The sequence below is a fragment of the Papaver somniferum genome, chromosome 4, assembly GCF_003573695.1.
Source record: "Papaver somniferum cultivar HN1 chromosome 4, ASM357369v1, whole genome shotgun sequence".
Taxonomy (NCBI): domain Eukaryota; kingdom Viridiplantae; phylum Streptophyta; class Magnoliopsida; order Ranunculales; family Papaveraceae; genus Papaver; species Papaver somniferum.
In genome coordinates this window covers 63,223,096-63,295,184 of record NC_039361.1, presented here as the reverse complement: position 1 = coordinate 63,295,184, position 72,089 = coordinate 63,223,096, and the positions used below count along the sequence as shown (strand labels likewise).

The window sequence follows — 72,089 nt, the reverse complement described above, 5'->3', positions numbered from 1 at the left end:
CGTCCGTTTTGCTACATCCATTCATCCGACGGTCGCTCCACGCTTACCTCCGTATCGCCGTTGGATCCACCTACCATCTTCCCATCCATCGCTCCTTGTCGCAGATCATCAAACCGCGCTATCCCCGCTTCACACCGTAGAACCCGATACCCTATACCCAAACAAACACTTCCTTTCTCCCAAAACAGTCGAGCTCCTTCCCCTTCTCCCAAAATCAGTTGCAGAACCACCACCACCTCCATGCCCTGTCTCTGCAAACTGTCACTACCTCGCCTTCTCCACCACCATCACTTCTTCCCGACCGTAGCAGATACCACCATCACGTCCCCTTCTTCTCTAGCCATCTATTACATCAACTTCTAACCCGAAAACCCTAGTTTAGAAGTTGATGAAATAGGTGAGGTTAGAGACAGAAATTGAAGCAGCCGAGAAGAGCAGGAAGGTCAGAGGAAGAATGGGTCGAGACTACATGGAAGAAATTTCCTCGATTTGGGTGAGTATCACTAACCCTAATTTCTCTGTAATTTGGGGGTTTCTCTAGAAACCCTAATTCATGTTGGGACCGTACCAGGAGAGGATTAGAGTAGGGAAATGGGCTCAATTAGACCCATGACATTAGAAAAACAGTAAACCTAATTGTACTGTTTTATTTTGGGATTTTGGGAAAATGGGTGATAACCCTAATTTGATGTTTTGGGTATAAATAGAACTGGAGGGTGTGTGAGAGGATATGCTGGAATAGCCAGCGTGCAGAACTGTGTTCTGTTAATTTTTGTTCTGAATTTATGTATGTTCACTGTTTCTCCATCCATTCTGTTAGCATTGTTATCATGTGTGTTCTGTTTTAGTTCTGTTATTGTTCAAAACATATTCTGTTCTGTTCTTACTGTTCCTGTTCCTGTTTAATCATGTATGTGTCTGTTCAATTTGTTGTTCATGTTAAGCTGCTGTTAATGTGATGTTTGTGATGTTTGTTCCTTCATTGTTCATCTGTTGTTCTATTTATGTTTTCCTGTTCTCTAATGTTCTTGTTATGTATGTTCTAAACCTCAAATGCTAGGACTAGATGAAACCATGAATCAATAAGATAGTCTTCATCATGTGCAGCTCGTGTTCTTTGCTAAGCCCTTAGACTAGTTGTGCTTTAATCAGACAATTAGCACTTTGGTAATTTTCTTAGCTGTGAGTAGAATATCCCTTAGTTATGGTGGATTCAACATCCTAGTGTTCTTTCATCACTCTTGTTTACTGTTTGTGTGAATGTTAGGCTAAAGCCTGTGAAGCATTGGATTGATTGAGCAGTGGGGAGAACTAGTGCTCACTATGACTGTGAGCAAGCTGGTTCTCTTCCCACTCTAGTAGTATGCCTAGGCTCACCCTCACCATCTCACCTTCACCATCTACCCTTCCCTTGGCTTAGGCCTTGGTTTACTTCCATGTTCTTGTTTAGTTTCATTGTTCTGTCACTGTTACCTTTGCTTCACTGCTTTTACTACTTGCTACTGCCTTGTTTTCTTCCCCTTGGATTGCTGCCTTTTCCTTGCTGCTGCTGTGCTGCTTTCTTTCCCCGCTGTGCAGTACTGCTGCTGCTGCTGCTTTCTTCTCCTTGTTCTGCTGCTGCTACTACTTGCATTGCTTGTGCTGTTGCTGTGCACTGCTTTCTTTCCCCTGCTGTGCAGTACTGCTGCTGCTGCTGCTTTCTTTTCCTTGTTGCTGCTGCTGCTGCAACTGGGCTGCTTTTTCTTTTCTGTTTCATTTCACTGTAAATAGCATTGCATTGTAAATAGCAGTGTCTTCTCTAGCTTCCTTTGCCTCATTAGAGCCATTGTCTTGGCTTGTTAGCTTACTGCCCCTGCCTTGGCCATTGTCTCTTAATTGCATTCTGTTTTGCAAAGGACCATCTCATTGTAAGGCCAAAGGCCCAGTCCACTGTTGAGTCAACCAAAGCCCACTTCATTACCAAGCTCAGTTCATCTCATTTCCAAGGAAAGGCCAAGTTCAGTGTAAACCAAAAGCCTAGCTTAACCTGAGGCCCATCCAACTGAGCCCAAGGCTCAGTTCACTTCAAGAATATTGAGCCCAGACCACTTGAGTACAAAGGATCAGTTCACTTCATTGGTACTCAAAACTCATTGGTACCAAAGCCCATAGCCCATTGTTATCACCTTAACTCAAAAGCCCAATAGCAATTTAGAACCCAAAAATAGCTAGAAAACTCCAAAACACACCCAGTCTCTGTGGATCGACCCGTACTTGCACGAGCTACAACTGACGACCGTGCACTTGCGGTATTACTGTAGGCCCGTTTTCATTTCGCTTCAATTTTATACGCTTTCCCGGGCCCACCAAGTTTTTGGCGCCGCTGCCGGGGATTGGTGCTGTGTTTTTCTTGTAGTTTTATTAGCTATTTTTGCATTTCACTGCATAGCATTTGCATCTGCATCTGCTTCACTTCATTTGCTGTTGGACCTGCTGTTCTGAACCTGTTTTTCCTCTGCTGGGACGCCACCAAGGAAAAGAACCAAAGCCAACTGGGTTTTTGCAACAATATCAGAGCAGCTGGGCTGTGCTTAAAAGGTAACCCATTTAAGAGAACCCGAATTGTGGGCTTGTAATATTAAAGCCAATTTTTGGGCTTTTTATTTTCTGTTGGGTTTGTAATTAATTTTTGTGGGCTTGTTTGTTTAATTTGTGGGCTTGTATTTAATTTTTGTGAGCTTGTTTAATTTGGACTGGTATTTTGTATTCTGGGTTTTTAAACCCAGCTGAGCTTGTAACCGATCACGCTAGGTTAACTCGTTAGTGGGCCGAGTACCCAAATTCTAGGCCGAGATTTTGGACTCAGTTTCACCAAACGTTTTCAAACCAGCTGAGCCAAAGCAAACACAAAACGAACAGTGAGCTTGCTCCCATTCAAAAACCAAATTTTATTTTCTTTTTCCAAAAAAAAAAAAAATTTCTTTTGCTCCCAATTTTAAAACCAAATTTCTACTTTGCTCCCGTTTTTAAACCAAATTTTATTTTTCAAATATATCCCATCAAAACCAAAATTTTCCCATAAAAAACCAATTTTTTGAAAACCCATTAAAACCAAATAGTGGGCTTTGTGTCTTTTCAAAATGGGCCAACCTAATGCTCTCCATGAATACATGTATCCCACAATAAAAATTTCATCATCATGTATTGTCTTACCTCAAACCAATGACCTTTTTGAAATAAATGCAAGCATGATACAAATACTTCCTATATTTCGAGGGTTCGATTCTGAGAACCCCTATACTCATGTAAAGAGTTTGAACAAATTTGTGACTATGCAACCTGATAATGCCGAAGACTCTCTGAAATTGCGTTTGTTACATTTTCTCTAAAGGAAAGGGCCAAAACATGGTTTTACGGTTTGAGACCACAATCAATCAACACTTGGGACCAACTCACAGATCTATTTTTCAGAAAATTCTTTCCACATCATAGGACCATCGCTATTCGTCAAAGTATCAATTGTTTTGTCCAGTTGGATGAGGAAACTGTTTTTCACTATTTTGAACGTTTTAATGATTGTTGAGTGAATGTCCGCACCATGGATTTGAGAAGTGGAGACTTGTCGTCATCCTCTATGAGGGACTAGACTTTAAATCTCAAACCATGGTTGATTCAATGTGTAATGGTGAGTTTATTGATAAATCTGTGGATGATGCATGGAATTTTTTAGCCGAGATTGCAGAGAAAACCCATCAATGGGAATCCGTTAGGGAAACAGGAACAACACCACATGATATGAGTCACCCCCATGAATTAGAGTTTTATTCTTGTAATAGCTCCGACCTTAGGATTGAAAATTATCCTAGATTGCAAAATCCCTATCATGATGATGATGATGACTATGATGTTATGTTAGAAGAACATGTCTATACTGAAAATGTTATCGAACCTTTGGGTTCAAATACATTAGGCGTCTCTGCCCCGACCTTAATGCATGATATGTCTTCTAGTATTCCATGTGATGTTTCCCCTGATGAGCCGATACACGAGGATAAATCTGTTAATGATGTTGATGACTCTGATTGTGATCTTGCTAATGTGATTGATGATTGTAAGCATGATGTGACATGTATAGATGATTTAGGAGATTTTGATTTGATTGATAATGATGTGCCTATTCTTCTACATAAGTCACAATCTGATGGCCCTCCACCCAACCTAGATTTGGTTTGTACCCATATTGTCAAACCGACTTTTCTGAGAGTCCCCAACCTAGGTTTGGAACTGTGTGCTTCCCAAGTCCTCTTGGACTATTTTTCATCCAAATATAATACATTTGAGGAACCACAGTTGGAAATAGCATGTTTGCCCGTCCCTAGCACAGTCCATTTCGAGTTAGACCTCGTACATGATGAACCCCCAAAACTGCGCGATTTTGTTTTCAAAACTATATCTTCTGTAAAATCCAGGTTTGGGGGTAGCTCATTTTGTTTCACAGTTTCACGTGCATTTTTTCCATTTTATTATTGTGTGAAGCTGTTGAAACCTCTACACTTTGTCTTTTGGGTTGATCCTCAACTCTTTAGATTGTTAGTGTATGGTGAATTTTTGTATATAATCCAGTAGATAAAATTTCTTAAAAACCCTTTTGTTCCTTTTGTATATATTTTGCTAATCCAATATGATCTCGGCTGACATATGTTGGATTCTTGCCTTGAATAACGGAGTTCTAATATTGCTTTCGCCGAAATCGGGTATTCTCTTTCCTTTTTCTCTACTCAACATGATCCTCTTCATATGTTGTATTCTAATTTTGTTCATATTTTGAAATATTGAGAACAATGTTTAGTTTAGGTTTGGGGGTGAAAACTAGATACTTTGATAATATGCCATAATTGAAAACAAGAACTCCATCTTTTTGAAAAAATTGAAAAATTCCAAAAAAAAAATTAAAAAAATCAAAATAAAAAATTAAAAATTGAAAAAAAAAAACATAAAAAAATGGAGCTCATTTACCTTGAAATGTTGACTCTTGTGCAAATATGTATTTTTATTAGGAGTCTTAGTCTAGATATTTAGGCACCCTGATTCTAGCACAATTCACATAGTGATAAGAAATTTGCACGCGCACGATCTACCAATACATGTATGGCCTCGATCTTCAAGGTGTTTGATAGGAAGTTACGATTGCCAATCACTTTAGAATACTGAACGAAACTTGACTAGCTTGTTCTTTGGTTGGTTGGGATAGAAGGTGGAGGTTACATTAAGAGAAAGACAACCATCGAATTTAACTGGGTGCATCAAAAAGGGCTACCTCTTGCAAAGTGTCATGTAATCTTTTGTTTCCTTTTGTATTTGTATCAAAAGTGTTTTCTTTTGCAAAAAAAAAAAAAAAAAAAAAAAAAAAAAAAAAAAAAAATGTATATATTCAAAAAAAAAAAAAAAGAGAAAAAAATATATCAGAAAAAAAAAATCAAGTATTTATCAATTCCATCATCTCTTGTTCCAAAATAAAAGAGAGTAGTCAATGTAAATAAGAGTCATGTAAAGAGTCATTTTGTTGTTTCATTGTAATAAGCAGGAGGGTGCCATTGATGTACAACGCGAGTAATTGTGAAATACCTCCAACTCATTCACAATTCTCGTAAAGTCCGGACAGCTAGCTAGATTTCGACCTTGGTTCTTAGCCTGAGAAACTATCTCTTGGTGATTAGTAGTCATAACTTCAGATCTTTCTTTACACATGTGTAGATACACTTTACACTCTTATCACATGTCTTTTTTTGTTATCAGTGCTAGGATTGTGCCTTCGATAGCTAGATTGACATCTCCATTTTGCTGTGAGCTTAACTGACTTGCACATGTCACATTTGATGGAATCTGAGCTTATATTTTGACCTAGAACTTTGTAGGTACGTTCTAAGCAAACCTTCACGAGACTTCAACTCGTCCACTAGTCACTAGTTTAAAAGGCTTAGTGCATACGCTAAATGCACTCGAGAGACCAGCGACAGTGGTATAGTTAGGATTTCCTTAGTTTTGTTTTACTTGAGGACAAGTAAAATTCAGGTTTGGGGGTATTTGATGAGTGCCAAATATTGTATATATTTATCCCTTTTTGTTGGCATTTAACTCATCTTTTGTGCAGTAATTCTACATTTTATCCCATATTCTGTATTTTCATTGTTTTCAAGAATAAATATTTTTCTTACTTAATTTTGCATTTTTAGGTAATAAATAAGTTTGGATGAATAGCAGAGCGGAAAAGAGCAGAAAAGTAGTGAAAAGCCGGGAGGAATTACACAAGGAAGCCGCGAAGAATGGTGCACAAGACCAAAAGTCTAGAAGTGGGCTTGAAGAAGAAGAATTGTCCTTAAAGAAGATATGGGCTTGGCATACCCAAGGCCCAAAACCCTTACTCAAACACATTTCCACTATCCAAGCCCGTCTCGGATTTCAGCCGTCAGATCGAAGCATCTCAGCATCCTACGGTCGCTCCATCATCGCACATCAAACTCCGAAGACCCCGCTTTACATCGCAACGCCCATCTCCATCTTGGGTCGTCCGTTTTGCTACATCCATTCATCCGACGGTCGCTCCACGCTTACCTCCGTATCGCCGTTGGATCCACCTACCATCTTCCCATCCATCGCTCCTTGTCGCAGATCATCAAACCGCGCTATCCCCGCTTCACACCGTAGAACCCGATACCCTATACCCAAACAAACACTTCCTTTCTCCCAAAACAGTCGAGCTCCTTCCCCTTCTCCCAAAATCAGTTGCAGAACCACCACCACCTCCATGCCCTGTCTCTGCAAACTGTCACTACCTCGCCTTCTCCACCACCATCACTTCTTCCCCGACCGTAGCAGATACCACCATCACGTCCCCTTCTTCTCTAGCCATCTATTACATCAACTTCTCAACCCGAAAACCCTAGTTTAGAAGTTGATGAAATAGGTGAGGTTAGAGACAGAAATTGAAGCAGCCGAGAAGAGCAGGAAGGTCAGAGGAAGAATGGGTCGAGACTACATGGAAGAAATTTCCTCGATTTGGGTGAGTATCACTAACCCTAATTTCTCTGTAATTTGGGGGTTTCTCTAGAAACCCTAATTCATGTTGGGACCGTACCAGGAGAGGATTAGAGTAGGGAAATGGGCTCAATTAGACCCATGACATTAGAAAAACAGTAAACCTAATTGTACTGTTTTATTTTGGGATTTTGGGAAAATGGGTGATAACCCTAATTTGATGTTTTGGGTATAAATAGAACTGGAGGGTGTGTGTGAGAGGATATGCTGGAATAGCCAGCGTGCAGAACTGTGTTCTGTTAATTTTTGTTCTGAATTTATGTATGTTCACTGTTTCTCCATCCATTCTGTTAGCATTGTTATCATGTGTGTTCTGTTTTAGTTCTGTTATTGTTCAAAACATATTCTGTTCTGTTCTTACTGTTCCTGTTCCTGTTTAATCATGTATGTGTCTGTTCAATTTGTTGTTCATGTTAAGCTGCTGTTAATGTGATGTTTGTGATGTTTGTTCCTTCATTGTTCATATGTTGTTCATTATTTATGTTTTCCTGTTCTCTAATGTTCTTGTTATGTATGTTCTAAACCTCAAATGCTAGGACTAGATGAAACCATGAATCAATAAGATAGTCTTCATCATGTGCAGCTCATGTTCAGTGTTGCTAAGCCCTTAGACTAGTTGTGCTTTAATCAGACAATTAGCACTTTGGTAATTTTCTTAGCTGTGAGTAGAATATCCCTTAGGTTAATGGTGGATTCAACATCCTAGTGTTCTTTCATCACTCTTGTTTACTGTTTTGTGTGAATGTTAGGCTAAAGCCTGTGAAGCATTGGATTGATTGAGCAGTGGGGAGAAACTAGTGCTCACTAGTGACTGTGAGCAAGCTGGTTCTCTTCCCACTCTAGTAGTATGCCTAGGCTCACCCTCACCATCTCACCTTCACCATCTACCCTTCCCTTGGCTTAGGCCTTGGTTTACTTCCATTGTTCTTGTTTAGTTTCATTGTTCTGTCACTGTTACCTTTGCTTCACTGCTTTTACTACTTGCTACTGCCTTGTTTTCTTCCCCTTGGATTGCTGCCTTTTCCTTGCTGCTGCTGCTGCTTTCTTTCCCCTGCTGTGCAGTACTGCTGCTGCTGCTGCTGCTTTCTTCTCCTTGTTCTGCTGCTGCTACTACTTGCATTGCTTGTGCTGCTGCTGTGCACTGCTTTCTTTCCCCTGCTGTGCAGTACTGCTGCTGCTGCTGCTTTCTTTTCCTTGCTGCTGCTGCTGCAACTGGGCTGCTTTTTCTTTTCTGTTTTCATTTCACTGTAAATAGCATTGCATTGTAAATAGCAGTGTCTTCTCTAGCTTCATTTGCCTCATTAGAGCCATTGTCTTGGCTTGTTAGCTTACTGCCCTGCCTTGGCCATTGTCTCTTAATTGCATTCTGTTTTGCAAAGGACCATCTCATTGTAAGGCCAAAGGCCCAGTCCACTGTTGAGTCAACCAAAGCCCACTTCATTACCAAGCTCAGTTCATCTCATTTCCAAGGAAAGGCCAAGTTCAGGTGTAAACCAAAAGCCTAGCTTAACCTGAGGCCCATCCAACTGAGCCCAAGGCTCAGTTCACTTCAAGAATATTGAGCCCAGACCACTTGAGTACAAAGGATCAGTTCACTTCATTGGTACTCAAAACTCATTGGTACCAAAGCCCATAGCCCATTGTTATCACCTTAACTCAAAAGCCCAATAGCAATTTAGAACCCAAAAATAGCTAGAAAACTCCAAAACACACCCAGTCTCTGTGGATCGACCCGTACTTGCACGAGCTACAACTGACGACCGTGCACTTGCGGTATTACTGTAGGCCCGTTTTCATTTCGCTTCAATTTTATACGCTTTCCCGGGCCCACCACACACGCTGCTGCGGAAAGCCATATTGATACCCGTCGGCGATGGCCATCATATCGGCAACGGAAGTAGGAAGCTCCGGCACAAGGATAGCTTCGGGAACACTCAACCTTTTTCCCCAGGCTTCAGACACCCGCGCCTTAGAAGACATCTCCATCATGCGACGGGTATACGCAGTTGATTCCTTTTCCCCAGCAACAACAGGGGCGGGATGAGAGACAAATAGAAGATTCTTTTCCTTGAACCAATCCATGATGGCGTCCTCACCCTCAGACGTCGGCGACTGTGGAAGATTATCAGCAGGCGCATCAATGACCGATTTCCCCTTCTCTGACACGACCCCCTCAGCACAAATGTTGGCATGCTCCTCCGCGCCTTCATGCGCAGCATGCTCCTCCGCACCACCATCTTCTACAGTAGCGTCTCCATTACCATCACCACTAAGAACATCCCAATCATCATTGGGGGAAAGTAAAGAGAAGTCCTCGGGAAAATCGAGGGTTTCGTCAAAGAACTCCCCCGTGGAGTACATCCGATCAAAAGAAAATTCTTGAGAAGCGGGAAGGGTATCCGCGGCATCACCAGCAGGGACGGAACCGTCCCCGATAACAACGTCATCAGCCACCACGGATTTGTTCCTTCCTTCATCACCAACATGACCAGCGAAGATCTATTTTTCGACATTGATAGGGGAGGTACCAGTACGTTCCTCCCCATCTGTAATCTCATCCTCAGCAAACTCTTCGTTCACTGGACTAGTAACTTCTTCTTGGGCTTCAGCCTCGCCCATCACAATAGTAGAAGACTGCTTCGGCCTAATCTTTTTTTTCTTCAACACCTGAAACCAACACCACAAAAAGAATTATTTTTCCCGACTGATGAAGTTCTAAAAGAGAAGCGCAGCTAGAATCCGTGTACCTGAGCAGTTGAGGTATTCTTCGGTGGAATTATAACACCAGAACCTTCCTCCTCGTCTCCCTCTACGACGTCAAGGGCATAAGGAAAATTCATACCCGCAAATTTCAGACGCCAGGGACAGAAATCTCCATAACGAGCAGGAGGAGACTCGCGTGGCTTACTACTCTCGGTAGGCCGCCAACCGCGGGGACCAGGAATCCAACCGTAAGCCCACGGACCAACTATCTCGATAACGGTGGCGTGCCACTCATAGTCATGATCGCGCTTGATCCTCTCTCGCGCGGGGAAGAGTTTCCGATGACTAGACCCCTCCGTGCCAGGAACATACTTCAGCTTGGCATCGCTGACCTCATTTAACAGACGAATCTCGCCCCGAGGAGCAGGGAGATTCCGAAGGCTGACACTCCACGGCTTGCGATTCCTACTATTGACGTAATCACCGAAGGAGTTATTGAAATTCTCAGGAGTATACCATTCCTTCTCCATGGGATTGGGGACGTAGCAAGTCATCGACGTCTCCCCCTTACTCCGCAGATAGCACTCCTTTAGGGAACGGAGATAATTCCCCGATAGTTGGGATACGGAACGGCTGTGAGTATTGGTGGAAGAGCCTTCACGACTAGCGAGCACGTCATAGTAGAAGGAATCACCTGATTTGTACAACGGCAGCATAAGACCAGCTTCGAACGCTCCAACCGTCGTTAACAAATGAAATTCATCGAACTCATACTTTGAGATAAGCTCATAAGTAATATCATCCTCAGGGGCATAGAAACGAACCCCGAATGCTTGAAGCTCATGCTTTTCCTTGAACATTTCGAGATCAATATGCTTGAAGGTTACTTTTTTCCTACTAACCGAGACACTGCGTATCAAGGGGGCAGCCTCATCCTCCTCAGCGGGGCCGGATGAACTAATGAACGCTTCAGAAGCTTTTCTCTTCACAGGGGGATTCTTTGAAGATTCAGCCCTCGGAACTACACCCTTCGTATTCTTCCCTTTAAAAGTTGGAGGAGACCGCAGATGATGCTCGGGCACTAACGAACGTAGAGGAGGAATGTCAAAAGCAACAGCACGAGGCGGAGCCGGCGTACTCCTGGTATCATCACGAGGACGAGCCGTTGCGCGATCGAAGACTCTTCGGGAACCAGAAGGAATTGTCGGAGGAATCTCTTCCCTAGAAGACGAGGCCTTCGCACCAGAAGAAACTCGACTCCGACGAACATCATCTTGAGACTCTCTACGCGGAGGATATCTCGATAACCCAGAATCAGGAGTCTGATAAGTAAGCCGCGGACGGTCAGACATGGCTGCGAAAAAGATTAAAATCAAGAACAAGTTACACACAATCAAAAAAATTACCAAAGATCAAAAAACCACATCAATAGCAATACACACACGATAACGCAGAAACCCTAAAATTAGTATACATGCTCAAAATTTCATAAAATTCATACCCTCAAAATAGTGGCTTCCTTAATTTAAGATGAAGAACAGGGGCAAACTAGTATGCAAGCATCAGAAGAAGTTCTTCATCACAAACAAGGAACAACAGTAGCAGAGAATTTACAAATCAACACAGCGTAAAACAGTGGAAATAAAGAAAAGAAAAACTTACCGGCAAAAACAGCAGTAGAAGAAACAAACAGTGGAAGCGGGCGTGATTAATGCTAAGGTGGAGAGAATTTAAGATCACAGATTCAATGAAGACTGACAGAGAATTTAAGATCACGGGTTTGATGAAGACTGACAGAGAATTTAAGGTCACAGGTTCAATGAAGACAGACAGAGAATTTAAGGGCTGAAAAACAAAGAATGAAAACTGAGAGAGTGTTTAGGAAGAATGAAATTAAATTTTCTTTCTATCCTTAAAATACCCGAAAGAAAGAGAAGGAAATTAATGGAGGAATGGGAAACGTGCCCGTTACATAAGCAGTTAATGCACGAATAAAAGACGTGCCCAAGTATCTAGGAGAAGTTATTAGGAGTGAGAAGAATATGCGACGGTAGTTTTTCTTCAAGGCACCCATTAGACATTCAAGCCCGAAGAAAAGGGGCAAATTGTGTACACATATATCTCACTATCAGACACGTGTATATAAAAAGATACGTGGAAAGCATGCAGGACAAAACATCAAAACATGATGCATCACGAAACACCAAATAAACCCCGAGGAGTTACTTTATCGCATCCCCAAAAGAGAAGCTAAGATCAACGGTGGAGAGAAAGTTAGCTGACACGGACGTGACAGGGGCAGAAGACACTTGTCTGACACGAACAGACCCCTCAACTACCCACATTAAACACTCTGAGCAGTGTACGTGTCGATCAACCTGTGGAACGAGCGAGGATGCCTCTGTGGGATTAAGGGGCAAACGCATACCTCCGCGTGATAGACGCAAGGACACAAGAAGATAAGGTTCCAACGGTCTTCAGAGATGGGTCCCACATTCTAACCTTATAAATACCCCGTCTCCACCAAGAGGAAAGGGGATCGGAAAAATCAGAAGGGAAGGAGAGAGAGAGAGAGATTGCAAGTGTAAGTAAATCATTTAGAAGAGAGAAACATGTAACCCAAAAGTCATTCGACTATTCGTGTAACCGTGAAGAACATAGTAAAACAACAAACCCCGTGGACGTAGGCCTTAGTGCTGAACCACGTAAACCTTGGTCTTATTTACATTTCAGCACTTTACGTTTATTTAGCTCTATGGATGTTTACTTATACGTTTTGTTTTCCTCACTTGTACTTATATCCCATGCGCAAACGCCTCGCATGGAGTTGTTAGATGAGGCCATGATAAACCCGAAGGTTTTTGAGCCAATGAATCAACACCAGGATATCATCATCACAATCTCTTTAGATGATAACGATTGATTGTGAACATTTGGACCCCTGCGTGGTTTGCGTGTTCACAACGACCTTGATAGAAATGAAATTTCTTTTACTTGTTGTAATTGCTATTGAGTACTAAAGATACGCGAACACCTGATAAAGAAAAATAAAAAATCCAACACAATCTAGCGTTTGTGTAATGATTTCAGATGATTGTGATTAAATTGTACAAAGCCACGGGGTCTTATAATTTACGGAAAATGGGTCATTTGTCCAAATATTTTTAAAACATGGTTCAAATGGACGAGTAAAAATTAGTATGGGTGAAATGGACACTAAAAAAATAGCAAAATGAAACTAGATTCATCCAGACTTAAACTTACAAAATAGTAAAGATGAAACTGTATGCATCCTTATGTAAATTAAAAAATATGAAAAAGTATTTGAAAATGAGTAGGATGAAACTGTTTATCCTGGCTATTTTTACATTTTTGTCCATTTAAACATTATCAAGACCTAAATGTCCTTTTCACCCATGAATTATTAATTTTGATCTTTTTAACCAATTTTATGCATAATTTAGGGAGCAATGCGTTTTTGATGATCATATGTCGTGTAGGTGTTGAAAGAAAGAAATAATTAGTGGAACGTATAAATAATGATGTTTTCTTGTTTCATGTATAGAGTTACATTCACTACAAATCTTTTATTGAGAATTGGCATTTTCTCAAAGTTTTTATATCGCAAATAGGGCAGGACACATTTTTCCATTTTTGGCTTCAGTGAACCGAGTCTTTGCTCAATATCAGTGGATTGTGGGATTTTGTATGTTGTATTTTGCTTTTAACTTCTAATAAACTTACAGAAAAACAAAAAGAGAAAAAAGATTTGTAGTAAGCTTCTTCGATCTATTTTCACTTTTGCCAAGGAGAAAAAAAATATTAAAGTTTATTAACCACATGGTGAATGATTGATTACTGTAAGTATTACAACCTAAGGTATAAATTAAGTTAGAGAATATGGTGCAGTGGTTAAATGCTTATTAGTCCAGGAAGCCTACAAAGGTTCTGATCATACAACTCTTTGATGGCGGTACAACAAATAACGTGCGGCAGTGCATCCGAGCTTGTAAAAAAGTTCATCACTAAATTGGAGGAGGAGAAGAATGTTAAATGCAGTGTTGATGTTGGAACTTCCTTACTATATCCGTTATTCTAAAAGCAAATGTCTAAAACCAGGTAATCTTCTTTTATCCATAGTTATATTTTAGTTTTAGGGTTTTTATTCACTTGTAATACAATTTTGCTTGTTTGATTTTTAACAGGAGTAAATGAATACTACAACCAACAATGTAAAGTATTGAGATCGTTTCAACAGGTCGACGCACAAGAAAAATTTAATGAAAATGATGAGGATCGAAAAAAAGAAGATCAACGCCAAAACGAAAAGGCCATGCTAGTATCTAACTTTGTTAATATCATAGTACTGGTTTTCAAGGTAACTTACTGGTTATAGTTTTCAACTGTCTCACAGTCTCACTTGTGACATGTCCTTTCAAATTTCTTGAGATAACAAAAATTCTTCACTTATATCAATCATGGTCAACAATTCAGGTTGTTGCAACCATATGGAGTGGTTCTTTAGCCATGGTAGCTTCGACTCTTGAATCCTTTCCCGATTTGGTGGCGGGTGGTGTTCTTTGGTTCACGCATTTGTTCATGATAAGGGTGAACATATACAAGTATCCTGTTGGAAAATTACGGGTGCAACCAGTAGGAATTATTATCTTCTCCACTTGCATGGCTGCTTTCGGTATGTGGTTTTGCTATCTTAATCGTATTGTTTTCCTTTTCCTTTTCCTGTTTTTTTCTTTTTGGTAAACTGCAACTGCATTTATCGGTATGTAGTTTTGCTATCTTAATCCCTGTTCTTTTCCTTTTCCTTTAGGCATACTAAAAACTTTCAAGGCATACAAAATAGTTTTCCCATCCTAGGTGACTTTATAAGGGTGTCTATTGGGTAGTTCAATTACCTATATACCCTTGAACCCAAAATCAAAAAATAAACTATCCTAAACATGTCTTCTTCTTCCTCCAGCTAAACCACCTTCCTTTTCTCTAAGATTTTTTTTCATCACTGTAATTAATTATCGATTCGTGAAAATTTGATCATCGGTTAAATTGAACTATATAATGGATCGTACAAAGAAAAAAGCAAACGTCAAGTGTTCTAAATCCTCTTCCAATCCATGAATTAAAGAAGAAGAACCAATTGAAGATGAAGGTGTAAAAACTATAATTGAACCGAAAATTGAATCGGAAATTCAACCATTTGGAGCTCCAAATACTGAAATGAGGATAAGAAGGTATTCCCTACAAACCCAATCTTTTATTTGTTGTTTTTCATGGATTGAATGGGTTAAATTGCTAAAAACTTAGGGTTTTTGACGGTTACAGTAGCGGGTTCGGCTGATAATTGAGTTGAGTTTTGAGCCGAACTGTTCTTGAAATTTCACCCTGAAAGTGTCTATGAACAGTTCGGCTAAACCGTAAATGTCAATTTTTAGCCGAACCCCAAAATGTGTATTGAATACGTCCCAGAACAGTGTCAGGTCGGCTAATACCTTGCAAATCTTCCCGGCCGAACCTGAGAAGTGAAATTTACCCCAGGTGGTTGTCAGGTTCGTCTGACTCGATTAGATCACTTTCAAGCCGAACCTCTCTCTGTAAACACTTCGAAAATATTGATTTGCAGGCTCTAGGTTCGGCTAGCTCGTGTTATTGAGTTATCAGCCGAACCTTCTCTTTGTACACTCAAGTTTTTCGATCTTGTTTTGGCCATAACTTTTTCGTCCGATGTCGGAATGACCTCATTCATTTTGCGTTGTGTTTGTGTTTTCATTATCTTGAAGTTGAAGATAAGATCTAATTGATTTTAATGAGTTTAATATGGACCTTGGTATTCTCCATCATTAGACTTCACTTTCTTAACACTTTTAGTAATTTCCACCTTTTTTTTGGTTCATCCTATGAAAAGGCTGCATAATAGAAAATATATGTAATAAAAAGCCTAACCCCTAAATGTGTATGAATTTAAGTGTTTCATGGAAAATCAGTAGCATGTTCGGCTGATGTGATTTTTTGTATATGAGCCGAACTTGGAAAAATATATAGTTCGGATGATACGATATTTAGAGTGAGAACCGAACCTAACTCTCAGGAATAAGTTCGGCTTGTTATTAGACTTTAATATAAGCCGAACTAGGATCTTGCAAATAGGTTGGAAGTTGGCAAATGAAGGTTCGGCGTATAACGTTAACAAATTCAGCTAGCCGAACTGTTCATCAATTTAGTAGGTTCGGCTATATTTTTAAGCCGAACATAGTCCTGGTTCTCCGAACCATGATGAAAAATACAATTTTTTGATGATATCAAGCTACAAAAGTGAGGTTAAACATAAAATAGAAGTGTACATGTGTGTTAGAAGCATTGGGTTCCTCATTTATGTATTCATCATATGGATTTGGCTCATAAAAATCATCATCTTGAGTTTGAGTTTGTGTTTGAGTTTGTGTAAAATCACTCTCACAATCTAAGAAATCAGTCATTTCTGGATCATTGTTGTAGTTGATATGTATTTTCCTAGGTTTTTTAGATGAAGAATGACCCTCATCATCCTCCATTGAATCAAGAAGAAAATTTTTCTCACTTTCTCCTTCTCTCCTTCTCAATAAAAACTTTGATTATTTTTTTCCCCAAATTTTTTCATCTAAACAAACCTTTATAATTCTGAAAATTATCTTAATCACTAAACAAAAGTTTTAATCACTAATCCAGATTACTAACACTAATACGTAAAGGGTAGATTTTCCATTAAAAAAAGTTTGGTTAAGGGGACTTCTGATTTTGTTATTTTACATCCTTTTTTGTCTTTATTCAGTATGCCTAATAAGATTTCACTATGCCCAAAATCATAGTTCTTTTTTTTTTTTGGTAAACTGCAACTGCATTTATATTTGGGCTTTGGATAACGGGAAAAGCCCTAGAGTCCCATTGTCCATCTGTGTGAATACTATTGAGAATGCCCTGGATTAAAGTTAATACTCCGTTACGATTGCTGATTTCACAAAATCGATTTCGGGATTTCTAGTACTGATTCAGGCAGTACAACAATTTTTTAAAGATGAATCTTCTGAGAGAATGGACCGGTCGCAGTCAGTGTGGTTGTATTCGATTATGTTGTCTGCAACAACAGTAAAACTCTCTATCTGGTTTTACTGCAGAAGTTCTCCGAACGAAATTGTCCGTGCATATGCAAAGGTTCTTCTCCCATATCAAATTTCAACCTGAGAAATTAAATTCGGTTATAATGTTTTTACTGCACTCTTTTTCGTTTTCCTAATAACAGGTTGACATTGAACTCCCTGAGGAATTACTTGCAAAAAAATTCATAACATTTGTGCATATTTGCAAAAAAAGATAGAGGAACTTCCAGAAGTTGAGCGAGGCTTTGTACATCTTGACTTCAAATGTACATCTTGATTTCAAACGTTATGACAAACCAGAGCAGGTGGTTCTTGATAGGTTGCTGCCTTGATCACTGACATTGTTCCACAATTAAAAGATTTATTCTACTTTGTTAATTGATAACTTCCTTTTCCAATTTCCGTGTTTGTTAAATCATGTCTAATTCCTTTACCTGGTGTACCCAAAAAAAATCCTCATAAAATAAACATCACATTCCCAATATCCACTAGAAAACCTTAGCCTAATTTCACGAAACCCTATAGGTTAACGACTTAAAGACTTCATTGGGATTGTGAAGCCAGACCCAACTATATTCTCTGTAGTTGCGTGTTCTGATCTTTCCATGTTCTATCGTGACTGAGTACTATCTTCTTTAAGATTTGCTCGAGAGTGATCTCCGATAGGAAAGATAAAAAGAAGTCACAAACATCTTCGTCTCATTGTTTGTGATTCCACAATATCTTGTTCGTTTCCATACGATTAAGATTATTGTGAGGTGATTGATAATGCTAGGCTGTTCTTCGGAAATATAAGTCCGGTTTATCGATTGGTGATAGATAGAGCTGGAAAACAAGCCAAAATCCGCGGATTAACCCGTGCCCGGCCCGTGAAAACCCGAACCCGGCTCGACTTGTTTTGAAACAAGTCGGGTTCAGGTTGGAGAAATGTCGGCTTGTGAGTAAACGGGTTAACCCGTCCCGGCCCGTGAACCCGCGGGTTCAACCCGTAAACCCGTGACTGAGCTATCTTCACCTATAAAAGACACGGATGAATGAATCATATCACTTGAAAACTTACTTATAGGTATTGTACAGAGTGAATGTTGGTTGATCTAAATATATTTCATTTCTGTAGATGGTATGTCTTGGCATCAGGTACTACTGCCAAGTTCTTGCATTTCCCTGATTCTTGCCATGGAAGAAGAATTTTGCATAAACCACAATTCAATATACTCTCTTCGATGTACTTGTGTTTTGTGTAAGATCTCTACCCTGAAATTTTGCGATGTTCCAATATCGTAAATGCAGAAGCTTGGCAAAGGGTCCCTCAAAACAAGACTAAACTAGTTCCTACCACTGGGAAGAGCTCAGAAAGTCTTCTAGCATCCACAAATGTAAGAAGAAGTAACTTAAATACCTCTTGTGCGTCCTGAGCCACTATAACATACAATTCAGTTACTGAAACCCGAATAACATTTGCCACCACAAATGTGCGTAAGACTTAGTAAAATGAAATGACAAGAATACCAGAACAGTGGTTAACTCATACCATTGCCATCTCCAGCGAATACGAAAACTACTGCGCATATTCTGGACGGAAACTCTTGCGTGGCTATCTCTTCACCCAGGGAAATGACTGCAGCCTTAGCAGCAGCGAGAGAAGGAAACATGCAAGATGCTCCAAGTGAGAGGAAAGGTGTTGAATATCCCAATCTAAGATATCCTGAAACCAAACCGAATAACAAACTTACAAAATATAGGTGATTCTCTTAGAAATTTATACCAATCATCCAAATTAATCTATGTAGAAATATATAATCTTAAAAAGTGAGTCAGATTTTACGCTTTCCTAAACATGTAAAAAATCATTTAGTCCATCTCTACCCAGAAATTTCCCAAATGAAAGCAATCTCTTGCCATGATCCTTTTCAGACAAATTCTAACAGCACAATCAAATAAGAATTAGTACTATTGGTTACCAAATTTTCATTAAAAAATCTAATTTGAGTAAATAACAGCGGACAAAACACGAAGGAACCAGTATCAAGATCAACGTACTTCATCTAACAAAGGCATGATTTCCTTCTTCAGTTCCTTATCTTCAGTTCTGAAACGGGCGGGCTAACCCGTGAACCCGCGGGTTCAACCCGTTACGGGCACGGGTTGAAGAAATGACAACCCGTGAAGAATTTAAACCCGCGGGTTTCAACCTGTATTAACCCGAACCCGTGAAACCCGTAACGGGAAAGCCCCGACCCGCCCGTTTGCCAGCTCTAATGATAGACACATTTTTGTGTCTAATTTGTCCTCAATGTTTTGTATTGTTGGTACTCGATTTCGTACTTATTATGGTATTTTATGTGTTTGTAGGTATTTTTGGGAAATAAACATTTTTGAAAAATTCGGCTCGAAAAGTTGTTATTTGCACCCGGAGGACACATATTATTCGGACTCTCGATATTGGTTAAGGGGTACCTCAATTACTAAGGGGCACCTCAGTTTCTATTTACGCCCCTCAAGGCACTTACTATTCACACCCTTACTCTGTATAGGGGGCAACCCTTTCTTCCCCACGGTTTGAATGTATTTGGCGGGAAGCAAATTTTGAAAAACCGAGATATGCTGTTTTAAAGCTGAAAGATTTATAGGGGGATTAGATCGCTGCAATCAATTGGATTAGTCCTGTTACACTTAAACAGGGTTGGTAAGTCCATTAAAATCGATTCACTTGGGCTTTACCGTTGGAGAGAAGGAAACAGGGGATTACGTGTATGGAAGATATTTTCCATTAAACTCGAGTGGATTTGGGGAGATTTTCTCGTTCCAATCAATTCATCCCAGCCTTTTATACTGAAACAGGGATGGTAAGTTCTTCAGATTCGAGAGAAAATGAAGTTAAGTGGAATTGATGCAAAATAGAGGCAGGAGATATCACGGGATTTGTTGAGCTGTATGGGAAGGTTTGCGACTGTTCTCAGCATTCGTGACTTATTCTTAGATATCTCAGCATGTTTGGAGTATGCTAGAAGCACTTTAGCCATGCAGAGAAAGAAAAGGGAAATTATTCCCGTACATAAGAAATATTCAACGAGAATGATTCTCGAGTGATTTGGGGAGATTCGGAGATGCTGTGTTGTATATAAGGAGTGTCCGAGACTCATAGAGAACAGACAAAGAGTTTGGAAAGGATTTGGAGCATCACAGAGGAGAAATACGATCACCAGAGAAACCTGCTGCTGCTGCCATTGAAGAACATAAGACCTCAATAAGCAGTCTTATTTTGTTATAGTATTTGCGACTGTTCAGGGACAGTCTTAGAGATACAGTAACAGTGACACATCCTCTGTATCGTTCTTTGGTTTGTAACAGATATAAGTGTTACAACCCGATTTTAATCTTTTTTCTCCCACTTCAATATTTGTAAACACCATTTGAGCAATGAAATCAACTTTTGAGCATGTTTCCAACATGATAATGAGCTAAATCTCCCAAAACCAAGACAATGAGGAAGCTATTTACGCATGAATAATTGGTAACTATTTTATTTTCTCTAATTTATAATTTATAATTCACTCAATCAATGCTTTTGCAGAGTTTTAAATTGTTTGCATAATTTTCTTAATTAGTTGTGATTCAATCTGATGGGTTATACTTTGTTTAGTCAATTGATAATCTATGCTTAGGAAATACAATTGATATTTGAGAATTTGTCTGATTATTTGTGAGTTAAGAAAATAAGGGACTTAAAAGACAATTAGAGTTTTGGGTTATTTACCATCATTCATTCATGTGTAATAGTGGAATCAATGTCTTGGTTATTTTAAAATCTTGAAATTAATTTTGCAACAAGTTTTCTATTTTTAAGCTTTATAAGTCTAAAATCTTTTACTTTTACAAATCTCAACGAACTTATTACTACAACGACTTGAAAATCACATCAATTTTTTTGGCGCCGCCGACGCGGATTTGTCTTTAGGCTAGAGTTTTTAGATTGATTCTTTTTTTTTAGTTTTTTTTATTTGTTTGTTTTCCTTTACGTTTTTGGGTTTTTGTCTTTTTACTACAGATTCTGGAATTTGGAGCGAAAGAAAAATTTGCCAAAGTTTTTGGTGAATACTTAAATATTTGGAGTTAAAGACAAAGCGAAAAGAGCGAAAGAAAAAAAAATAATAAAAGAGAGAGAGAGAGAAACATTTTTTTTATTTTTCTTTTAGATTTTCTTTTAGATTACCTTTTTCTTTTGCACTATATTTTTGGACTGGACTGTGGACTTTGGGACTTTATTTTTTTTAACCCTACGGAAAGGTAGTTTAAATATAAATTGTTTGCAGAGAAGGACGGTGATTACGATATCGCCTCGGACCCTCGGGTTCGTACATGACATAGGAGTCGTGGCCGGAGTCGACTTCAGCGGTTCATTCCCCGTCTGGTACGGGAGGTAAGTTTGTCGAAAGACTCGCGAATCCCCTGTCAGCGAGTTACTGTGTTCCTTTGTTTGCATATATGCTGAGGTATTGAAGACGGTTGCTTTAATTTCCTAGTAAAGGGCAAGGACTGGCCATACAAGATAAGGGTTCGGATTTCATCACCGTTCCCTTCTTTCCCGCCTTAGGAAAAGGAAACCATACGCGAACCTAAGCCTAAAATTTGACTAGAACGAGACCTATAGGGTAACGAGCTTAATAGGAAAGTCATTCGAAAAATATTGGTTACTCTTTTAAGCATGCTTCAAATTTCATGATGGTTTCTGTGAGTTGAATACACCGCCTTGTAACGCCGGTGAGGCCTTGGGTATCAAAGCTCCACTGAACTTCCCTCGTATCGATTCAACTTACTTTAACTCGGATTGATTCCAGAGGGGTTTGCTTAAATTGTAACGAATTCCCTTTCGAAGGATTAGAATCTGGTCTAGAAACAATCTAAGTGGAGCCATCATGCTTTTTGTTTGCTAGAAATCAGTAGGTTTGCTATGGTGGAGTCAGTCTTCTTTGTGTTTGCATAGAACTTCCCTTCCTTTTAGGATTTCTTTCTTTTTCTTTTGTTTTTCTAGTGTATGCCCGAGGTCATTAGAAAACGGGCTTGGAAAAGAGATAATCTAGGTCGATTGATTAGTGAAAAACCTAGCAGTTCTCCTTGTGGAAGCAGGGAACTCGAAGACTCTTCTTTTGAGAGCCATGTTTTTGGAAACTTCAGTTTTGAGAATCTGTCTCTTCGTGAGGAAAATACCCCTAGTACTTCAGCTGTGCCAGCGTCGCAACTTTGAAAGATTGCATGTTCCCAACTAGGTCCACCCGAGCTTCGTGCATTAAATTTCCAGCCACTACGGCCAATTTCGAGATAAAACCTAGTATTCTTCAGATGATCCCTATATTCTTAGGAAAAGATGATGAGAACCCTTATTTTCATATTAGGGACTTTGAGGAAATTTGTGGGACAATTAGAATAAAAGACCTTACTGATGAAGTCTTGAAACTTAAGATGTTTCCCTTTTCCTTGAGAGATAAAGCCAAGACCTGGATGAACAACCTACCATCTGAATCCATTGAAACATGGAAAGAACTTGTTGCTGCTTTCTATATGAAATTCTACCCTAAGCATAAAACTGCGTCTGTTAGGAAGAAAATTAGTGCTAGTGTGCAACAAGAGGGAGAGTCTCTTTATATGTTTTTAGAGAGATTTAATGATCTCCTATCCCAGTGTTCTCACCATGGATTTGATAAGATGAAACTCGTAGAGATTATTTATGATGGTTTAGACTATTCAACCAAAGCAATGGTTGAGTCTATGTGCGCTAGTGAATTCACTAGTAAAAGTGTTGATGATGCTTTTACCTTCTTAGGAGTTGTCGCTGAAAAATCCCAACAGTGGGAGTCTTATGTTGAACCCCCCAAAAGACTCTTGGTCAATAGAAGTAGCACCAATGTGGTAGATACAAGCTTCGGGTCTGATGCTAAGTTTGCTGATTTGTCTAGAAGGTTAGAAGATTTGGAATTGAATCATCCTAAACATGGGTCTCTTGTTGAACCTGATGATAGGTTTAGAGCCTCTCAAGTGTCTAGTTGTGGAGTAGAACCCAATAACTCGTTTTAGGAAGGCCAGGTTAGTGAAGAGCAAGCCCATGCTGTCTATAATAATGCTAGGTTTGAGAACCGTCAGAAGTTTGACCCATACTCAGAGACTTACAACCCTGGTTGGAGAAACCATCCTAATTTTTTTTGGTCTAATGGTCAGAATCAAGGACAGTCTAGTAATTCTCAGCCTCCCCCAGGTTTTGGTTATGGTAAGAACTCTTCAGATCAAACCCAGTTTCAGAATGAGAAAAAGATCTCCACCTTAGAAGAAACCCTTACTATGTTACCAAAGAACCATGAGATGTTATCAAAGAACCACTATGGTTTTCAAGAAGAAACCAGGCAGAATTTTAAGAATAATTCCCAGTCTCTTGCTAACTTAGAACTTCAAGTCGGCCAAATAGCTAAGTTTCTTAGTGAAAGAGAAGATGGAAGGTTCCCTAGTCAAACTGATCCTAACCCTAAAGGAGAGAAATCGTACAATCATGTGAATTCTATAACAACCCTTAGGAGTGGAAAGAAAGTTGACAATAAGGTTGCCATGCCTGATAGTGAACATGTTGTAGTTCACCCTTCTGAGCCAGAAAATGAGGAGACTGATAGAGTCTCCAAAGAGACCAATGAGGGTCCTGCTGAGCCCGGCTTTGTTCCCAGAGCCCCGTTCCCCCAGCTGCTAGTTCCAACTAAGAGGGAGTCCAACTTTAATGATATATTGGAGGTTTTTAAGCAGGTTACTATCAACCTCCCATTGTTAGATGCGATTAAGCAGATTCCCGCTTATGCCAAGTTTCTTAAGGATATGTGTACGCGAAAGCGAAAACTTAGTGTCCAGAAGAAAGCCTTCCTAGCTAGTCATGTGAGTTCTATTATTCAGAATACCACTACTCCTAAGTATAAAGACCCAGGGTCCCCTACTATTTCTTGCACAATAGGTAAATACCGTGTCGAGAAAGCTTTGCTTGACTTAGGAGCCAGTGTGAACTTACTGCCATACCATGTGTACCTTAAGCTAGGACTTGGTGAGATGAAACCTACCCAGATGACACTTCAGTTAGCTGATAGGTCCGTTAAAATTCCTCGTGGTGTGATCGAGGACGTTCTTATTGAGGTCGACAAGTTTATTTATCCAGTGGATTTTGTTATCCTAGATACCCAACCTGTCCCTGACCCAGAGAACCAAATACCAGTGATTTTAGGTCGCCCGTTTTTAGCTACATCCAATGCGATCATTAACTGTCGAAATGGTATTATGAATTTGTCTTTTGGTAATATGACTATTGAGCTGAACATTTTTAATATTAGTAAGCTACCCTCTGAACTAGATGACTCGAGCATAGAAGAGGTGAACATGATAGGAACATTAGTCGAGGAGTCATTACCAAACACTTTGTTAGAAGATCCATTAGAGAAATGCCTAGCCCACTTTGGGATTGATTTTGATGATGAATGTGATTAATGAGGTGAATGCTTTGTTAGATTCAACCCCTTTGATAGACACTAGTAATGGCTGGAAACCTAAGTTCGAACCTCTACCCGTTTCTGATCTACCCTAGTTCCTTCGTTAGAAAAGCCTCCTAAGTTGGACCTTAAACCATTACCAGATTCCCTGAAGTATGTGTTTTTAGGCCCATCTGAAACTTTACCTGTGATTATAGCATCCGACTTGGATAGTGATCAGGAAAGTAGGCTAGTGACCGTCCTTCAGAATAAAAAGGAAGCTTTAGGGTGGACCATAGCAGACATTAAGGGTATAAGTCCTACTGATTGTATGCATCATATCTATTTAGAGAGTGACACCAAACCTTCTAGGGAGATGCAACGTCGACTGAACCCTAATATGAAAGAAGTAGTTCGAACCGAGGTTCTTAAGCTGTTAGATGCAGGCATTATCTACCCCATTTCAGACAGTAAGTGGGTCAGCCCCGTTCAGGTTGTTCCCAAGAAATCCGGTATTACTGTAGTCCAGAATGATAACAATGAGTCCCAACCCGGGTGACCACGGGTTGGCGTGTCTGTATTGACTATAGGAAATTGAACAAGGTCACTAGGAAGGACCACTTTCCCCTTCCCTTCATCGACCAAATGCTAGAGAGATTAGCTGGACGTAGCCATTATTGCTTTTTAGATGGATACTGCGGTTATAATCAGGTTGTTATTCCCCTAGAAGACCAAGAGAAAACCACTTTTACCTGTCCCTTTGGTACCTTTGCGTATAGACGCATGCCTTTCGGGCTATGTAATGCCCCTGCGACCTTTCAGCGTTGTATGTTGAGCATATTTTTTGACATGGTAGAACGGTTCTTAGAGGTCTTTATGGATGATTTTTCAGTGTTTGGTTCGTCTTTCGATGAGTGCTTGCATCATTTGTCATTAGTTTTGACTAGGTGTAAGGAAAAGAATTTAGTGCTTAATTGGGAGAAATGTCACTTCATGGTTCGTTCAGGAATTGTTCTAGGGCATATCGTATCTTCGAAGGGTATAGAGGTAGATAGATCCAAAGTTGACCTTATTAAAACTTTACAGGTCCCAAAAACCGTAAGAGATATTAGGTCATTCTTAGGGCATGCAGGTTTTTATCGTCGATTCATTAAGGATTTTAGCTTGATTTCTAGACCTCTTTGCAATTTGCTTGCAACGTTAAGTTTGTCTTTGATGCTTGTTTAGAGGCTTTTGAGAAGCTTAAGAATTTACTCACTACCGCCCCCATAGTCCAGGCACCCAACTGGAACCTACCCTTTGAGATCATGTGTGATGCTTCAGATTATGCTATTGGTGTTGTGCTAGGTCAGCGAGAAAATAAGTTACTTCATGTGATTTACTATGCTAGCAAAACTCTGAATGATGCCCAGTTGAACTATACCACTACGGAGAAGGAACTATTAGATTGTGTTTGCCTTAGACAAGTTTAGATCCTACCTCTTAGGTTCTAAGGTCATAATCTTTACTGATCATGCTGCTTTGAAGTATCTTCTTTCCAAGAAGGATACTAAACCTAGATTGATTAGATGGATCCTATTGTTGCAGGAATTTTCCTTAGACATTAGAGATAAAAAAGGTGCAGAAAATGTAGTAGCACCACTTGTCTAGGCTTGTTGTGGATACCCTTAATGATTCTCCTCCTGTTAGGGATAGTTTTCCTGATGAACAACTGTTCTTTGTTACCCAAGCACCTTGGTATGCGAATATAGTGAATTATCTTGTTACTGGTCGAATGCCCCAACATTGGGGTAAACAAGATCGTTCTAGGTTTTTAGCCGAGGTGAAGCACTTCTTTTGGGATGATCCTTATTTGTTTAAGTATTGTCCAGACCAGATTATTAGGAGATGTATACCTGAGAGACCAGTCCAGTATTATTTCCTTTTTTCATGATCATGTTTGTGGGGGTCACTTTAGTGCTAAGAAGATTGCTGCTAAGATATTGCAGTGTGGATTCTATTTTCCTTCGTTGTTTAAAGACTCCCATAGTCACTGTGTTACTTGTGAGCGTTTCCAGAAGTTAGGAACCATTTCCCGTAGGAACATGATGCCCTTGAACCCTATTTTAGTTGTTGAGGTCTTTGATGTGTGGGGTATTGACTTTATGGGTCTGTTTCCTAATTCTTTTGGTAACCTTTACATCCTTGTCGCTGTAGACTATGTATCTAAGTGGATTGAGGCGGTTGCGTGTAAAACCAATGACCATAGGGTTTTGATTGAGTTCTTGAAAAATAATATACTTACACGTTTTGGTACACCGCGAGCTATAATTAGTGATGGAGGGTCGCACTTTTGTAATGGACCTTTTAGTCTTTTGATGAAGAAATATGGTATTACACATAAGGTAGCTACCCCGTATCATCCACAGACTAGTGGTCAAGTAGAGGTTTCCAATAGGGAGATAAAACGTATATTAGAGGAAACAGTTAATCCTAATCGGAAAGACTGGTCGTCTAGGCTTATTGATGCCTTATGGGCTTACCGTACTGCGTTTAAGACCCCCATTGGAATGTCGCCTTATCGGCTTGTGTATGGAAAGGCATTTCATTTACCTGTTGAGTTAGAACATAGAGGTTATTGGGCTGTTAAGCAGCTAAATTTTTCACTTGACAAGGCAGGAGCCCATAGGAAACTCCGGCTCAATGAGTTGGAAGAGATTCGTATAGATGCTTACGATAGTACGAAGGAGTATAAGAACAAAATGAAACTTGTGCATGATAAGAATATTTTAAGAAAGTCATTTTCTCTAGGCCAAAAGTTCTTGTGTATGATACCCGCTTGCATCTTTTCCCTGGGAAGTTACGTTCTCGATGGACGGGTCCTTTTATTGTTCGCACTGTCTTTCCTCATGGAGCTGTTGAGATCGAGACACCAGATGGTAGTAGTTCTTCGAAGGTTAACGGTCATAGATTGAAACCCTTTTTAGAGCCCTTTCCTACAGGTGATGTTGAGGAGGTCCCTCTGGAGGACCCTGTTTACCCTTGATTGACCATCGAGGCGATTGTATGTTATATATTAGTTTTTGATTTCTCTTTTCACCCAGGTACTATCTTTCTGAATTATCTCTTTACTGATTCCTCATGTTACTTTACTTTTTGGTATTGCTCTTTCATTAGAAACATTGAGGACAATGTTATATTTAAGTTTGGGGGTAGGGAAGAAATTTTTTGTTATCTTTTAGTCGCAATAAATAAACTCCAGAGCCTAGAAATTTATGCTTATTAAGGTTGGCACTAACCAATCTAAGTGGATGGGAACATCTTGGTTGTAGGAGTTGAGGAACCAATCTTATTAGATGGAAACATCTAAAGAGTCTATTCATAAAAGCACAGAGCTCAGGTGTTAGAATTAAAAAAAAACATGGTAGTTTCGCCATATCTCGTTGAATCCCAATCCCTTCTGTTTTTATTTCTTAAGTGATTTGGTGGGGCACACGATTCAAGTTGTTTCCATTGCTAGGTGAAATAGAGTGATTGAGATACAAAAAAATATGAGACCAGGCCATCATACCAACCGGAATAAATTCAATAAAGTCGACCACTGGTGCCCTTGTATATGCCAGTTGTGTTGACCTGGAATTTGGTTTATCGACCACTGGTGCCCTTGTATATACCAGTTGTGTTGATATTATTCAGAATGGTATCTCATTCCATTAGGATAGGTTCATCTTGGCAGAGGCCTTCAGACATATATGGGAAACACCATTCACTTTAAACCATCTATTTTTCTCTTTATCCATCTTCTTAATCTTTCCATGTGATTGGTTGACTCCGGTTATGATGTCTAGAAACTATCCAAGTAGAGCTCTGTCACTTATATATGAATTATAGTATGCTGAGTGCAAACTCGTGTACATCAATTAGAATTTCGCATCAGGGTACTTCCTCCTATAGTCAATGTTTGTATGCCAACCAAGGAGATTCTTTAGTGCCTTCTAAGGTTCTGCATAGATAGCTAGGGTCTGAAGTAATGGTTTTGTGGGTACACCTCTGGTAAACCCTCCCAAGACTATATCTCGGTTTGGAGTTAGGATTTTATTTTTCTAGATTAGTTTTGCTCGAGGACTAGCAAATAATAAGTTTGGGGTATTTGATAGACACATTTTTGTGTCTAATTTGTCCTCAATGTTCTGTATTGTTGATACTCGATTTCGTACTTATTATGGTATTTTATGTGTTTGTAGGTTTTTTGGGAAATAAACATTTTTAGAAAATTCGGCTCGGAAAGTTGTTATTTGCACCCGGAGGACACATATTATTCGGACTCTCGATATTGGTTAAGGGGTACCTCAATTACTAAGGGGAACCTCAGTTTCTATTTACACCCCTCAAGGCACCTACTATTCGCACCCCTATTCTGGATAGGGGGAAACCCTTTCTTCCCCATAGTTTGAATGTATTTGGCGGGAAGCAATTTTTGAAAAACCGAGATATGTTGTTTTGAAGCTGGAAGATTTATAGGGGGATTAGATCGCTGCAATCAATTGGATTAGTCCTGTTACACTTAAACAGGGCTGGTAAGTCCATTAAAATCGAATCACTTGAGCTTTAACGTTGGAGAGAAGGAAACAGGGGATTACGTGTATGGAAGATATTCTCCATTAAACTCGAGGGGATTTGGGGAGATTTTCTCGTTCCAATCAATTCATCCCAGCCTGTTATACTGAAACAGGGATGGTAAGTTCTTCAGATTCGAGAGAAAATGAAGTTCCGTGGAATTGATGCAAAACAGAGGTTGGAGATATCACGGGATTTTTTGAGCTGTATTAGGAAGGTTTGCGTCTGTTCTCAGCATTCGTGACTTATTCTTAGATGTGTCAACATGTTTGGAGTATGCTAGCAGCACTTTAGCGCATGCCGAGAAAGAAAAGGGAAATTATTCCCGTACATAAGAAATATTCAATGAGAATGATTCACGAGTGATTTGGGGAGACTCGGAGATGTTGTGTTGTATATAAGGAGTGTTTGAGACTCATAGAGGGAAGACAGAGAGTTTGGAAAGGATTTGGAACATCACAGAGACGAAATACGATCACCAGAGAAACCTGTTGCTGCTGCTGCCGTTGAAGAACATAAGACCTCAAGAAGTAGTCTTATTTTGTTATAGTATTTGTGATTGTTCAGGGACAGTATTAGAGCTACAGTAACAGTGACACGTCATCTGTATCGTTCTTTGGTTTGTAACAGATATAAGTGTTACAAACCCGATTTTAATCTTTTTTCTCCCATTTCATTATTTGTAAACACCATTTGAGCAATGAAATCAACTTTTGAGCATGTTTCCAACATGATAATGAGCTAAATCTCCCAAAACCAAGACAATGAGGAAGCTATTACGCATGAATAATTGGTAACTATTTTATTTTCTCTAATTTATAATTTATAATTCACTCAATCACTGCTTTTGCAGAGTTTTAAATTGTTTGCATAATTTTCTTAATTAGTTGTGATTCAATATGATGGGTTATACTTTGTTTAGTCAATTGATAATCTATGCTCAGGGAATACAATTGATATTTGAGAATTTGCCTGATTATTTGTGAGTTAAGAAAATAAGGGACTTAAAAGACAATTAGAGTTTTGGGTTATTTACCATCATTCATTCATGTGTAATTGTGGAATCAGTGTCTTGGTTATTTTTAAATCTTGAAATTAATTTTGCAACAAGTTTTCTATTGTTAAGTTTTATAAGTCTAAAATATTTTGCTTTCACAAATCTCAACGAACTTATTACTACAACAACTTGAAAATCACATCAATTGGTTCATGTGCACCTTGATTTATCAAAAGATGGAACAAAAACTCTTGGGTATTTCTGTGGGAGACATATTTATTCATTCTACAGACTTTTCTGTGTCAGACAGATCTGTTTATCAAGTCTTCGACTTTGGGTCGTAGCAACTCTTAGTTGTGGGTGAGATCAGCTAAGGGAATCAAGTGCTTAGTATCCTGCTGGGATCAGAGACGTAAGAAGTGCAACTGTACCTTGAATTAATGTGAGATTGATTAGGGTTCAATTACAGTCCAATCCAAAGTTCATTGGTAGTAGGCTAGTGTTTGTAGCGGCTTAATACAATATGGTGTTCAAAACTGGACTAGGTCCCGGGGTTTTTATGCATTTGTGTTTTCCTCGTTAACAAAACTTCTGGTGTCTGTGTAATTTCTTTCCACATTATGTTTTGTTATATAATTGAAATATCACAGGTTGTGAATTGAATCGATCACCTTTGGTTGTTGATTTAAATTGATTAATCCTTGAACATTGGTCTTTGGTACCGTTCAAGTTATTTCTCTTATTCAATCGGGCTCGCAAGTTCCTATTTGTTGATTGCTGATTGAATTGAGAATTAGAGATATTAACTCCTTGGTATACTTTTCTATGGATTGAGTCTGACTGTCTAGTTGATTCTCTTGAAAGTATATTGGAGTTTGTCTATTCAGATTGATGAACGAAATATTGGGGGTGGTTGTTAGACCCCCGCTTTTTCAGTATCTTCAATTTTCAGACATACGCAAAAAAGCGGAAGAATATATGGCTTTACTTCGTATTTGCAAGAAGCTTCGACTTAGAGGTGAAACTGATGAAGAAGTCATAGCTCAATCTAAGAAGGAATGGAGAAAATGGAAAAGTTATAATTTCAACTACGAAGCTCGAATGGCCATCATAAAAGACTTCTTGATACATCGTTAGGGATATTACTAAAACCAACTTTGTAATGCTTATTTAATGAGTATGTAATTGGTTGTAATGTGGTCTAATCAATGTAAGTACTGATACCTTTCAATCGTAGTATGTATTTATGTTGAAACTTTAAATTTCTCAACTTACATAGTCATTTACGGACGGGAAAATTGCCTCTTAAACATGTAAACCCAGCCGTAATACAGACACAATTGATTTTGAGTAAGATAACGGCTAGAAGTTCTTCACTTCCCTTCCGTTATTCGTATTCATGGCTGGGAGCTCCTCAGTTTCCAACCGTAATAACTTATTTATGACTGGTTCGACACATTTTCCCGACCGTAACAGGTAAAATACTCAGATTTTGATCTGATATTTAAAGGATTTGAATCAACCAAATTGTTATTGGGAGTTGGTTATAAGGTTTTCCCGAGTACTGTGACGAAGGGTTTCATCATTTTTCTTCAAAGTTTTCCAAAAATATTTCACCAAAATCACAAATTTTCCTTCATCAAAATCCAAGAAAACCAAGTTTTGATTTGCAAAAGATTAATCTAATTCATTCACTAATACTGATTAGTTAGGTAAATCAATTTGATTAGCGCTAATCAAATTCAGGGTAGATTAGGTATTACAACAAATATCAGGATAAGGAGTACTATGAATTACTATTTCATGACCCTATACAGCTCCAAAAAATCTGGCCGTTTACATCTCCAATAACAGGATTCCTTTTTAATTAAAAGAGGTCAGGTCTTCATCGAGGAGGATTGAACCTCTGTTCCTATACAAATACCTAAGGCTAACTCCTATGGGCTAGATTGAACTGCTAGATTGGCCAAAAAGTGTGGTAAAAAAGTTAACACTACTTCTGGATATTTCTCTCTCCTAGCATTTGCTCGCAGTTCAACTAGCAGCGAGATTGAGACGCTGAACTGTTCAGCGCTCAAAAAGTGGTCCAAACGCTGAACGGTTCAGCGTTATGCAAATATTCCAGGGTGTCAACGTTGAACCATTCAGCGTTTGAAGCCGACGTTGTTCCATTCAGCGTTTGAAGCCGACGCTGCACCATTCAACGCTTGACTCTTTTTTTTCCTCCAACGGCTATTTTTTCCAGAATTTCATTTTCTATATGTTTGCAAATTTGTTCCAATGGTTGTTTGTTTCAAATTTTAGAATTTACCAAAGTAAAGGGAAATTTTTAATTACATAGCAAAACAAGGTTACAATGTTTTTTGAAGAAATTTTAAAAATACATTAAAACTAAAATAACTTAAAACATAAAAAAATACATTGAAATTGAAATCCTACTTCTAAATAACTTAAAACATAAAAAAAAGTACATTGAAATTGAAATCCTACTTCTTCTTCTTTTTTTTCCGAAAAAGAGGCAAGTTATATTCATCATAGGACTCTGATTCAGGATCAGGAGCAATTACAGGACAAACTTGGAAGTATTTCACAGTTACAACAATTTCAAAAAGACTACAAGGACAACCAAATATCTTAAAACCATAATCCCAGGACGAAATCCGACAACAAACACCTACCATTCCTAACCGATTCAGAGGTAACAGGACAAGTTTAAACAGTCTTGGTTGGATCAAAAGCACATCCAAACCATATAACAAATCTAAAATCAATAGAAATGTTAGGATCCATGAATCCAACTGTTTCTCAAGGTTTTTTATAAATCATAGTGAAATATGTGACATAGGTGTAACAGGATCCATAGATCCAACCGGCTGTCAATGATTTTTTCAAAGTAACAGTAACAAAGGTAAGAAGTATAACTTAAATCGGCTATAATATGGTTGAATCGGTCTGGAATAATATGAGTCGGTATTTATGTGGGAAACATAAAAAAAGTACATTGAAATTGAAATCCTACTTCTAAATAACTTAAATTATTACTAATATATCACCATGAAATTGAAATCCTACTTCTAAATAACTTAAAACATAAAAAAAGTACATTTCATCCGTATTCAATTCATCCATACTACAATCAATAACAAAAAGGAAAAAAATATCAATCATACTAAATTATCATACAAATTATCATTATCATTCATTTTCATCCATACTAAATTATCCGTACTCAATTCATCCATGTTAAATTATCATACAAATTCATTATTATTCATTTTCATTATACAACTAATCAAATTATCATACAAATTATAATTCATTTTCATCACAAAAATCAAAATTTCATTTCTATTCATCACACATAATCAAATTAAATCCCTAAAAGAAAAAACATCACAAATAATCAAATTAAATCATACACATATCATCTACATCATCTAAATATGAAAGATCAATCATCAAATTAATTGAAATCGCACAAAAAATCAAAAATCATAAAACTTTAAACCTAATTCTTAAATTTCTTATCTTGAATGATTTCGTGGATGGAATCGCACCAAACCACCTTCAATCAATCACAAATCTGATGAATAACAAACCCACAGAAGGAATTTGAAAAAAAAAACTTCTACAACTCATTTTCATGGACATGCATTTTTCGGTAGTTTGAGAGTGAGATGTGAAAACAGATGAAAATGGGGAAGAAGTCGATTTTCTGTGAAGATAAACGTTTTCCTTAGACACTGTTCGGTGCAGCGTTTCAACCTAGCTGACCAAGTCAAACGTTGCTCGGTTCAGCGTTCACCTGGACGCTACACTGATCAGCGTTTCGCTGCTAGATTCGTCATCCCATAAAATTTAGGAGGGTGTTCATGCTGACGTGGATGACCAATCTAACAGCTAGATATCTAGCCCATAGGACTTAGCCTAACCACCATACTAAGCATTGGATGTTGACAAATTCCAATCTAATTAATACTCATCATAATCTGTGATAAACATGATGTACAGCTGAAAACCTTAGCCTGATTAAACGAGTACTTGCGGGTCACCTTTGGCTGGTCTGGAGTCTCAGGACAACCATTTGCATGTCCAAGTTTTTCTATCAAAGAATCCTTTTTTACTAGTTTGGAGACGGGGGTTTTCCCTAAAAAAATATGTTGCATCTTCAAGAAAAATAAAAGCTATGTTGTTGGTTTTTTTTTTCATTTAACACGTGGTGTTTTGTGGAAAAGAACATCTATGGTTGATACTTAACACCCACAACTTTTTGTCTTTATGAGCCAATGTTGCCGAGTCTTGTTTGCAATTTGCATGTCCTAGTCTGAGGCTGACTATCAAAGAAAAGAAAAAATATTTGAAGACGCTTCTAGTAGTACAAGATATATTATCATCTTTCGAACCTAAAAAAAACACGTTGGTCACTTAATATTCTCATTTCACAGCACTACACACCTCAAAATCATATGATGTGGCACAAAATAGTACTTAAAATAGGGCTTTTGGTAGTACAAGGTATGTTATCATCTTTCGAAAGTGAAAAACACGTGGTCGCTTATTAGTAAATGATTCTGGACACTTTTTTGATCTGAAATTGGTAGCATCAATTTCCTGTTGGCGCATCCTTAAACAGTTTGGCACCCCATATCAGCACCCTAGGATATAGGAACCTTATAGTTACTGAACGATGAGTCAATGGCGGATTGGGTCCGGTAATGGTGACCAGTCGTGTCAATGTATCATACTTTACGGTTACTAGGCTGTGTTTTACCGAAGTTTTTGGAATAAAAAGCACATCATAACACCACACAATTCCTTGGCACAACATTTGGAATATTTGTGAGTCGTGCCGGGTTGTGCCGGCCTACTTCACCCCCTACTTCAGTGATCTCTTGTTATGTCCATCGGCTGTACGAATATATTCTCCCAAAAACAGGTGCATAGCATGTTAAGGGAAAAGTTTCACAAAACGGACAATGAGTGTAAGCAAAGAGAGGTAAAATTCTAGCACCTATAAAATAACTCTACTTCTGATGGTCCTTTTGTCCAATTTTTATATGTAGGAATTTTTCTTGTTCTGTACAATTATAGAACGAAACTCCAACATTTACATGTGACAACTTCAATAATATCACTTCACTTTACATGAACCACTTCACAAGTTGCATATTTTGAGCGCAACCATTCAAATTTGGAGGCGTTCTTACTGATGGCAAACTCTAGAAGCTAGTTAGACTTGTCATTCGTCAAGTTCTTTTTCAATTAAACTCTAAGTTATTTTACGTAAGGAGTAAAGGAGATAATTTATGGGTTCAATCAGCAAAATGAAACACAAAGTTTAGTGAATACTAGAAAGTTTGAGAAACAGGAGCTTTATTAATCATGAACAAACATTTTTATTGATGTTATCACAGTCTTTGTAATGTAACTTGCATTTTTCTTATAAACTTTTCCTTTCTTCGCTTAAAAGAGAAAAAAAACCATTCACCTGACTTGGCTAATAACCTCCCCGATCATTTCTTTAAGATATTCTACTGATGCTGCTAATCCAATATTATCAATTACACTATTCTTGATCTTAAACATGTTAACATGATTTTCTCATCTTTAACATTACTGCTTAAACTAATTCTTGACTCTAAATTGTCATTAATCAATGTCAGTCTCGTTCTGCTGTGATGTATCAGAGTACTGTACTTATGACGCATCCGGGAATGCGAAGGATCAAGCTCACCAGCTTATACATATATTTAATAATGGAACGAATCACTAGAATGTATCAGGGATATATCACAAAGTTGGGCCGGGCTAAACACACCGGTTGTGAACCTGTGGTAGTCTCTTTCTGGTTGCAGCAATTATTGTCATGTTGCTATTTCAGCTGCTTCACTGTACTTCCTGGGCAAATGAAAGTTAAACTATGACTGACGCCGGTGTCCAAGTTTACCAGTTGGTGTATAGTCAAAACAGGGTATATATGAATTCCCACTCAAGGTTTCTGAAATATATTACCGCTGTTTTTGCTTTCTAGTCTTATATATACACACTTCATAAAGAAATCAAAACTGTATGTAGTTGTATTTAAGCACTGTGTACAATCAGTAATAGGTGAATAGTATAGATTTCAAACGCATGCAAATAGAAAATCACACAAAGGTCTAGAAAATCATTTTCAAACGAATGGCTGCCATTTATTAACACATGCAAATATATAAGAAGATCAACACATATTAAGTACATGCAATGAAGAATATGGAAACAATATTAGTACATGCAAAGAATAATATGTGATTGAATACATCCAATGTAGAATATGGAAACAAAGATTAGTACATGCAAAGAATAATATTGATGTAATTAGTTTTAATTTCTTTGATTTATCTATAGGAATAAATTTAATTCTCTTGATGTAATTATAGTATTAGGATCTTCACTCATTCAATGTATTTGTACAAGTATATATACAAAATAATGAAATTAATCTCAACACAGTTGTGTGAGATAGAAATCTCAAAACCCAATATTGCAACATGGTACTCTAGAGCTAGGTTAGTTTTTTTTTTTACCTACAACTGTATCATCATGATTGTTGAAGATGACATCCAAATACCTCCATCTTCCAGTAATCCTCCACCTAATAGAGATTCAGGTCTTCCTCAATCAAGTCCTTATTATGTGCATCCAGCTGACAACCCTACCACTGTCATATTTACTCCTCTCCTCACAGATGATAACTATTGCATCTGGGAAAGAGGAATCCGAAAAGCCATAAGTGCCAAATCCAAGCTAGGTTACATTGATGGAACCATCACCAAACCCACGGATCCAACTGATCTCCTCCATTGGACTCGTGCAGACGATTTGGTTAGTAGCTGGGTTGAAAAATCAGTCGATCCAGTTATCAAATCCAGTGTCATGTCTTTCCCATCTGCACGAGAACAATGGTTAGAGATTAAGAACAGGTTCTCTCATAAGAATGCACCGAAACTGTTTGCCTTGAAACAATCGATTTCATCTCTGAAACAAGAAATCAAAACGTTGTGATGTACTTTACTCAACTCAAGACGTTGTGGGATAAGCTCGATACATTCAGACCTCTTCAACCTTGCATCTGTGGTGCAGGAAAAGATTTTGTAGATCATCATACCCAAGATAGAGCCATGGAGTTCTTACAGGGGCTGCATGACCGTTTTTCTGCACCGCGCAGTCATTGTTTATTGATGGAACCATTGCCATCAGCATCCAAACTCTATAATCTCGTGAGGCATGAGGAGGAGGAGCAAGGTATAAACTCATCCTCTCTTACTCAGGTTGAATCTGCTACACTTAATGTTTTTCGCAGTGCTCCCAACTCAGAAAGACCAAATCAGAGGTCTTTCTTTAATCCCGGCACTACATCCAACGCTGGCAATGGTACCAACAAGAGACCCAGACCTTTTTGCGACCACTGCAACAAACATGGTCATACTCGGTTACCTGATGGAAGCTCAATGGCTACCCAAAAGATCTGCTGAGATCCAGAGATATTCCAACTCCGGCATATGCTGCTGCTGCAATTGTTCCCAATACATAGGCTGCTCCTGGTATAACTGCAGCTCAATATGCCAGACTTATGTCTTTACTTGAACCAAACAATGGAGACACTGCTGTCACTCCATTTGCCAATTTTGCAGGTATTACTCTGACTTGTTCTTCTAATGTTTGGATTATAGACAGTGGTGCAACTCATCACATTTGCTCCTCTCTCTCTTTTTTTTCTTCTTACACATTAGTTATGAACCCAATCACGGTTCAATTACCAGATGGTTCGAATATATCTGTCACTCATATTGGGACTGTGAATTTATCTCCCATTATTCAGCTACTCAATGTTTTTCACATTCCAAGTTTTAAATTTAACTTGATCTCTGTAAGTCAGCTTACAAGCACAGCAAACTGTTGTATCAATTTCTCACACGAGTCTTGCATCTTTCAGGACCGTCTCACGAACAAGGCGATTGGATGGAGTAGGCGTATCGCTGGCCTCTACCATTTCAGTTTCCAACCATCAGTTTCATCTTTAGATGCTAATAAACCAGTGGATATATGGCACTGTCGTCTCGGTCATCCACATATGGATTGTTTTAATTTTTTAGCTCGTAATTTTGCTTATGTTCGTTATTCATTTAAACACTTATGTGATTTATGCCCACGGGCAAAACAATCTCGTCTCAAGTTTAATAACAATATTTCTTTATCAAATGATCCATTTCAATTGATTCATGCTGACATATGGGGTCCTTTTTCTACTGCTTCTTTAACTGGTGCAAAATATTTTCTTACAATAGTAGATGATTACTCTAGGTGTACATGGGTATTTTTGATGAAAGTAAGGTCTGAAACCTTGTAGTTTCTCAAATATTTCTTTGCCTTTGTTATAAAACAATTTGGGCATCATATTACCAGCATCTCCTCTGGTATCAATTCATTAGTTACTCCTCAATTACAGACTTTCAGGTCTGATAATGGGTCTAAGTTTAAATCAAATGAACTTCAAACTTGGTTTCATCAAAATGGAATTCTCCATCAAACCAGTTGTATATATACGCCACAGCAAAATGGTATTGTTGAACGCAAGCATCGCCACTTGCTCAATGTTGCAAGGTCTTTACGCTTTCAAGCTAATTTACCCATCCAATTTTGGGGAGACTGCGTTTTAGATGCAACATATTTGATTAACAAATTGCCAACGCCGGTATTATCTCATAAATCTCCACATGAGTTACTTCTCTATTCGCCACCAGATTATTCACATCTCCGAGTGTTTGGTTGCCTTTGTTTTGGCAGAAATATACGTATTTGTAACAAATTCGATGAACGTGCTAAGCCTGGCATTTTCATCGGATATCCGCATGGACAGAAGGGTTACAAAATGTTTGATATATCAACAAAATCTGTGTATGTATCACGCGATGTAGCATTTCATGAACATACATTTCCTTTTAAAGATATGTCTTCATCAGCATCAGTTCCTGTTGAGCCTTCACAGCCTGATTATTCTTATTACGACTCCATATTTCAGTCCCAATCATGTGGTGATATTCCCAATCCTGAGCATTCTATCCCATGCTCTCAGTCTCAGTCGCATTCTGAGCATTCAGATCCTGACGTACCTTCTCATGATTCCGCTGCACAACCAACTATTGCTACACGCAATTCCATGAGTGGCTCGTCTTCTGTCCGTTCCGCATAATCAATTTATATCGATACTACTATTGTTCCAGTAGTTCAGTCACCTGCCGTATTGCCAGGCTAATCAACCACATCTCCACCTATTCAGGTGCCTATCTCTCCAGCGATTCCATCATCAGCAATACATTCACATCCATCTCGTTCTCGTAATCCACCATCCTATTTAAAGGATTACCATTGTTTTTCTACTAAGGATGCGTCTTCATCACTGTATCCAATGACAAATTATTTGTCCTTCTACAAGTTCACTGCTTCACACAAAGCTTTTTTAGCTTCAGTTATTCTCACTGATGAACCGAGATCATTCTCTCAGGCAAATAAATGTCACAAATGGCGCGCAGCCATGGCCAAAGAAATCATTGCTTTGGAAGCCAACGATGCTTGGATATTAGTAGATTTACCACCTGGTAAAACATCCATTGGCTGCAAATGGGTTTTTAAAATCAAGTTCAATGCCGATGGTACCGTTGAACGTTACAAGGCTCGACTGGTATCCAAAGGCTACACACAACAAGAGGGTATAAACTACTATGATACCGTTGCACCAGTAGCTAAGTTGGTTATTGTTCGTGTCTTATTATCTATTGCAGCTATTAAGGGATGGTCTCTTCATCAACTTGATGTCAACAACGCGTTTCTTCAAGGTGATTTGGATGAAGAAATTTACATGAAGCTTCCACCAGATATGGCACGTCCAGGTGAGTCCAAAGTTTTCAAACTCAAAAAGTCTCTCTATGGTTTAAAGCAAGCCTCTCGCCAATGGTTTGCGAAGCTTTCTTCAGTTTTGTTATCTGAAGGATTTTCTAAATCCTTATGTGATAATTATCTTTTCACATATCATCGTGGTACAACCTCTATATTTGTTCTTGTCTATGTTGATGATATTATCATCACTGGTACAGATAATAACTTCATTAATTCTCTCAAATTGCGTCTCGCTTCTCATTTTTCAATCAAGGATCTTGGTAGTTTGAAGTATTTTATGGGAATTGAAGTTTCTCGCTCATCCAATGGTATATTTCTATGTCAAAGAAAATATATTCTTGATATCCTTAAGGATAACGGCTTCACAGGGGCTCGTACATCAGCTTATCCAATGGATACAAAACTCAAGTTGCTTCCTACAGATGGTACGAAATTGACTGATCCAAGATGCTTTCATCGTTTAATAGGTCGTTTGTTATATCATACGGTAACACGACCAGATATCACATACTCAGTTAATTATCTGAGTCAATTTTTACAACATCCCAGATCAGCTCATATGGATGCCGCTCATCGTATTTTAAGATATCTCAAGGGAACCATTGGACATGGCATATTCTTGTCCTCATCCAGTTCTCCTTCTATTCATGGTTACACTGACTCTGATTGGGCAGGCTGCCCAATTACTCGTCGTTCTACCACTAGATATTTTGTTACATTAGGTAATAGTCCAATTTCTTGGAAATCAAAGAAACAGCCTACTGTGGCTCGTTCATCAGCTGAAGCTGAATATCGTGCTTTGGCAAATCTAACTGCTGAGCTTCAATGGTTAGTTTATCTCTTCAAACACATGCACATTTCTTGTCCTCTTCCTATCACTGTTTTTTTTGATAGTCAAACAGCAATTCATATTGCTCAAAATCCGGTATTTCACGAACGTACTAAACACATCGAGATTGATTGATATTTTGTTCGTGAAAAGTTAATAAGTGGATTGATTCTACCAAAACATCTTTCGTCGTCTGATCAACTGGCTGATGTTTTCACTAAGCCTCTGGGAGCTCCGCAATTTGGTCGTCTAGTTGGCAAGTTGGGCGTTCGTTCAGGCTCTACCGCTCCAACTTGAGGGGGGTATTAACACATGCAAATATATAAGAAGATCAACACATATTAAGTACATGCAATGAAGAATATGAAAACAATATTAGTACATGCAAAGAATAATATGTGATTGAATACATGTAATGTAGAATATGGAAACAAAGATTAGTACATGCAAAGAATAATATTGATGTAATTAGTTTTAATTTCTTTGATTTATCTATAGGAATAAATTTAATTCTCTTGATGTAATTATAGTATTAGGATCTTCACTCATTCAATGTATTTGTACAAGTATATATACAAAATAATGAAATTAATCTTCAACACAGTTATGTGAGATAGAAATCCCAAAACCCAATATTGCAACACCATTTGAGTCCAGAAACATTTACCAAAAATATCAAATATTTGCATGAGAAATAGGATAGCCTTTAAAGAAAAGCAATACATTTTGAGTATCCATAATGCATCGAATATCACATACGAGATAGACTGGCTGCCATTTGAGTCTCCAGAAACATTTACCAAAAATACCAAATATTTGCATGAGCAGTAGGATAGTCTTTAAAGAAAAGCAATACATTTCGAGAATCCATAATGCATCAGATATCACATGCGAGTTAATAGGTGAAAATTTTGATCGTGCGCTACGCAATCACTACTTGAACTAGCAGCTCCATCACCATACGATAAAAAATACATGACATCATCTAATATGATAGTGAAATGTTAATAGAATCAGATAAAATTCCCATCTCTTGGATGGGAAAAATACGGTTTAATCCAAAATCCCATCCAAATATACTAGTTAGTCCAGACGCATTCAACTAGGTACAAATTAGTCCTTTTTTATTGAAAGTACATAAATGACCTTGATTTACAATTTAGTCCAACGTGACTCATGATGATGTCAGCAGTTTATATAATATAAAAATAAATTAAAAAACAATTTATCTTTCAAACAACACGTCCAAAATTCGTAAATTTTATACATACGGAGAGCTTTTCCCGAGATCTACAAAAAGAGTATCATTATGACTATATAATTTTCATTTTTAATTTTTTTTAATTTACACTGGTGTACGTGCGCGTTCACATGTGCAAAATTCCAGAAAATCCAACATCCTTTGTAGCCAACAACCACTCAAGTCTACACAGATTGACAAAACTATGAACCTAACCTGCATTAAGGACAAAACGATAAAATATAAGAAATCGCAGCTTGAAAAAGAAGTGATTTCCTCACCAACAACCACATAATAAACAAAGCAAGAAAATGATTAAACTAGAAAGTTAGTCAGTTACCGACTTAAAGAGACACAATCCCTTTGGGCCTAACTGCACAAACTTAATATGGTTTCTCCCAGTACAATGACTTATAAAGCAATTGTAATTTTTAATACTTGCACAAAATATGCAATATATCCATGAGACGGAACAATAGTGTACAACAATGTATGCATCTACAAAAAAAGCAGAAAATTCAACATCCATACTAAGAAAACCGGCAACATATCTATGAGACGGTACAAAGGTGTACAACTATGTACACATCCACAAAAACCTAGAAAATCCAAAATACATACCCATAAAACAGGACATACATCAATGAGCCAGGGAAAAATGGTGTACAACTATGTACACATCTACGAAAACCTTGTAAAATCCAAAATCGATACCCGTAAAAGAGGCCATGTATCAATGAGATAGGACAAGATGCACCATTTTATATAAACATGCACACCTCTATAGAAAAATAACTCTAGCACTTATACCGACATGCCATGCCATTCATTCAACACATAACATACTAGTGTGTGAATACGTACACCTCTAAAAAAATCTACCAAAATCTAGCATTCATATCTACATGACAGGACATATATTCATCCCATAGCATTTCAGTGCACAAACATGTGCCCATCTACAGAAAAAATAACAAAATCTTGCTTCGTACGCACAAAACACGCTATGCATTCATCAAGAGATACTAGTGTACAAGTATGTACACACCACATTATCCAACCAATTCATTGGAATGCAACTTAATGCATAGACAAATATCTCAACAAGAAGCAAGAAGATCAAAAATTTCTTCGCAACAGGATTAGACTTTTTCCGTTCCAACACTTGAAACCCAACATAAAACAAAAAGATAGTAATAAATTCAACAATATTTTTTGGAAGTAGACAACTTGATTTTCTAGCTAAACGACAATCTCAATAAGTTGAAGAAAGTAGATTACTCTTCAGAAGGCAGTTGGGTCATAACAATTAGAATGTCAAGACATTTCAAAAATTTAAAAGTTTTGACATGGCCCGTTGCCACATCAACACACTAATGAAACAAGCTATAGATTGAGAAAACGAATTCCATGTGTGCGATAGTTGAACATTTCTGAACCAAATACAGTAAACAAATAAATTAGACGTAGATGCTATCACCTACATGGCCAAAACTGAGTCATCCTCGAATCAACCTTGACAGATCTGCAAGTGCATATAAAAGTGCATTATCAATCAACTGAGAAAGTTGTCGATGGACATCAACATAAAAATTAACAAACTAAAATATACCATCAAAATCCTTGATAATTCTACGATGTAATAAAATGTATATAATTAAAAGATAACCAACGAAGAAGTAAATACATGTGCACCAGGTTGTACACACTAGAACTACAAACTTTACTCTAGCTAAAACAAAAACAAAAGCAGTTGCACGTTCTCCTGGAAGATTGAAAAGAAATTCCTTGAAAGCACATTAGTATCTTTCAGTATGTCTACTAACTCTATGAAACCAAATAAAGTACTTTTCCCAGCAAGTTACTCTTTAAGAATGGACAAGTTGCAACTCCTTATCTCAGGAAGTAAACCTAAGCACGGGATTAAACAAAACATATAGCTGTTATACTAAATAAACGTGATAAATACTGCACCGTTTTACTCTTTTAATGAGTAGGTAACTAGCATTTCATTAAAAATATGAGGTAAATGATAAAACTAACGAGTAAAAGTGTTGTTCAGGTAGCAACTGTGAGAGATGATAGTAGTGAGAAAATTTATCCATAAGATTATTCTAACTGCTATTATAAGTAATTTTAGCTGAAATATAAATGCAGCAGTCAAGAGTTACAAAAATATCTTCAAGAGCAGTGTTTTACACTCAAATCTTTCCTAATATATGTTTGGTAAGCTGACAGTTCTGTGCTATCATGCTTCAGCTGACAGTGTTCTACACTACTTACAAACCCATCCCCTCAGGAATCCCATTATCTATGAAATCAACATGTGTGCAATTATGTACACATTAATAATCAACAGGTGTACAATTATGTGCACATTAAAAATTAACATGTGTACAATTATGTACACATCAAAAATCAACAGGTGTACAACTATGTGCACCTCAAGTAATGTTGGATTGCAAAAATAAATATAAATGTCAGTTGAGAAGGTGCCTGGTTATGCAACCAATGCAGGATCTATGTTAATTATACAAGTAATAGTTTGAAAAATGTATTAGGCATGCTGACGTTGAAATGATTGTGCATGTATTTAGAGCAAAAGTGTGTCAGTTAACAACTGAATTTCAGATAGACCTATATATGGACATGATTTGCTAAACCAATTCAAGGGCCCTTTATTTTGTTGGTAACATATACAAAGATTATGTACATGATTATATGTCATGTGATGTTCGTCACAATAGGTAACAATCACAAAATGAGTTTAACTCACCAAGAGCAGACCTTGGTGAACTGATTATATGTCAATTCGTTACCTTGCTTACCCCTGTCCATCGATCTTAATTTAGAGTCCCCAGCAAGCAACCTAGCACGTACGATAAAAAAGATCAGTCATTTTAACAATATATGGTGCAAAGAAAAGCAAACTGAAAACACGAGCACGAGTCTATACAAACCTGAAAATGTGTAGTAATTGCTACAATTCAGAGTCCTCGGGGAAGAGTGTTTGATTCGTAACCAGTTCAGCTATGATCCAAAAAACAAACCTAAATGAAGTCCATAATATTCCATTAAGACCAGCCAATGTAACGACAATTCATGCTAAACATAAAATATCCAATGGGTTATTCAATTTACAGAAGCTTCATCTATCAACCAATAATGAGCACAAAACACTACTTACAAACCCATTATGTACTAGATTTGGAATTTTATGAGCATTTCAAACAAAACAAAAAACAACTGTGCAAGCAATGTCAATTTTAAATTAATGTTCTCCTATAAAAAAAATCTAATAAAAATCTATACACTAGTACAAGCAAACAACCAACAAGTGTACAATTATGTGCACGTTTACGATCAACAGGTGTACAATTATGTGCACATTAAGAATCAACATGTGTACAGCTATGTACACATGTGAACACAAAATTACTAACTTGATTATCTAAAATACTTAATTGAATAGATAAAGAACATTTATAAGCAACAAGTGATAAATAAGGAAATAAGAAAGATGGGAAGACATAAACTTTGTAATAATCAAAATGCAATGTCAGGCTAGTCCGCTGGAAACAGGATATACAACAATGATGTTTACTACATAGTTTTGGAAATTCTATAATGGACGCACTAGCTGACCTTATAAATAAAAAGACAAAGTGAACATGCCATGTCATTTTGTTTTTGGAACAAAAATGTACGTGAAACAGAAGTGCTAAAGCTGAAATTCCATCTCCTCCCTAAAATGAATTTTTCTCAAACTTGTGAAGCATAGTTATAATAAATCACTTTCAGATAATCGTAGTTATCTATCTACATTCAATACCGCAGTGCATTTCAGAAACTCAAGTTACATTTCCATTACAGCAGTTAGTTTATATATACACAATTACAATATGAATCCGACTGATTTGGTATTTTTTTATCATCCTAACATCAAAAATTTCTTCCAATCAATCAATGTTCACATGATTTCCAATCAATTGATGTGTATTTAAATATTTTAGTATACAGTGTGACAATTTAGTTTTAAAAATGTTTGAAATGCATCCATGGAACATTTCACTTGAGACAAAACAAAATTCTAAAGAAGAAGAAAGATATTAACCTCATCTTATGGAGAACTTTAAACATCTACCTAATGCCGCTTCTTCAGTGAAAATCCAGCAAAAATTCGAAACCAATCATACCAAATGCTCAAGCTAGAACCTTCTTTGCTTTTCTCAGCTGAAATCACTTCAAATCCTCCTCTAAATCACTGTATTACAGGTGCACCAATATGTACACTTATCGAAGGATGGTAACCTGACTGTCCAGAAGCCGTGTCAAGATAAATCTGCAACTGTGCAAACCATGCACTGCCAGAAAAACACATTGGTGCACCTTAAAACAATAAAAAGTTCAAAGATTATCAGTGCATACGCCACCCAAAGCATACCAATAAACTCACAATTTATGGACAAATAATGCATTAAGTTGAAAAATATACCACATTACTCTTGGTAGTTGACATGAACACATAAGTCTAGTCCAATGAACCCCAAAAAGAGTCTCTGACTGGTCTCATGCAAACATTAATAATTAATTAACCTACTATCACCATCTCAGTATGAGGAGATTAATAGCCATAGACAGCTGAGTTGAAGTTAAGTGTTTTTTGGCTTCTTTTTTAGATATAAGGTTTCATGTTCATATAAATACTCTATTCATTTCGGTCTTTGAATCTCTACAACACCGTTGCTTTTCTAAAATTCTCCAAATCCCTACAATATTGTTCCATCTCAATTTTTAAAATGAGATACACATTCAACAATTCTCATAAAAACTCATATGTTTTCACCAAAACGCATCATTTAATAAGAAATCTATAACAAATCAACAAAAAAAATAAAACAACAAAAACTTAAATCCATCCAAAAAAATAAATAATCACAGATGAGATCAAGTTTACAGAAATTAAAGGAATGGAACCAAAATTTACAATTCCTTCTAGTTTTCTCCTATGTTTTCTCCTCAATCAAAACTTTGTTTAATGAAAAAGAAACTTTAGATATAAGATAAAAAAAAAACGGCAACGTAAAATTTATGAATTTAAGTTAAGATTAAGATGAAAATTTACCAGATATGGTTGTTTTGAGATCTTCTTCCAGAGATTCTTCGGGGTTGAGAGAAAATGGAAAGGTGGAGATGCCTGACATGATCTAAACCTGATCATGAATCGAATCCGAGCTAAAATGTTGTCAAAATCTTATAATGTCGTCTTTGACGGAGTATATGGAGAGCTCTTTCGATTATATCGAACCAGGAAAGAAACCAATTGTGAAGAAGAAATGTTGATGGGTATCTTTGTCATAAAAAAATTCCATTTTGGACTAAATCGTTGATGAAAGGACTAACTCTTTTCGAATTGTGCGAATTTGGACTTTCTAGTACTAGGCCTGAGAGGGGAGGACTAGAGCGTTCAAATCCCAACAAATTTGGGACTAAACGTTCATTTCTCCCTCTTGGCTTTGGCTTGTGAAGCCAGAGGTTGACTAACCCTGGTTCTAGCCCCCTAAAATTTCAAAAATCATAGAAAAGCCCTTAATTATATAATAAAATTTACATTTAGACCACCTAATTTCTAAAATTAGCCAACCTAGTGCACACATTTTATAGAAATTTATTTAGTCCCCCTCATTTTCAATGTATGACTCCACCACTCAAAGAGCTTTCAAGGCTCAAACGGAATGGCATAATTGCTAACGAAGGAAGTAACGACGGTCTGGAAAAAGGGCAAATGCATAATTGCTGACAAAGGAAGTAAAGACGGTTTGGAAAAACGGCAAAGATCAACTGCTAGGAAGCATTAGTAATTAATTTGTGTTTTCAATTTATTTATTTTTTTGACACGATCAGCAACGGGAATTGAACCCGTAACTTATAAGATGGGAGATCAACCCCCGGCCAACTGGGCTAATGCCAGTTGGTTGTGTTTGCAGCTTTTGGTTTCAGCTATTTTCCGTTGTTGTTTGTTTGGAGTCAGCTTTTGCCATCCATTTGGTTTGTTGTTTTTATTTTGGTGTTGGCTTTGTCACCTGCTGGACTCGCCTAGGCGACCTTATCATGTATTTTTATTTTCGTTTTAGTTAATGAAATTAACCTTAACAGTCAACAAAAAAAAAAGACGTTATCAAATATGGCTTTTTTTTTCTTTTTTTCTTTTTTCTTTTTTAAAGATTGGAATTTATTTGTTAAGAAACTAAACTTACAAACTTGGAATATCATAGTGGGTTTTATCTGTTAAGAGCCTAAAAGTTAAAAATTGTAGTCAAGTGATATTCACTTTTTGGTTAGAGGTCTTTGTCGGTTTTTCCACGCTTAGCTTACATAGCATACATAGAAACATGTTGGCCAATGCGATCATAAACTTTTCCATCTTGTTGGTGATATGAGACTGACTGGTTGTATAAAACATCCGCCTTATTTTTGATTCTGGTGTCAGCTGCTTGTTGGAGATGCGGTGAAGCACTCTACTTCGAGAGTGGTAGAATGCAAAGACTAAGACTACCCACAAGAGCAGCCCAAAATATTTTGAGCGCAACAGTTCTGAGACTTTGTCATCCACCAACGCCAAATTCTTCGCAGTCGTCATCTCTAGTTAGTAAACTAAGTATCCACCAGAGAAAGTCATCGTAAGAGAGTTCACTTGGCACTTAAGTTGAAGATGACATGTTTACAAGTTGTTGTGGAAGCATGCTGATGTAGCATCATTTCCGGAGTCGAATGGATCTTAAACTTGCAGATTAAATTGTTGTCTGACCATGTTCGATATTGTCACCTAAATCTATATTTTCATATATAACAACTAGTACACATAGTTGCATACATTTTATATTCATAACAACTAAAAACATAAACACATGAACTAAAGTAAATAAACTTCCCTAGCACACACATAAAGCAACTAAAGCAATAAAACTTCCCTAACACTAAACTAAGAACTTTAATACATTTGTTTATTAAATATCAGAGAGACTCTAAGAGATAAGTGTGTCCCGATTCTTGATAACTTATGTACAGAATGTCATCATTTCTTTTTTCTTCTTTATCCTGCTGGAAGTAAACAACTTTTGTCCTACCATTATTACGCCATTTTTTTTTCAAAAATTCTTTATGGACCACCCTTTTGAACAACGGGAAAACTGTTCACTCACATAAAAACATTAATGGGACCTCCTGTCTGCTTTTGGGGTGGTGGGGCCCACAAATTATGTGAGGGGCGGTTTTCCATTGTCTACAAATGCGGTTGGCAGAGAATCGTTGTTGTTTTTTCCTTTGTGCCCTTGAAATTTGTCAATGTATTTACCATTTATTCCCTAATTTTCATCCACATGAATCCCTGACTTAATCCAGTATGGAGCCGAGATGATGCAGGGAAACTCGGACAACCAATTGTTTTGGAGATTTTGTCATTAATGGTTTTATCGAAAATGTCGGAGAGATCAAAGTTGTAGTTATGCGTTGATAAGGATGTTTTCTACCCATTTAGGATCATTGTAGTAAAAAAAAAATCGTATCGGTTTCAGCTTACTCACCGAGTCATCGATCGCAGCTTCATCAAGATCTTCCTTTGTACGATTCCCTTTAGATAATTGATTTTGACCAGATTTGATGAGTTTGGTCTCTGATGGGGTTTTTTTATTTTTGAGTTTTACTTGAAGCCATCCCCTGTTAAAACGAATAAGATGATGGAGATGGTTTTTTGCTCTCACTAATTGTTGTTTCTCTAGTTTTTTTTTTGTCTTGAATCTCATGGTTTAGCTTTCCCGAGAATACGACTATTTGACTGAGTTCGATTGAAAGAAACATATCTTTGGGGAGGAGGAGTATCATATGAAGGAGGGGGAAATGCATGATATAATTAGCGTCGATTGAACCCTGAAATATGTCTTGTTCCATAACATTCACCTGTAATCCCTCCTGCCGGGTGTAGAGAGGCTTTACCAGATGTTGATGCTGATGCTGAAAATAATTCACGTTAGCACAACTCTGCAATAAAGCTTCAATCGGAGAAGTAAATTCCATGGTGATGTTGAACCGAAGATCTTCCTGCCTCAGTACTTCCAAATCAAGCATCCAAGCATATTTTTCTTAATAAATTTTAATAAATAGATCCAACCAAACTTGATTTATGTTTGATTCATTCAAGACCCAAGATCAAACCAAGTTTTGCAATAGAGAAGATAAATAGTGAGAAGATCATTTGGTATCTTAGATATAGGTTTGTAAATGGTGGATCGGTGGAATTTCAAAGTCTCAGATAAACCGAGTTGCATAGAAAAATAATATGTATCAATATAAACCTATGTTTTTCCCAGCGTAGTCAATCTTGGCCGAGATGACTGAGATCTCGCTGAAATTTCGGTTTCCGCTCTCAAGGTAACGGAATGCTTAATTCCTCCGAGACAAAATTTGGCCAGAATTTTTAGTTGAACCTCAGATGATTCGGCAGGAATTGGCCGGAAAATTGCTTGAAGTTTTTGAAAGTTATATGGATCTAGAGTTTTTTATTATTTTGAATGAAAACTTGTTTTTATTTTAATAAGTTGGTGGTATTTACATACAATTATGTGTGAAAACCGTTTGAATAATGCTTGATGTACATACTATATGTATAAAATTCGAAAAAAAAAATTCCCTATTTACTCTGAGATTTCACCGCGATAAAATTGTCCCAGTGTCTCGATACCGACCGAGACGAACCGTAATATGAGATTAAATAGATTGATCTTTCCCTTGAAATCTTAATGATAAGCACGTAGTGCGACGTATTTTCACCCATAACTATATTAGTTAGGACTCATTTTATCACTAATAAACTTGTTTTAAGTCTTTCCAAGAAAATAAGCTCTTGTGGAAAAAGTTGCTCGAAAAGTGGTTTTCGCACCCCCGGAGGGCATTTGCTAAAAGGATCCCTACTTTGGATAAGGAGCTCATTAATTGATAAGGGGCGCCCTTTTTTCTTTTGAAAATACGATATTGTTGTTTTGGTTTTGGACGACTTCAAGGGATATTAAAACACTACACTCATTTGGATAAGGCATGTTACACTCTAACATGACTGGTACGTCCATCAGAACCGATAAACTTGGATTGCATCGTATCAGAGAAGTAAACCGGGTAGTTCGTGTACGAAGGAGATAATCACGGGATTTTTTACCTTCTCTCAAGTATAACTGAGGTTGGCGTGTTACTGGAGTGTGGATGACTCACTTTGAGGCGTGATTGGAGCGTGTTAACCACCAACAGACGCATGAGCAAGATAAACATGGAAATAATTCTCATAACATGGAAAAAATATAAAAAATATTGTAAGAATATTTCGGAGTTATGGGGGTGATATTTTTTTGTTGTCGTTGTTATAAAAAGGAGTTTCGGGGTTCTAATGAAGGGATGAAGAGTTGAAGAAATCGGAGCGGAAAATCGAGTTGCAGAGTTCATTATATGTTGCTGCGAAGAAGAAAAAGAAGAGGAAGAACATATATCACAGAATACAGTCGTTAAATAACTATCACCTTTTCTCACAGTTGCAACAGTTATTCCAGCAACTGTTCAACAATAATTGCAGCACTTTTTTTGTATCGTTCTCTGTAACAGTTTATTTGTAGCGCCCACACACTGTTGCAAATCTCTGTTTTCTTATATTTCTTGAACACCATTTGATCTATGAGTTATCTTTTTGAGTGTGTTTTCATTACGTGGAGCCAAACCCCAAGACTGGAACAATGGAGGAAGTTGTATTTCATCAATTTAGTAATTTAATTAATTCTTTATTTATTTTTTGTACTAATTTTAACTGATTATGATTTCTATTAATCAATTGTCATCTTGTTTGATAGTGTATACTTAGTCTTATAGGTACTTTTTATATATTATGCTTGTAATTTACAATTGATGTTTTATGAAATCTAGCGCAAAGTATTAGAGTTGGTATTTTCTTTTGTTTGAGCGATAAATGTCTAGGATTAATTTCTGAACCGCTTGAATATTAAAAATAGTGAATCTTGAGTCCTAGTCATTTCTTCATCCTGTGACTATATTTTGTATATAAATTCTTTATTTTATTATTATTAAATATTAAAATCAATCTCATCAAGTCCGAGTGAACGACAACCTTACTTACCACTGTACTAAAGTCTTATCAATTTTGACTCCACCAACGCGGACTTGTTTTTAGGTTTTTATTTTTATTATTTTTGTTCTTTTTTACACGTTTTGGTTTTTTTCTGTTCTTTTTTAGATTTGGAGCGGAACTAAAGAAAAAGAGAAAATGCTGAAAAGAAAAGCAAAGCCAAAGAAAGAAAGAAAAGAGAAATCCAAACAGAGTGAAGAATAAGATTTTGTATATAGTTATTTTATATGTCTTAGGTTTTATATATTTCTTAGATTTTATTTATTTTTAAAATTGTAAGGGTTTTATTTTAGTAATCTTTTATTTTGGAATTTTTGAAATTTATTTTTGGGATGTTGGACTTTTTGAACTTCATTTTTAAAACCCTAAGGAAGGGTTAGTTTAAATATAAACTGCACAGGGAAGGACGACAGTCGATACTGTCTCGGCCGCTCGGGTTCGTACACCGACATAGGAGTCGGTGGCCCGAGTCGACTTCAACAGTTCATCCTCTGTCTGGAGCGTAACGTAAGAATTCTAAACACCCATGAACCCCCTGTCAGCGGGTTTACTGATGATTTTATAATGCATATATGTTGAGGTCCGAATACGATTTTGATTTCTAGTAAAGGGCAAGGTATGGACAATACAAGGTAAGGACTCGGATTTCATCACCGTTTCCTTATTGCCTTCCTTAGGAACACGTAACCTACGCGGACGTAATCCTTAAAACGATATCGATAAGGTAATGAGTTTAATAGGAAAGTCGTTCAAAAGACATATTGGTTGCTCTATTAAGCCTAAATCGAAGTTCATGATGATTATTGTAAGTTGAGCGTGCCTCCTTGTAACTCAAGGAAATGTTTTTACGGTGAGGTGGGGGTATTCAAGCTCCTTTGAGCTTTTCCTGTCTCTATTTAACTTACTTTAGTTTAGATTGATTCCGGAGAGGTTTGATGAAATTGTAACGAATTGCCTTTTGAAAGAATAGGAGCTGGTATAAAAAACAATCTAAGTTGAGCCACCATGCCTTTTGTTTGATATATTCAATAGGTTTTATTTGTTCGAGTCAGCCTTGTTTGTGCTTGTGTAGAATTCCCTTGCAGTTAGGATGTCGAACTGGTATTACAATGTCCAATACAATGAATATCCGACTGAGAAACATGGACCTTATTCTTTTTATGACCATGGTGTGAATAGTGGTTGTGAACGCCAACCTTTTGAAGGTTATGGTTCATACCATGGTGAGCCCAATTATTATCCTCACGCATACCGGTTGTAGAAGCAAAATTCTTATACTTCTCCTCTACTAGATTCGACAAGTAAGTTAGCTGAGTTGACACAGAGGTTACTAGAGTCGACACGTTGTTCAGCTGAGATGAATAATTTAGTTATGGACGAAAGAACTACAACCATGAGTGAACCTTCTTTCTTAGATACCATCAGGAAGTCATGTGAGTCGACTCAAAGTCTTTTGTTAGAACCGCATAAAAGAATTTCTCAAAATAATGTTTCCAATAATCAAGATGATGAGGTTAGAATTGGATACACTACTTTAGATGGGGAAGAATCGTTTTCATGTTATTATAATAATGATTATGATGAGGACAGTGTTGATGAAGAATCGTACATATGTAGGCCTAGTGATCAGGAATTTGTTACTCTAATAATCTTTATAATGATACTGTTATTTCTATTTCAAATCCAAATAATTTTAAATGATTATTCACTTATTCAAAAGGACAACAATTTGATTAGAGATACCACCGTTTTAGACAATGTTGAAAAAGTGGGCGTACAACAACCGCACCCAATATTTTCTTTAGGCGATCTTTATGGAATAACTCCAATATATATCCAAGAGAATCAACTAAACAGTCATACTCAATCAAGGAAAATACATCAAAGAGTTATATCTATATTTCTCAAATCAATCTGCAATCAAATAGATAGAAATTCGTGAGCCTGTTTAATATGAGAAACAACTTGAACGGTACCAAAGACCAATGTTCAAGTGTCAATCAATTTTAATCAACAACCAAAGGTTGGATTCACCAATTGATTGAACTACGCACAACCTATGATATTTCAATTATATAAAAAATTTAATGCGGAAAAGAAATAACACATACACCATAAGTTTTGTTAACCAGGAAACCACAAATGCAGATAAACCCCGAGACCTAGTCTAGTTTTGAACACCATACTATATTAAGATGCTACAAACTCTAGTCTACTAAAAATTAACTTCGGACTGGAATGTTTTTGAGCCCTAACCAATCTCACACTGATCAAGGTTCAGTCGAGTTCCTTACGCCTCTAGAACCCCTCCGGATTCTGCGCACTTGATTTCCTTAGATGATCTCACCCACAACTAAGAGTTTCTACGATCCAAAGATGAAGACTTGATAAACAAATATGTCTCACATAGAAAATTCTATTGAAATAGATAAATCTATCTCCCACAGAAACACCTACGAGTTTTTTGTTCCGTGTTTTGATAGATCAAGGTGAACAGGAACCAATTGATATACCAGACTTATATTCCCGAAGAATAGCCTAGTAATATCTACCATCTCACAATAATCTAACGATATGGTAGTCGAACAAGTTATTATGGAATCACAAAGAATGAGACGAAGAGCTTTCTGATTAATTTTTATATATTACATATCGAAGATAAATATCGACAAAATCTTAGAGAAGATAGTACTCAATACAATGGAACAAAGTAAGATCAGAACATGCAACTATAGAGAAAATAGTTGGGTCAGGCATCAAAATCCCAATGAAGTATGTAAGTTGTTAACCTTCAGGGTTTTGGAAAAAACCTAAGGTTAAAAGAGAATCGAATCTAGTCGCAACTAGTATCACATAGGAGGTGTGGGGATTAGGTCTCCTAGTTGCTAGAGTTCTCCATTATATTGTCTTCAAATCAGGGTTTGCAATCATCGTTACCTTGGTAAAAAAGCATTCAATATTCACTGTTAGATGAAAACCTGATTAGATTCAAGCCAATATCTTTCAACACCTATATGGTCTTGGCTTGTTACACACAAATGAAACGTGCCTGCGTTTATATATGGGTAACCGTACCTAAACGTGTACACCTAGTTGGCTCAGTAATAGTTAATCGAAGTTAGTCATATGAACACTTTAATATCAACCTTGTTCATCTTAATCACAACTAGTTCAAATGACTCATTCGAAACTAGTTATAGAGTTATTCAATTTTTTATATTCTCATAGAAGTATACAAGACACAATTGAAGAAATCGGTTTTGATTCACTTGAATCGATTCATGAATATTATAGCCACAGTTTGCAAAGATTGCATTCCTTATTATATAAATGTATTTGTTCATGAGTATGTAACCATACTTAACCGATTTTAGAACATAACTCACTCAGGCATGCAAACGGGTACGCATATCTCAGTCAGACTGAATCAACTCAGTCAGACAAGCTAGAGTTTCAGGCTTGGCCATTGCATAGGCCAAACAATTACACTCCCAACAAAGTTCAACTAAAAAACAACCTCATCAAGATTGCAGCTTCACTCTAAGTTCATTTCGCACAACAAAACATCATTCCAATAAATACTTCAAATAACCTCAAATTCAGATGAAACCTTAACTTTAATTTATATCAACATCAAAACTTTATTCTCCCAAGCTAATTCAACCACAGAACTAACACCTGCACCTTCGATTTAACATACTAACAAGATTTTGTAAAATTCCCATACGACAACAAACTCAAATCTTCGATTTGAGATTGACATGGAAAGAAAAGAAGAAAAATAGAAGAGAAGAAGAAAATATAAATGAGCCTATATGCTCGACTCAGTGATGATAAGGCCAAAGGGAATTGTTAAGGCACCCGTAAAAAATGATAAGGGCAGCCAGGTCGGTTTGTCTGAGAAAAGACTATTTTTCCCTTCAACCAATTTGATGATATCTTCTTCATCCAGTATCTGAATGACACGTTCGAGTAGTCCATTTCACATAACTTTTCGAGATCTATTCAACATTACTAATTTTGATATAGATAGTTGTTAGATTAATTTATATCAATGAAAATCTATATTATCTAATCGAGTCTTAGCGGATAAAATATCTCTTGACTGGTCTAATAGCGTTGACGAGCTTGAGGGTCTTTACAACATCAATCTTTAAAGCCAACCAACCACTTTCATCTTCCTTCTTTCTCATGGAATGAATGCGTTCATGGGAAATGATAGTGTTATCATTGATTAATCTACCGAATACATAAGCAGCTTGATACGGTGATACAATTTTTGAGATGAGAGGCTTCATTCTATTAACCATTATCTTGGATATAATTTTATAGGAAGTATTGGAAAATCCAATAGGCCTTAATTATGATGGAGTTGTTGGCTTTTTCGTCTTGGGAATAAGATATATATAGGTCTTACTTAAGTATTGCATAATAAATTCACTAAGACTTGTAGAAACCTGCTTGAAAATCCTCTGGTCCTGGTGCTGACCAATTTTCCATGTTTTTTAACGTGCTTAAAATTTCATCATCTGATGGAGGTATAAGAAGAAGTCTGTTTTCCTCGTATGATATCAAAGATGGTAATAGGTTGTAATGATGCTCTTGGATAAATATTCTCTTGAGCGTAACCAATTACTCCCTCTGTACCACATATATATATGTGGGGTATTAAGAGAAGAACATTGGATTCATAATTTTTCATGTTTTTTCATGTTCTACTTCTTGTCCTAATCACAATTATATATGTGCCAAAACTAATATTCATATAGGAAATAATATTCCGCCTATCTAATGGGACAAACAAAAATCAAAATTCCGCCTATATAATAGATATGGAGGGAGTACCATTTATATCTCTTAAAGATTTAATATTATTTCTTTCCTTCTTTCTTTTAGTTAAACCTGGCTAAATTGGAGCCTATGACACTTAATTGGGGCTTATAGCTACAGGACAAAAAAGGATCATTAAGAAGTAATTTCTAGAAATCCCTTATCCACTATTTATGTTAATTCCTAATATGCCCTTGTTAAATTAATGTTAATTTTGGTAATTAAATAATGTTTAATCAAGTTAATCCTGAAATTAACTATCACTAATGCATAATCAAAACTTGTAAAAATTTTAATTTTTTTTAAAAGACTCGATCCAAAATCGGTTTATGTTAGTGCATTTGTAAACCGATTCTAGGTTCAGTTTATGCCGAATGACGATGTAAACCCAGAAGCGGGATTTAATCAATACCCACATAAACCGATTCGAACAATCGGTGTTTATAGATGTCCACATAATCTGATTATACCTTACTTTCAGAAAAAAAAATATTCATTACATAGTTTAGGAAATTAGCGCACTACATATAGGATTCAGTATGGGAATTCTAGAATTTGACACATCAAATGCTCGTCAATGAACCTCCGAGCACGTCGGTACAACGTCGTATATTCTTTGTGGTGAATGAACTTAGTTTCCCCATTACGAATTCTCCATATCTCATTGAAACATTCCAGCTGGAATTCAACGAATTCTTAAATGTTAGTGTGTGAACTTTTAACAGTGACATAGGTATAAAAATGATCAAATTACTCACTTTTTTCTTAAGAGGAGCTCGTGGATGATAGTCGTACACCATATTTCTAACTTTTACATACTCTCGCATTGCACTTTTTATGTAGTTGAATCGAACTTCCAAGTCTCTCCATTTTCGGTTATTGGGATTCCCGGTACACCCGTAAAAGAACTCTTTAACTCTCTTCCAAAACATTTAATAAATCTTATTCGGACGTTCGCGGTACGTATTAGAAAAGAATTTAACGAGACACAAATCTTCATACGGTTCCCATTCCATTTTCTAGGCTAAGTGTGTGATGAGGGAGTGGCTCGAAGAAGTTGTCCTTATATAGATCAAGGCTCAACGACTATTTTTTTCGAATTCAAATCACACAATCAAATTTTTGGTATGTCCACATGAACCGATTGTGGCCTCGCAAAATCATATAAAATATGCCTCTCAATAATCGGATTTTAATATTGCATATATAATCCGATTCTTGGCAAAAAAAAGATACAGAAGAGGTGCCATTTTTCCTTAGCAAAATCAGATTACATGGAGTTCCCCCATAGACCGACTATGAAGGTTTTCAAAATATGTCGTTCAACAATCGTTCTTTATTAATGCACATGTAATCCGATTCTTGGAAAAATAAGTTTCAGAACTTTTCCTCAACAAAATTGGATTACATGGAGTGCCCACATAAACCGATTCTGATACTGAACCTTTGGGGAACTGTCAGAATCGGGTTGCATATAGGTAAATGTAAACCGATTATGACTGGAAAAAAATGCCAGAATCCTGTATTTTTCACACAAATTGTAGTTGGTTATTTTATCGCGTCTTAGACAAACACAAACAATTTTCAAAAGAAACCAGATTCAGTCATTCATAAACTAGGAATATAACCAAACATAATTCGACAATAAGTTTAAGACATAAATTTTGAATCCATAATTAAAGACATAAACATGAATATAACCATTCACTCATGAACATCCCCATCACGACCACCACCACCTCCACGACCACGTCCACCGCGTCTTCGTTTACCAGTTTGGGCGTTGCACTAAGTACCGTCAGACATCGCACCGTCAGACATCTTTTTTGTGGGGGATCTCTTCCTTTTTTTTCTTTGGCTCCTCCTCCTCCTCTTTTTCCTCCACCATCTCCTCAAACTTTGCACCAACTTCTACATCTTCGAGACTGCTCAATTCATCAATCATCTTTTCATTAGCCTTAATATTTTCCCTTCCCTGATTTGTAGCTTTGCTTGGGTTATCAAGTACCCGATTCGGCTTCTCTGTTTCCATTTTAAACAACAAACATTCAACATAAAATGCTAATAACATTAACAAAACCGTATTTGAGTAACAACACGCATCAGGTATTCAAGAGACGTATCTTTGTCCTCTATCTTGGGCTTCTCATCTACTCGTATTACTCGAGTATGCGAAACATTGAGGTACCACGGTGATAAGCACGTAAGTGCTACATTTTATACCCATATTTATATTAATTAGGACTCGATATTTAGACTAACAACATTATCTTAGTGTTTTCGTAAAAAGTACAAATGTATTAAATCATCCGGAAAACAAACATCTAAGTTGCATCTTAAATGGCGTTTGCGGCGAAAATCATCGAAGTAGCTCACAACGCCACAAGAAGGAAACAACTCATTTAGTTGTTTGTTGTCAAGCCAAGACACCATTTGCCCGCACCACCTGCTTGGCTACATTTTCACAATTGAAAAGCAACAATGATAATTTCTTCCAAGTACACGAGCCATTGGATTGAAGAGTTAGTTAGACAGAAGATTCCAAGAGAAAGAGTCACGTGTCTAACTCTCTATGACATCTCAGTTTTCATATATATATATACTAGGTATCATCCCGATCTACGATCGGGCTCAATCTTTTTGAAGTTTTGTTTATTGTTTGACCAGCCGGTCAATATCTTCTCGCAAAATTAAGTCATCCTATAATGATCGGGTCTTGTTTATTAATCTGGTCGTAGTAGCCGGGGCCTTCGGCCCCTGCCGTAGATAGAAAATCTAGATTCAAATGTAGTCTCCACAGTAAAGTTAACTGTGATTAGGTTGAAATCTAGGGGAATTGAGAATATGAGGCAGACTCCATCCTCAATCGTGGATTAGAAAGTCTAGAATCAAACAAAGTTCCAGTATTGAAATTAGCCGTGATTAGATTGAAATCTAGAGGGTCATAAGGTCCCCGATGTTTTGTTGACCTGACCAAATTATCCGGGGCCTACAACTCCAATGACGGTTCCATATTTTTTTTAAGCAACGAATAACAGTATTCCAGATTGATAATAACACAAAAGACGCGCGTTATCATGTTAGGTACAAACCAAGCCGAATATATTTATTTTTTACTCGAAAAGTGATCGATAAAATAAAAATTCAGCCCTTCACCAGGCCAAACTTTTCGAGTCCACGTCAGATATAGGTGGACATCTGTACGATGAAAACTGGCAAGAGTCTCCGAAGTCGTTTTGGTAAATAATTTTTTTTTCATCCTCCAAGTAATGAAAATTTTCTGTTTGTCGGAAAGTTAGAATATCTTTGCCAACCTAGTATGGTTAGCCGATTAGAGAATCATTGCCAACTCAGTTGCAGGTGTTGTGACCATTAGACTTGATACCTAGTGGAGTACCGAGAATAACGGTTCAACAATCCTTCACATATTTAACATGTAACGTATGAGCACTGAGATTGATTGTTGGGCACCATTTAATTCAAGCAAGTTGTTCTCTTTGATAAGATGCTTGTCTTTGATAAATTCCTCAAATCAGAGTGTCACTACATGAGGTCAACTAAAAGTACATGAAAGAAAGTTTTAGGATTTTACGTGAGGAAATAATGACTACTTATCGGGGTGGAAGGAAATATAGTTATATGTCTAGTTAAATCGAGAACCAGCATTTGAGAGTTCTTAATTAGGAAACCCATTATTAAGAGAAACATATCTAGGAAACCCATTATTAAGAGAAACATATCCATGTAAGGAAACGCAGGGATCCGACGACCCATATATTAGGACGCATTCATATTTCTGAAAACATAGTTGTATTAATGAAACCAAATTGTTGAAGGGAGCTTGGCCAAATCAGGAAACCCATGGCATCCGACGATCAAAAATATCCCTTGCCCAACTATCGATTTCTGCCTCCAGATGACGAAATCGATGGTCGGATATATCCGGACAGACAGACAACATTTCTTTTTATAATATATATATATATATATATATATATATATAGAAAAGAAAGTCTCTTTTTGTTATTCCGGGGAGTTTGGCCTGATTTCTTTAGGTTCCATTTCATTATCTTGATGCGAATGAAGACGAGATTAATTTTACAAAATATTTGGGTGAATGCGTTTTTGCATAAGAAGAAATGGTTGTTGTATGGGTGATGCTTCGGACGTACAGGGAGATGTGATGATGCGGCTGGATTGTGTGCCACGACTGAAGTTATGATGGATATGCTAGTTGTGTGCAGACGGTTTGGGGAAGTCTTTAAACGGACAGAGAGAAGAAGTTGTTGGCAGAAATAGGTTCCGTTAACTGAAGCCATAGCGCTGATGCATTGAAGATGTTCAGGGAAATGAATGTTGGCCATATATAAATCTGCTGATGGGAATTAATTGGGAGTTGTTTGACGTGAATCTTTATTGTTCTTGGCATGGACTGATCAGGGAGTAAAAAAGTAATACGATGGGGCTGAGACGAGCAAGTCAATTGAGTTATGCAATTTTCGGTGAACGAATGAAGGTGGAATGAATGGGTTTGGTGCTGCAAACTGAAAAAGCGGGAGTCTAACAACACCACCCAATATTTCTCTTAGCAATCTGTATGGACTAATTCCGAAATACTTTCTAGAGAATCAACTAGACAGTCAGACTCAATCTAGGTAAAAGTATCTCAAGGAGTTAATATCTCTCTCTTGTTTTGATTTACTCGAGCTAATAGAAATCAACGAGTCTTTAATCAAACACAAGAAATAACTTGGATGGTACCAAAGACCAATATCCAAGGATCAATCAATGACAATCAACAACCAAAGGTTGGATTATTCTAATTGATGATATAAACGCACAACCTGTATTATTTAAATTATAAAGATAAAACAATATAATACGGAAATTGAAATAACACAGACACCAGAAATTTTGTTAACGAGGAAACCGCAAATGCAGAAAAACCCCGGGACCTAGTCCAGATTGAAAACACACTGTATTAAGCCGCTACAGAGACTAGCGTACTCTAAGCTAGCTTCGGACTGGACTGTAGTTGAACCCCAATCAATCTCCCACTGATCCAAGGTACAGTTATGCTCCTACGCCTCTGATCCCAGCAGGATACTACGCACTTGATTCCCTTAGCCGATCTCACCCACAACTAAGAGTTGTTACGACCCAAAATCGCAGGCTTTGACAATAAACAAATCTGTCTCACAAAGTCAAGTCTATCAAAGGATCAATCTGTATCCCACAGATAAACCCTAAAGATTTTGTTCCGTCTTTTGATAATAATCAAGGTGAACATGAACCAATTGATAATCCGGTCTTATATTCCCGAAGAACAGCCTAGAGTTATCAATCACCTCACGACAATCTTAATCGTATGGTAGCGAAACAAGATGTTGCGGAATCACAAACAATGAGACGAAGATGTTTGTGATTACTTTTTATATCTTGCCTATCAGAATTATCAATCTCAAGCCAATCAATCTGATTGTACTCGTACGATAGAAGATGCAAGATCAGATCACACAACTACGATAAAAGTAGTATCGATCTGGCTTCACAATCCCAATGAAGTCTTTAAGTCGTTAACCTGGTTTTAGAAGAAGAAAACCAAAGGTTAAATGAGAATATACTCTAGAACGCAAACTAGTATCACATGTAAGGTGTGGGGATTAGTTTTGCACAATATTAGATGTGTCCTTTATATAGTCTTTCAAATCAGGATTTGCAATCAATGTTAGCTTAGTAACAAAGCATTCAATATTCACCGTTAGATGAAAACCTGATTTAGATTCAAGCTAATATATCTCAACTGTTAGATAGAGAACTTAGCTTGTTACACACACTTGACAATGCACGCTTCTAGGCTTGTTAACTGTACCCCAAACGCATGCATTTATTGGTTCAACAATAGTTAACCAAAAGGTTAGCCATATGAGAATTTCATATCAACCATGTTCTTCTTCACCATAACTAGTTCAAATGACTTCAAATGAATTAGTTAGAGAGTTGGTCAATTGCAAGGAAATCTTATGTACTACACAAGACACAATTGAAGCAAAGATGATTTGATTCACTTGAATCGGTTCATGAACTTTTATAGCCACGGTTTGCAAACTACATTCCTTAGTATTTTTAAGTTTGAGTTCAGAAATCATCTTCAAATATATAACCTTCTCAAGTTCGCAGACTAGGTTCGCGGACTTAAGTTACCGTGCAGAGTTTACAAACTCCAGCAGAAATTCTCGGGTGTGAGAACTTTGCCGGTTCACGGACTGGGTTCGCGGACTGAGTTCGCGGACTTAGCTTCACGCAAGTAGTTTGTCAACTCCAGCAGAAACTCTCGGGTTTGAGAACTTCGGAAGTTCGCGGACTTGGCTCACACCATTCTTCCGGTTCTCTTGATCAACAAAGTTCGCAAAATTTGGTTCAAGGAATATGACTTATACATAAATTTGTTTCCACAACAATGCTTATGTCCACCATTGGTTATGTAATCTAAACTCTCATTTCAACCATTGAAACATTCTTAGAGGACGTTATATAGTTGTTACACCATTTCTCGTCAAAGCAATTTTCAAGATGATTGAAACATATCATGACTTTCGTCACATGGTAAAGATAAACTTGATTGAAGCGAAAATCTTACCAACACATATTTCGAGATATAGATAGGCGAGGTATACTCTTTTCGAAATACCAAATGTGTATAATCCAAGTCTATATATATAGCATAAGAATTCTTGTCTCAAAGAGTAAGAGATGGAGTAGATAGAATTTTGAGTGATAGATAAGTTCAAGTATTCACATACCTTTTTGTCGATAAGTTCCACCGGTTCCTTGAGTAGTTCTTGTAAGGACCCTCAAGCTCGTCAACGCTATTAGACTAGTAAAGAGACGATTTAGCCGCAAATGAATCGATTAGTTTAACACGAACGTTAATAAATAGAAATTAATCTAATACCGATCTAGATATCGCTCGGTAGGTTTCGAAAAGTTACGCAGAATGGACTACTCGAATGTGTCAATCGGATACCGGACGAAGAAGATATCAACGGATAAGTATGAAGGGCAAAATAGTAACTTTATATATTAGTTGTGTGGCTGCCCTTATCTTAAACGAGTGTCGTGGGTTTTGGTGTGGTCGTGTCAATACCAAACCGAGAAGATATACCCGTGTCTTCTTTTCTTCTTCTTTCATTATTCTTCTTTCTTCTTCTTTCCTCTGCCTCCTCCTCCGCTGTTCATCTTCTGCTGAAATTTGAGAGAGTAAATAGGTATTTCTGCATTCGGTAAAAGGTGAGAAACATTAGGGACTAACTGTTCATGGTGGTTTCGTTTAAGTAGTCACTTTAGATTTACCAGAAAAGTAAATCAGGCGGAGTTGGATTAGGTCTTAGATTTGATTTGGAGTTTGTATCCAATCGGCAAGCAAATCGAGTTGTTGGCAGATGAAGAATGATTGGGTTAGTGTTTAATTTGATGATGGATAATTATTCAATGAAGAGTTTAAGAACTAGGGTTTCTTATGATGAACTCAGATAAGATGTGGAAGATCAAATTGAGAGTCGAGGAGATTGAATTGAGATGGGTTTTAACAGTTTGGGTAAATTAGGGTTATAGATTCATTTAGGGCTCTTCTGTGAATCAAAGAAGATGATTGAAGATTGATTTGGGTTTTCTCTATTAAGGCAAAGAAGAACTTGATTCAACTGATGGAGTCAACTATTTGGATTGAGATGGTTTGAGGTAATTACTCTCTCAGTAACTCAGTAAAGTTACTGATTTCAATTAATGAATTTATAAGTTATGGATGTGGATGAATATATGATGAAATTGAAGTATATGTGAATGTTTAGTGTTCTGAGGAATTTCTACTGCAGATTGTTATATGTGAAACTGTGTTGAATTTGGTAGATCACTGTCATCTGAGTTACGATTTAACTGAGCTATGTAGTGGTTGAAATAGAGTTCTTAAGTGAAATGAAAATGAAGGTGGAACTGAGGTGGTGATTCTGAGATTTGTAGTTCATGAGAATGGTTGTTGGTGATGTTGTTGAACTAATAGGAAGATTATTGAAGTTGCAGGGGATATATGTATGAACTGTGTTTGTGTTAGTATGTAATGGAGATGGAGTTTGTTGTTGAACTGAGTTGCAGGCAGAATGAGATTGTGATATTGGTATTATATGTGTAGTTGAACTGGTGGAGATACAGTTGAATGTAAAAATGTTGAGCTGTCTTGAGTGGTGTTGAAGAAAGCTGGAATTGAAGATGGTGTTGTTGTTTTGAATGAACTGAATTGGGCCAGATTGTATTCCAGTTGAGCTGTATTGCAGAAACATAGATTCTGGTAATGTTAATTGGTCTATATCAGTTGCAGGAAAGGGTTAATTTGTAGTGAGTTATAAAAGTTATGACTAAAGAAATTGAATGAGATGTTATGTGGCTATGTTATAGGGATGAAGGCTAGATGAAGGTGTTGAGTTGAACCTCTCTAGTGAAAGCTTGTGATAAGCACGCAAATGCTACATTTTATACCCATATTTGTATTAGCTAGGACTCGATGTTTTGACTAATACCACTATTTTAGTGCTTTTGTAGAAACTACGAGTGAATTCAACCATCCTGAAAATAAATGGCTAAACTAGAAGCTAAATTGGTGTTTACCAGAATATTGCCAAAACTACTGCTTGCACCTCCGAAGGCAGTTAATTTGTGGCTGTCCTGGTATATATATATCAACAGCATGGATGTCATTTCATGGCCAGAGAACGAAATAAGGAGGCATGGGGACGTGGCTTCATTTCAACCACAATCTTGTGTGGTATTTCTTAAGTACTGAACAACATACTCTCCTGTTTGTCAAAACAAGACGAGAATATCATTTCCATGTTAAGCATAGAAGAGATACAAGTGGTAAACGAACTGGAGTATGGATCGTGAATTGCAGTTGGTAGTTCTCTAGCATTTCATCGCAACACCAACAAATTGAGTTAGAGGATGTGATGGGTTTTAGCCAAATATTTGCATGAGTTAATAGTGCACAATGAATTTTGGGACTGTGAAGACAAAAGAATGAGATGGTCCGAGATGAAAGAGAATTTCTAGCAGCAGCTTGTGTTCTTCGCATGGATTGAAAAGGGACTTATTTGGAGATTTAAACCAGCTGGAAGAACTGACGTTACTGCCATTGTTCATGTCTGTCTATCAAAGAATGTGGAGATGGGTATGTTGGATGGATGAATCAGGAATGGAGGCATCGATTGTTTTCAAGGAGCTGGTAATTGTCGGAACAGCTACAGGCGAAAGAATTAATTGGCAGCGACTGAAATGGGTTGAACCTGTTAATGGTTTGCTGCTCTGAAGAAGACCATGAATCTGCCAGTAATGATGGGATGTTGTCGAACTTGGTTGAACTATTTTACAACTAGTGGGTGGCCAAGAATTGAAGCTGGTGCAATTGTCGGAGTTAAGAAGATGATGCTTTTGTCCGTGGACATAAGCGGAAGTTCTGTGAAAAAGTAAGGTGATGTGCTCGAGATGTTGCTGCTGCATGCCATTGGTTCAGTATCTGCACGAAGTTGGGTTCGATTGGTGGCTGTGTAGATCGCAGACGGTAATGAGGATGGAATCAAGTTTCTACTCTAACTGAAGCAGCGACATCGCTGGATTCATGGGGCTCATTTGTGAATTGCGAGAAGAGGACTGCACCAAATCAAGTTGCGATGAAGATGGCAGAAGTGGCTGTTTCAATTGGAGGCAGTGGTGAAAGTGATTGGCTGAGCGCATGGAGAAAACCAATGGAGTTTTCGTGGTTTCGTATTGCAGACTAGTCTGATGCTGCTAGTTTTCCATGGGATCGATAATATAGAATCATGGTGGAACTGATGCTGTAGTCAAACGGAGAATGTATGTGGAGTTGTTGCAGCGAGACAAGGAGTTGTTCGTTGACAGAGACTGAGAAGTGGGAGAATGCGTATCGAAGTTGGCTAGTGACCCGATTTTGGAGTTGGGTTCTGCTAATGGACTGGGCCTTGCAATTTGCTGGGTCATATCTTAGTCTTCGAAGCAGAAGATATAAAAAGGCTTCAGTAGAGACAGAAAGCGGAGGCCGGTTTTTGGGAGTTTTCCGTCTGGAAACGAAGACGGCTGCAACTGCTGGTATTGGAGGAGGAGAATACAAGAGAAGAGGAAGACGACTTAGCACCGAGTGACGACGGTGACAACTTTTGCTTTTTCTTTCCCTTGTCAATTTATTTTTATGGATTTTGAGAATCATATTTACATGTTTTACTAAGCTTTGTAGCTAGGGTTTTTGGTGAAAACTAATTAGATTATGTAGATTCAAAAGATAATTCTCCGAATGATGATTTAAATGATTAGTAATTTTTCTTCAATTTGCTTGGTTAATAATTGCATAAATGGTTGAATCGATCAAATATGCTTTTCATTTGATACGCCGTGTTTGGGTTTGGTTCTTTGACGGCGTATGCTATAAGATTGATATTTGATTCTTTGAGACTATATTTTGGTTAGGTGGCTCTATCGTTTATTTATGCTTTTAAATTGATGTGACATGCTTAGTAATGTTTGATGGGACATGCTTTGCGATTGATAAATAGATTCCTAGAATTGTCAACTTAGAAGCGGAGGAAATTAAACGGTGAAACAATTTTATGGAGTATAAGTATTATAAATGAAATATGAGTTTTCATGATTAGGTTGGTGGAAACCAGATTCCCTGGTTACCGTCTTTCACATTAATTTTAGTTCATTCTTTTAATTTTTGTTCTTCGTAAACTCAATTCTAAAAATCCCAAAAACTTTATCACATTCAATTAGAGATATTGATTATAATATTTCCACCGCTCCTCGTGGGAACGACCCGTACTTGGCATTGTCTACATTGTAGACACAGTGCGATTGAGGTTATCACATATAGGGTTCTTCCGGAATCCCATCAATTTTTGGCGCCGCTGCCGTGGAGCGGCTGTGGAGTATTGTAATTAGTATTTTTTTATTTTGTAAATAGTTATGTTTTTATATTATTTTTGTACAATATTTTTATTTTATTTTAAGATTTCTTTTTTTCATTTGACTTGTTTGTGTTTTAGAACTTTGATTTCAGGTATCTTTTTGAGGATGATGAGTGCTTCTCAGGAGACGTCATCTAAGATGACACTTGGAGAATATATGTGTTGGTCACGATATAATGAAGTTCTTGCTCCACATATGATAAGCGAAGAATCACCTCGATATATGAGAAGTACTACAAACATATACCGCTTAGTTTGGAGCAAAGGTTGAGAGTTCTAGCATGCCAAGAGTTATATGCAGATGATGACTTAGAGGAACTTGTTTATTCAGAAGATATTATTGTTGAGTCTAACGACTTAGAGACAATAGACATTCATAATGAGGTACCATCTAGTAATTTGAATTGTGAGATTCCTATAGGTCACTTGGCTGCAGATGATAATGAGTCGATTATTCATGATATTGTTGCTCCATTGAGTCCTTGTTTTGTTGACTCATCTTATGATTTCTTGATTGCTAATGTGAATGCGGGGGCGATTGGTACGGGTCAGGTAACTGATGATTTTGAACCAATCTCAGTTTGTTTAGCCCACTTTGCAGATTCTGATGATCCTATGCTTATTGACATTGTCAATGCATTGTGCCCTCCAATGGTTAATCATGGTAACTCAATGACGGAAGTTATTTCCGCGGACTTAGAACCAGATTTAGGAGTTACTGATTTTGATAAACTTGAACCATTAGATACAGGTTTAAGTTGTGGTGCTGAGTTTGATAATTCTTTAGCTTTTCACATCGTCGATACATTGCTTCCTATGATTTCTAATGAAGATAATGTGTCGACCAAATGTATTTCAGCTGATTTAGAACCTGATTTAGAGTATGCTTCCTGAATAGAAACTAATATACATTATATGTCCGTTGTCCATGAGAGTGATTTATTTATCTCGACTAAGGACTGTTTTCTATTGGGAATGGATTTACATATATTTTTGGAGGTTTATAGTGTTTGCAGGTTCATATTCGCAGCTAACCTGATTTGTTGGATTGATCCCCAACTTTTCAGACTTTACATATATGCTTTGCAGCTTACTTTGGTGCACCATCACCTTGTTTGAGAGAGCAGATACACAAAGATTATGCTTTATGGGAGTCAACCCATACGATTTCGCTTCATGGGAGTCAACCCATCAGATTAGTTTTCTTTCCTCTATCTTTTATTTGTTTGTTTGAATTTCCCATATTAATTTTCTACATTGGATGACTCAATTACATTGAGGACAATCTAATGTTTAAGTGTGGGGGAGTGGCATTTTCGTTATGAATTTTGTTTTAAAAAAAATAAAAATAAAAAATTGAATATTATGACAAGCTATGTAGCGGGTCTAAAAAAAAGAGATGATCAGCTGTGTAGCGGGTCTTTAAGAAAAAAAGAAGACAATATATATATTATCGTTATGATTTTTAAGGTTTTGACCAGCTGTATAGCGAGTCTTGTGTGGTATTTGTCATGACCAGCTGTGTAGCGGGTGTTTCTGTCTAGCTGTTTAGCAGACATCTCCCGATCTTGCTGTTTAGCGGATCCGTCTCGCTGTTTAGCAGACAACACTCTTCATATCCGGCTGTGTAGCGGACATATTTTCTGTTTTTCTCGAGGACTAGCAAAATATAAGTGTGGTGGTGTTGATAAGCACGCAAATGCTACATTTTATACCTATATTTATATTAGCTAGGACTCGATATTTTGACTAATACCACTATTTTAGTGCTTTTGTAAAAAGTACGAATTAATTCAACCATCCTGAAAATAAATGGCTTAACTAGAAGCTAAATTGGTGTGTGCGGGAATATTGCCAAAACTACTGCTTGCACCTCCCAAGGCACTTAATTTGTGGCTGGCCTGGTATATATATATGAGCAGCATGGATGTCATTTCACGGCCAGAGAACGAAATAAGGAAGCATGGGGACGTGGCTTCATTTCAACCACAATCTTGTGTGGTATTTCTTAAGTACTGAACAACATACTCTTCTATTTGTCAAAACAAGACGAGAATATCATTTCCATGTTAAGCATAGAAGAGATACAAGTGGTAAACGAACTGGAGTATGGATCGTGAATTGCAGTTGGTAGTTCTCTAGCATTTCATCGCAACACCAACAAATTGAGTTAGAGGATGTGATGGGTTTTAGCCAAATATTTGCATGAGTTAATAGTGCACAATGAATTTAGGGACTGTGAAGACAAAAGAATGAGATGGTCCGAGATGAAAGAGAATTTCTAGCAGCAGCTTGTGTTCTTGGCATGGATTGAACAGGGACTTATTTGGAGATTTAAACCAGCTGGAAAAACTGACGTTACTGCCATTGTTCATGTCTGTCTATCAAAGAATGCGGAGATGGGTATGTTGGATGGATGAATAAGGAATGGAGGCATCGATTGTTTTCAAGGAGCTGGTAATTGTCGGAACAGCTACTGGCGAAAGAATTAATTGGCAGCGACTGAAATGGGTTGAACATGTTAAATGTTTGCTGCTCTGAAGAAGACCATGAATCTGCCAGTAATGACGGGATGTTGTCGAACTTGGTTGAACTATTTTACAACTAGTGGGTGGACAAGAATTGAAGATGGTGCAATTGTCGGAGTTAAGAAGACGATGCTTTTGTCCGTGGACATAAGCGAAAGTTCTGTGAAAAAGTAAGGTGATGTGCTCGAGCTGTTGCTGCTGCATGCCATTGGTTCAGTATCTGCACGAAGTTGGGTTCGATTGGTGGCTGTGTAGATCGCAGACGGGAATGAGGATGGAATCAAGTTTCTACTCTAACTGAAGCAGCGACGTTGCTGGATTCATGGGGCTCATTTGTGAATTGCGAGAAGAGGACTGCACCAAATCAAGTTGCGATGGAGATGGCAGAAGTGGCTGTTTCAATTGGAGGCAGTGGTGAAAGTGATTGGTTGAGCGCATGGAGCAAATCAATGGAGTTTTCGTGGTTTCCTATTGCAGACTAGTCTGATGCTGCTGGTTTTCCATGGGATCGATAGTATAGAATCTTGGTGGAACTGATGCTGTAGTCAAACGGAGAATGTACGTGGAGTTGTTGCAGCGAGACAAGGAGCTGTTTGTTGACAGATACTGAGAAGTGGGAGAATGCGTATCGGAGTTGGCTAGTGACCCGATTTTGAAGTTGGGTTCTGCTGATGGACTGGGCCTTGCAATTTGCTAGGTCATATCTTAGTCTTCGCAGCAGAAGATATAAAAAGGCTTCAGTAGAGACAGAAAGCGGAGGCCGGTTTTGGGGAGTTTTCCGTCTGGAAACGAAGACGGCTGCAACTGCTGGTATTGGAGGAGGAGAATACAAGAGAAGAGGAAGACGACTTAGCACCGAGTGACGACGGTGACAATTTTTTTTTTTTTTCTCATGTCAATTTATTTTTATGGATTTTGAGAATCATATTTACATGTTTTACTAAGCTTTGTAACTAGGGTTTTTGGTGAAAATTAATTAGATTGTGTAGATTCAAAAGATAATTCTTCGAATGATGATTTAAATGATTAGTAATTTTTCTTCAATATGATTGGTTAATAATTGCATAAATAGTTGAATCGATCAAATATGCTTTTCATTTGATACGCCGTGCTTGAGTTTGGTTCTTTGACGGCGTATGCTATAGGATTGATATTTGATTCTTTGAGACTATATTTTGGTTAGGTAGCTCTATCGTTTATTTATGCTTTTAAATTGATGTGCCATGCTTAGTAATGTTTGATGGGACATGCTTTGCGATTGATAAATAAATCCCTAGAATTGTCAACTTAGAAGCGGAGGAAATTACAACGGTGAAACAATTTTATGGAGTATACGTATTATAAATGAAATATGAGTTTTCATGATTAGGTTGGTGGAAACCAGATTCCCTAGTTACCGTCTTTCATATTAATTTTTGTTCTTCGTAAACTCAATTCTAAAAATCCCAAAAACTTTATCACATTCAATTAGAGATATTGATTATAGTATTTCCACCGCTCCTCGTGGGAAC

General features: G+C 37.4%; 1 protein-coding gene and 1 long non-coding RNA gene across 3 annotated transcripts; one reads left to right on the top strand and one right to left on the bottom strand.

Moving 5' to 3' along the window:
• The first annotated feature begins 36,587 nt into the window (after positions 1-36,587).
• On the top strand, positions 36,588-37,049 carry LOC113272609. The gene has a single exon (XM_026522422.1). The coding sequence runs from the start codon at positions 36,588-36,590 to the stop codon at positions 37,047-37,049; it is 462 nt and encodes a 153-aa protein (XP_026378207.1).
• A 5,043-nt stretch (positions 37,050-42,092) lies between these two features.
• LOC113275710 lies at positions 42,093-47,303 on the bottom strand. Of its 2 annotated transcripts, none has more exons than XR_003323738.1 (6): positions 47,136-47,303; positions 46,125-46,399; positions 44,971-45,060; positions 44,787-44,879; positions 43,495-43,535; positions 42,093-42,226 (listed from the first exon to the last, which is right to left on the bottom strand). It is a non-coding gene; the product is annotated as an uncharacterized LOC113275710 (long non-coding RNA). The 2 variants fall into 2 exon arrangements; XR_003323739.1 differs by having other exon boundaries at positions 44,830-44,879.
• Positions 47,304-72,089: the final 24,786 nt, after the last annotated feature.

Coding starts and splice junctions, on each gene's coding strand:
- LOC113272609 (XM_026522422.1), top strand. CDS start 36,588: ATGATTGTTGAAGATGACATCCAAATACCTCCATCTTCCAGTAATCCT.